Source organism: Rosa chinensis, chromosome 5 (assembly GCF_002994745.2).
Source record: "Rosa chinensis cultivar Old Blush chromosome 5, RchiOBHm-V2, whole genome shotgun sequence".
Taxonomy (NCBI): domain Eukaryota; kingdom Viridiplantae; phylum Streptophyta; class Magnoliopsida; order Rosales; family Rosaceae; genus Rosa; species Rosa chinensis.
In genome coordinates, this window is record NC_037092.1 from 53,181,521 (window position 1) to 53,239,968 (window position 58,448).

The 58,448-nt window shown below is 39.4% G+C and overlaps 3 protein-coding genes and 1 long non-coding RNA gene across 6 annotated transcripts; 3 read left to right on the forward strand and 1 right to left on the reverse strand.

The window, feature by feature from the left end:
* The first annotated feature begins 10,071 nt into the window (after positions 1–10,071).
* LOC112164681 (nucleolar GTP-binding protein 1) lies at positions 10,072–13,671 on the forward strand. The gene is made up of 3 exons (XM_024300966.2): positions 10,072–10,204; positions 10,607–12,660; positions 13,413–13,671. The coding sequence occupies exon 2, from the start codon at positions 10,621–10,623 to the stop codon at positions 12,649–12,651; it is 2,031 nt and encodes a 676-aa protein (XP_024156734.1). The 5' UTR covers positions 10,072–10,204; positions 10,607–10,620; the 3' UTR covers positions 12,652–12,660; positions 13,413–13,671.
* Positions 13,672–18,840: 5,169 nt separating this feature from the next.
* LOC112204005 (alcohol acyl transferase 1 allele RGa) lies at positions 18,841–33,427 on the forward strand. Its single transcript, XM_024344893.1, has 4 exons — positions 18,841–19,024; positions 29,722–29,791; positions 32,090–32,327; positions 32,480–33,427. The coding sequence occupies exons 1-4, from the start codon at positions 18,841–18,843 to the stop codon at positions 33,425–33,427; spliced, it is 1,440 nt and encodes a 479-aa protein (XP_024200661.1).
* Positions 33,428–37,399: 3,972 nt separating this feature from the next.
* On the forward strand, positions 37,400–42,406 carry LOC112202183. The gene is made up of 5 exons (XM_024343111.2): positions 37,400–37,451; positions 37,964–39,613; positions 40,078–41,351; positions 41,440–41,490; positions 41,986–42,406. The coding sequence occupies exons 1-3, from the start codon at positions 37,400–37,402 to the stop codon at positions 40,629–40,631; spliced, it is 2,256 nt and encodes a 751-aa protein (XP_024198879.2). The 3' UTR covers positions 40,632–41,351; positions 41,440–41,490; positions 41,986–42,406.
* Positions 42,407–54,970: 12,564 nt separating this feature from the next.
* On the reverse strand, positions 54,971–57,286 carry LOC121053117. 3 transcript variants are annotated; one of them, XR_005810823.1, is made up of 5 exons: positions 57,114–57,286; positions 56,782–56,943; positions 56,296–56,389; positions 55,815–55,880; positions 54,971–55,061 (listed from the first exon to the last, which is right to left on the reverse strand). It is a non-coding gene; the product is annotated as an uncharacterized LOC121053117 (long non-coding RNA). The 3 variants fall into 3 exon arrangements; XR_005810824.1 differs by lacking the exon at positions 54,971–55,061 and having other exon boundaries at positions 55,604–55,880; positions 56,877–56,943; XR_005810822.1 differs by lacking the exon at positions 54,971–55,061 and having other exon boundaries at positions 55,604–55,880.
* Positions 57,287–58,448: the final 1,162 nt, after the last annotated feature.

Genomic DNA, 58,448 nt, shown 5'->3' on the forward strand with positions numbered 1-58,448 from the left:
TTGTGAATTCTCATAACTGGACCGAAGTCAGAAAACAAGCCTAAGGGATCGAAAACTACCTCACAAGCCGTGAACAGTGATCCCAACTGAGTTGATCGAAGTTTCACGTGAATCGATCCAAACAACCACCAAGGATCGATCAGCGAAGCTATTCTGAGCTCAACCAAGGAATCGTTGAAGCCATGAAGTCGCCGGAGTTGTGTTTTCCGGCCGGGTCCGAAAACACAAGGCTGCACCGCCTTCTACCGCCTCTACCACCGAGAATCGGCGCTAGAGAACACCACAGGGACCACCAGACGGCGGAGACGATCCTGTCTGGAAAATTTCGTCGCCGGAGATGGCCGGAGCTCGCCGGAAACGTCGGGTCGGATCGACCGGGTCCGGGTCGGGTCAGCCGGATTATTTCGATTCTGAAGGTGCGAACGAGAGAGAAGAGAGAGAGAAAGGATTTCCAGAAAAGGAAACAAATGAAAATAGTAAGTTTCTCCTTCGGGAAACTTCTATTTATACCAAAATGGAAATTCCTTCCAATGGCCATAACTTTCTCATACGAACTCCGATTCTCACGTTCCACATATCCACGAACTCGTATCGACGCGCTCTACAACTTTCGTGAAGGAAGTTTTCGGAGAATCCCTGCGAATAAAAAGTCAACCTTTGGCAACCCCCTAAAACCATATTCTTCAATTAATTATTCGCCCGAAACACTTCCGCTCCATCCACGAGCCACGAAACCGTCCAATAGTTATAAAATTAATTCCGGAAAAATCCTTGGAAAATAAATACGAATTTCTGGGGCATCACATACGTGCTAAATACTGTCAAAAACATTTTTAATTGTCTGAAAATCATAATAAAGGTAAAGAACAATCCCTTCTCTCTCTCTCTCTCTAACGTGTGAGAGTTAAGGTTCCAAAGCACCGGTGGTGGTGTGATAGGTGGTTTCTGTGTGACAGATCGAACGTGGTTTGCATGTCCTGGTGCCCTCCTTTCATCGTAGAGGGGTGAAGTTGGTTAACCCGAAGTTTGCTCACCATGGAGGAGGTCGTTGGTGGTTTTGTCCGGAAGCTGGCAATTTCAGATCCGAGTGTGGTGGAGGTGGTGTTGCCGGAGAAGTCGGCTGGCAATCGATCACAACATTTCTTCATGGTGGGAGAGTTGTTGACTTGTAAGCCCTACCGGACAGAGGTCCTCATTAGTACTCTTAAGGGTCTCTGGGTTCCGAAGAATGGGCCGATGGATAGATCGAGAATTACTGTCTACAGCCTAGAAGGAAGCAACAAGCTGTTGTTTTCCTTCAAGTATGAGGCGGACGTGAAGTGGGTGGTATGCGGCTGCCCATGGACTTTTGAGAAGGCGCTGTTTGCTGTGGCAGTGACGGACTGGACGGTGGATCCAATGAAGGTGTCATTGGCCACCCAATACTTCTGGATTAGGATTCGAGGACTTCCTCCGAAGTATATGGACGATAAAACAGGGAAGAGTTTTGGCAATGCGGTGGGCAAATATGTTCGAACCTTAAGGACCGACAGGGGAGTTGTTTGGAAACTTACCTTCATATCTGGGTGGGGGTTAAGGTGGCTGAGTCGCTAGTTAAGGAAGTTGCTTTCTGGCCTGAGAGTAAGATTTATCGTGTGGAGTATGAGCACTTGCCCCATTTTTGCCTCTTCTGTGACTCGTTATCCCACGCAGGTAACAGTTGTCCTCGCCGGGAGGCTGGGGAGGTGACGGAGCACAAGTACCATGTTCTCCTCAACGCAGAGCGCATGGAGGAGTGGATTGTCTCACAGCAGAGGGCAAGGTTAAATGCGAGCCCGGAGAGAACCGGGACTGGCAGAAGATTTGGTTTGTTCTCTAGGAGGAGCAGTGGGTGGACCATGGTAGCGCCGGATTTTCCCACTTGTGGGGTGGTCCGGTCTAGGGAGGAAATGGAAGGTGGAGATGTGGTGCCAGAGTTGAGCACAGATCGTGCACAAGAGGAGGATGGCATGGATATTACGCTGATGGAGGAGGAGGATGATTCAGGGGCTGGGCCGAGCACGAAAAGATAGTGCTTGACCTGGACTGGTGGTGAGCACGATGGTCTGACACAGATGGTTGGAGTGGATGTGTAGTTATGGGAGGTGCCTGTTCAGGAATGCCCAAATTTTTTGTGGGGATTGATTGGGAAATCTGGATCCGATATCTCAGGCGGGAGTTTGTGCCAATTAGGATCCCCTAATTCTTTGGAGAAAGTAATTGTATAGAAGTCCACCACTGATGATGCGGCGCAAGTGGGTAAGAGTGATTTAAAAAAAAATATAATTGATGGGGGGCCTAGGGCTAGCAAGAATAGTGTTGCTACTATTTCTTCTGGAAGTTTCTTGAAGAAGAAGGGGGGAAAATTATTGCATGGGAAGTCTGTCAGTAAGGTTGGAGGGCGGGGGAAGGCCGAGTCCTCCTCCAAAGAGTGTAGGCCTGAGAAGAAGGTAATGGGTGGGAGTGGTAGGAAAAAGAAGAAAGGGTTTGTGGTAAGACAGAATAATGTGGTGGTGATGGGTAGTAAGTTTTCGAAATTGAGTCATAGACGTACTCTCAAACGTTCATCCGTGATGGGTCCGGAGCTGGCCCATCACGAGCCATGAATATTCTCTACTGGAACTGCCAGGGGCTAGGGTCAGTAAGTCTCCTAAGTGAAACTTGCATTTAATAGAGCCTTGAATATTGAATCAATAGTCTTTGGACATTTCATCCCAAAAAATGAAAAATAAAAAAAAATCTCAAACATGCTTAGTATAAGCCACTTTCGTTTTCTTTTGCAAAACAAAAAATCAAGAAATAAAAAAGCACAAAAAAAGAACCACAAACCCTTTGAGATGAATTTGTTTCGTATAATACTATCGGATCTTAGGATCTTGATTTTGTTAGGTCTTTTTAAAACAATGCTTTTCTCAAGTGAAAAACGTTTAGGTTGACAAATGAAAAGTTTTTAAGTGGATGAGGGTTGTAAGAATGATTATTTAGTCTTATTTTTGGCTCACACTAAGGCTTAATGATGTTGACACATTAAGACGGTTGAAAATTTTCTTATTCGCATCTCACATAAAAGACAGATTATGGATGAACAAATAGATGATCTCGAAGAATATGCTCCACAAAGTCAAATTTTGAAAAGATATTTTTTCAGATGTTAAAATGACATGCCACTTCTATTCATTATTTAGCTATTGCTAATTCTAAAACATTAGCCTACACCTAACAAAATATGTGCCTCCTATAATGAGTGGTACTTTGCAAATCAGGCGCTTGAAATTTTCTAAAAATGTCATAGCATACATGTTTCTTAGTTTACTTTGATCATTGGTACTTTAAATTATCTGCATTCTCAAGATTGCATATGCCTTCCGAGAACTCTTTCGAGCTCCTTCCAACGTAAACATGATCTCTAGTCTTTTCTCTAACACAAGCAATCAAGTGCCTGTGAATATGAGCTAGAGCTTGAGGATAATAGGGTCTAGCGTTTTCCGATACTTATGTCCTTGGACGCTTTTGAAGCAGCTTGTTCAGTTTTGAGCGTAATAAGATGAACAGAGAAGAATTTTTTTTTTTTTTGTAATGAGATTAGATACTGAAATATTTGAGTTTTTCAGCCATCATGGTCAGTCATGCACAAAACGTACTGATTATGAACATATACATACATTTATTTCTCGTTTATCACATTTATATACTTACCATATTTCACTTATGAGAGCGTTGACATTTTTATCTCCAAAAATAATATTGAATAAATAGCATTGTCTTTGGACATTTCATCCCAAAAAATAAAAAATAAAAAAAATCTCAAACATGCTTAGTATAAGCTGCTTTCTTTTTCTTTTGCAAAACAAAAAATCAAGCAACAAAAAAGCACACAAAAATAACTACGTACCCTTTGAGATGAATCTGTCTCGTATCATACTATCAGATCTTAGGATCTTGATTTTGTTAGGTCTTTTTACAACAATGTTTTTCTCAAGTGAAAAACGTTTAGGTCGATAAAAAAAGTTTTTGGGTGGATGAGGGTTGTAAGAATGATCATTTAGTGTTATTTTTGGCTCACAGTAAGGGTTAATGATGTTTACACGTTAAGGTGGTTGAAAAATTTCTTATTCATATCTCACATAAAAAAAAATTATAGATGACCAAATTCGTGTCGACAACTAACATTACTATATAGATGATCTCGAAGAACAATTTTGATAAGATATTTTTTCAGATGTTAAAATGACATGCCACTCATAATCATTATTTAGCTATTGCTAATTTTAAAACATTAGCCTACATCTAACAAAACATGTGTCTCCTATAATGAGTGGTACCTTGCAAATCAGGCGCTTGAAATTTTCTAAAAATGTCTTAGCAGACATGTTGCTTAGTTTACTCTGATCGTTGGTACTTTAAATTATCTGCATTCTCAAGATTGCATATGCCTTCCAACAACTCTTTCGAGCTCCTTCCAACGTAAACACGATCTCTAGTCTTTTCTCTAACACAAGCAATCAAGTGCCTGTAAATATGAGCTAGAGCTTGAGGATAATAGGGTCTAGCGTTTCCCAATGCTTATGTCCTTGTACGCTTTTGAAGCAGCTTGTTCAGTTTTGAGAGTAATACGATGAACGGAGAAGAATTTTTTATTTTTTTGTAATGAGATTAGATGCTGAAATACTTAAGTTTTTCAGTCATCATAGTCTGTCATGCACAAAACGTACTGATTATAAACATATACATACATTTATTTCTCGTTTATCACTTTTAATACTTACCATACTTCACTTAGGAGAACGTGGACATTTTTCTCTCCAAAAATAGGACCACCTTTAGTCGAATTGAGCGATTGGTCGTCCTTATTGCAAACTTGCCAAAGATGGTGAGGATGACCCTCGTCGCCACTTCCTTGCCACCTAGTTCCTTAAGATTAAGAAACACTAGGTACATAATAATAATAAGTTGTATGCAGTTGCACACTCTAGCCACCAATTCTAATTAATACAAAGGCAAATGTGTGAGGAGTGAGCTAGAAAAGCAAGAGAATGAGGAAAACCATCGAGGCTAGCAGGAGCCAGTAGTACTTCCTCTTCTCAAATATGATGATCTCAATAGCAGCCGTCTAAGACTTAATACCAGCACCAAGAACTACATCCCTAGTTGCTAAGAAATCTTCATAAAGGAAATGGGATAGGGATTGAGAGATTAAAGAATGAGCCTGATATTGGAGAGGTGCGTTCCCTAATTGCTCTGAGAAAGCTTTGGAAAGGAAATGGTCGAGGAATCAAGAGATTAAAGAAGGAACGTGAAATTGTAGAGGCGCGTGTTGGTGGTAGAGGAGAGGGGTGTTGTGGGGAGCGGGGGTGGGGGGCCATTGGAGCGATTGCAGTTGGTCTACAAAGAGGAAGTAGATTAGTTACTGCGGGGATAAAACCGAGCTCATAATCAGTATCCGAAACCAGAGGCTTCTCTGGTTCGATTTTTAGATTGGAAGCTTCTCTTGATCATCGGAGGATTTAGGGTGCTCGTCTGAAAAATCATCGAGTTCAAATACCTCATCCGGCAACTTCTCTTTGTCACTTTTAGTAACGCTCAACTTACCTTTGGAAATTTATTTAAAATTCATTTGTATAGAGATGGACTTGAAATTTTTCAATTTCAAAGTAAACATATTAAGGTAGAACATACTAAAATTCCGTGCAATTCGGAGTGGAGGAAGCAAGGCAAAAGATGAACACAAACTAGGTGAAATTTCTAGTTTTACAAATACAATCCAAGCAGCATTATCAACTAGCACAAAATAGCACTGTTAATACAGTATCTCTTTAATTGGCTACCCAGTGTTTTCTGGATTGAGGTTTGATTTATAGTTCTTTATCTTCCTGTGTTTTGTTTATGCTCATGATTACTGTTTGGAATTCAAAAAAAAAAAGAAGTTATTGGATGGGCTGCAATTGTAAGAATGTATATATATATATATATACTTGTGAGATTTTCACCACCGGAGACATCCTTCAAAACTTGCATTTAATAGAGCCTTGAATACCAAAACAGCAATGGTCTTTGATCATTTCATCCAAAAGAAAAATCTCAATCATGCCTAGCATAAGCCCACTTTATTTAGCAACACCAAAGACTAAAATTCAAACAATAAAAAAGAAGCACACAAAACAACCACATACCCTTAGAGAAGAATCTGTCTAGCATAATTACGATTGGATACTATGGTCTTGTTAGATCTTTTTACAACAACGCTTTTCCAAAGTGAAATACTCAGAACTTCAAAACCATGTATACAAATTTTACAAAATTGTAGAAGTTAAATGAGGGTACATAAACTAAGACCTTCAAGTGACCAAATTAATGTATTTACCTCTTCTTCCTAGTATCCACCAATAAGTGTGCCTAATCTTTTGTCATCTTTTGTGGTATTTCGGTTAGCATTTCAGAATCTATTTAAATATGTTTGCTACCTTAAATGCCTCTTAAACCAATTTTGCGGCCTATCTAATAGCATTGACAATTTTTTTTTTTCATCTCAAATTAAAATTAGATAAATAGGAGAGTATGGTTATAATTAACTGCCCCCTTACCAGTTAGACCATATGTTTATAATCTCGTGTCATTCTTTCAATTTCTTCTACATTCCGCCAACACCACACGACCATTGTTGGCATAGAACATTGGGCTAGGATCTAATCACGGCCAACTCCGCCGTCCAATTGCTCCTCCAAGTCGAATGCATCAAACCCACGGAGTAACTACAAAACCAACATCGATCTAACAAAGTGTATAACCAACTTCGAGTCATATTCAACTTAATAGAGACTGCCACTGAAGAAGACTGGCAACAAGTATAGCGTGAATAATAGCCAAGAGATCAACTATTTTATCAAGCTACAGTTGGGAAATAATAATGAAGATTGCTTGAATTTCCTAATTCTTTGGTTGGTCAAGTCCTAAAAGCTCAATTATTTCCTAATAATCTTTTGTGAAAGCAAGAACTGGGAGATCCCTTCATTCATATGGCGTTTGATTTTATAAGGAAGAAAATTGGTTGAATTCGGTTTTTTAAATAGAACTAGTGACGAAGCTACAACAAAAACTTATGAAGATAAATGGATCCCTAGACCTTCATTGTTCAAAATTTGGAGTCCTAGGAGTCCACACAATCTTGTTTTTTAAAAAAAAAAAAAAAATTTATGCTGCCTAGTGGAGGGTGGAACTTGACTCTTTTTTACTCAAACTTTGCCACTGATGAAGCTGACATTATCTCAGGTATCCCTCTTAGTAAAAAAAATTCTCCATGATCAGCTTTGATGGTTTCATGAAAGTAATGGCAAGTACTCAGTAAGATCTAATTATGAAGCGGCTCTAGAGAATAAAAAAATTGATAGTGGCCAAGATGAATGTTCAAGGACTAAGAAGAGAGAGAGTTTTTGGGGGCTTGACATCCTAAACAAAATAAAAAAAATTTATTTGGAGAGTGATTTGGAACATTCTTATTCCTTGTGCAGCAAATTTTTTCAAAGAAAAGTTAGCTATACACCTTGCTGTTTCAAATGTGGAGCTCACGAAGAATCAACCTTTCGTGCTTTATGGAGTTGCCCTGCAATCAAGCTTGTGTGGAAAACTTTAAGTTGAAGGAAGACTGGTAAGGGCCACAGTGATTTCACTAGTTGGTTTGAACAAATTGGAAGTAGATGCTCACAAAATGATTTGAAACTTTTTGTAATCTTCTGTTCGGAACTGTGGAATGATCCAATTGTTGACATCGTAAAAACTAAAAACTATTACAGTGACTAGTCACAATTCTTATTGCAAGCTCAGAGGCTAACCAAAGAGTTCAAAGAGGCAAACTTCAGAGTTATATAGCCTAAGATTGATAGAACATGTAGTTGGTATCCTTCCACTTGTGGTAGATATAAGCTTAATACAATAATACAGATGCAGTAATTGAAAAGAATGGCAACAGAAGAGGGTTAGGAGCTGTCACTAGAAATGACAAAGGTGATCGAGTTGATGGGTGCTATGGCAACTTCAATTCAGGATCAATTTTTCCCTTTAATTTATGAGCTTTTGGCATTGAGAGACGACATTATTTTTGCTCTGTATTCAAACATTCTGCCACTAGAGATTTAGATTGATTGTAAGGAGGTTGCAAGACTAGTGAATCGTGTAGATCCTTGTTGAACTAAAGATCAAAGAAACTCTAGTAGACAAGATCAAGATGTTAATGCACGCATGTAGTGCCAACAAAGTTTGTTTTGAACCTAGGGAGTGCAATAGACTTGCTCATTGTTTAGTCACGTCTATTTTTCATGAAAAAGATAGTTTTACATGAAACTTAGGCCGGAATAATAAATGTAACTTTTTTTTTTTCCAATCAATGAAATGTTACTTTTTTTTTTTTTTTGATCGGGTTAGTTGTTAGTAACTCACACACCCATGCAGTGATATCCCAGCGCCAGGACACCTGCACCGACATTGCGGCAAAAGCCAGGCAAAGCTAGACTAATCCACTGCACCGCACACGCACGAACCCAAAGGGTCCCTCAAATCTGCTGGCCACGGGATGGAGCTGAGATTCGAACGCTAGACCTGGGGGTTCCAGACTAGGCCATTCGACCAACACACCACACTACGTGGTTAAAATGTTACTCTTTTAGAATAAAGAAAAATATATGAAATTACTTATTTACGAAGTTTATTAAACCAAAAGGCAATATTCGGATTTTAAAAAATTTAAGGGCTCCTCTTGACTAAATGCCCAAATTTAGCCTAACATGAGCCCACTTACTTCATTAAAAGATTTGTGTGCCCAATTACTCTATTTAAGAGCGAAGTTACAGTTTTGTGCGTCCACTTACTTCATTTGATTCGATTTGTAATGCTATGAGGATTAAAGACCTTGGGGATCTTGAGAGGCTTTCAATTATGAAAGGATGATTAAAGAAAGAAAAGAGTTTCAAGAAGATTTTTGCTATCTAATGCAACTCTGACCGACGAAGAAGGAAAAAGATCTGGGTACTCAAATTATTATTATTTAAAAAAAAAATCATTCTCAATAAACAATTTCCAACCTAACTTCTTGAAAATGGACCTGAAGTTTAACTGAATTGATTTTTGAAATTTGATACAAATGGGTAGACCTAAGATTCTATTTTGGTCACAGCCCTTAGTTAAGATTATTTTATTGGGGGTAACAAAATTTTTATTTGGAGGCAATAAACAATTTTATTGACTTTTATTGCCCCCGATAAAATGTTTTGAATTGATATAATTTCCTCATATTCATCTTCAATCAAAGTTTTATTTATCTAATTTAAGAGAGATTAGTCCCCTCCAATAAAATTTTATTGTCCTCAATAAAACCAAATAAACTTTTAGTGCCCTCCGATAAAAGATTTTGAATTGATGTAATATTTTTATCTTTTTCCTCAATCAAAGTTTTATTTGTCTAATTTAAGAGAGATTAGTTTCCTTTCCCCTCAATAAAAAAATTGCCCCCCAATAAAGGGGGGCAATAAAAAGCTTTTATTGAATTTTACTAAGGGGCAATAATTATCTCTAGCAATCTCTCCGGTGACTTATGAGATCTCCGACAACCTCTTTGGGGATGTACGGTGACCTCCGGTAACCAGTGACTTGAGTCCAGCAATCCGTGACCGGTGACCAGTATCCGTTGACCTCCAGCGAGGTCTCCGATGACTTCTCTTTCTAAGTGACAAAGGAAGCGAGTACAAAAGAGTCTCAAAAATAAATAAATAAACTATAAAAAAAAAAAAAAAACTTAATTGGGTATTAGGGAAAAATGAGTAAATCTTATGGATAATGGGATAAGAGTATAATTTTCTTAACTAAAAGTGGGGTTGTGTAGCTCAAATTTAGGTAAATAGACATTTATCCAAAATATAAACCCATAAACCCTTCAAGCCGCTATATACTCTATCGAATTAATTCTCTCAAACAAAAAAAAAAAAATTCCATAATAATTTAAAAACGGGGTAACCCAAACCCGATTAGCCGACCCAAGAGTACGGGAATGGGTAATTTCTACTAGGTGGCAGGCGTACCCTAAAACCCTAACGGTGAACCCCTTATATAGATACAGCCGACTCTCCCCTAAACCCTTTTTCTTCTGTTTCCCAATAGCTCTCTCCACGAGAGCCACAGACCCGCGCCGCCCCGATCTTCTGTAAGTCCTCTTCTTCAATCACTCTTGAGATTTCAATTTGTTTGCTGCTTGTGTTTATGTTTCCTCTTTCAATTACTTTCACTTTTATCAGCTTCAGATTAAATCATCACACTGCGGATTGATTTCCTCAGTTAACTTCAGCTGTCTGACCCTAGAAATTCAAATCTGTAGTTAAAGCCTATTTCTTTGTTGATTTATATCTAGAAATTTGTTTCTATTGTTTTTGAACTGAAAAATCTGATTGATTCCAGTGGGTGGTGATGTCTGGGTATTTTGGTATCATTATTACCATTTTTGGGTGAATTGAAAATTATATGTTTCAGTTTCTTTCTTTGTTTGTTGTTTAATTTGGTTTTCGGGTCGAAGTTTGGTGTTTAACTTGAGTCTGTTTTGTCTAAACAGAAAACTTAGTAAAGATGGTGCAATATAATTTCAAGAGGATGACTGTTGTTCCCAGCGGGAAGGACTTCATTGATATTATCCTTTCTCGCACCCAGCGGCAGACCCCAACTGTGGTCCACAAGGGTTATGCAATTAACCGCCTGCGTCAGTTCTATATGCGCAAAGTGAAATACACCCAAACAAATTTTCATGAGAAGCTCTCTACTATCATTGATGAATTTCCTAGGCTGGACGACATCCACCCTTTCTATGGCGATCTTCTGCATGTTCTCTACAACAAGGACCATTACAAGCTCGCACTGGGTCAAATCAATACTGCAAGGAACCTTATTTCCAAGATTGCTAAGGATTATGTCAAGTTATTGAAGTATGGTGATTCACTTTACCGATGCAAGAGTCTCAAGGTTGCTGCTCTTGGCCGTATGTGCACGGTTATAAAGAGGATTGGCCCTAGTTTGGCTTATCTAGAACAAATTAGGCAACACATGGCAAGGCTGCCTTCAATTGATCCAAACACCCGGACAATATTGATTTGCGGCTATCCCAATGTCGGAAAGAGTTCATTCATCAACAAGATCACCAGGGCAGATGTTGATGTCCAGCCCTATGCTTTTACTACCAAGTCTCTCTTTGTGGGGCATACTGATTATAAGTACCTGAGGTACCAGGTTATTGATACACCTGGGATTTTGGACCGACCATTTGAAGACCGTAACATTATTGAGATGTGCAGCATCACTGCATTGGCACATTTGAGAGCTGCTGTTTTGTTCTTCTTGGACATCTCAGGGTCTTGTGGTTATACCATTGCCCAACAAGCTGCTCTTTTTCACAGCATTAAGTCTCTGTTCATGAACAAACCATTGATTATAGTCTGCAACAAGACTGATTTGCAGCCATTGGAGGGCATATCTGAGGAAGACATGCAGTTGGTCACAGAGATGAAAGCTGAAGCTATGAAGACTGTGATTGGTCAGGGAGGCGAGGCTACTAATGATGATGGGGTACTCTTGACCATGAGCACTTTGACCGAGGAGGGGGTTATCTCTGTAAAGAATGCAGCTTGTGAGAGGTTATTGAATCAGAGAGTTGAGTTGAAGATGAAATCTAAAAAGATAAATGATTGTTTAAATCGTTTTCATGTTGCGATGCCAAAGCCACGTGACCAAAAGGAAAGGCCTCCATGTATACCTCAGGCTGTTTTAGAAGCCAAGGCTAAGCAAGCAGCAGAGAAGGAAAAGAGAACTACTGAAAAGGATTTGGAGAATGAAAATGGTGGTGCTGGTGTATACTCTGCCAGTTTGAAGAAGAATTATATCCTTGCTCATGATGAGTGGAAAGAGGATATTATGCCTGAAATTCTTGATGGCCACAATGTATTTGACTTTGTTGATCCTGATATTTTGAATAGGCTTGAGGAGTTAGAACGAGAAGAAGGAATCAGGCAGGCAGAGGAGGATGATGATGTGGAGATGGGTGGAATGGAGTTGACTCCAGAAGAGCAGAAGACATTGGCTCAGATAAGGAAAAAGAAAAGCTTGCTGATTCAACAACATAGAATCAAGAAAAGTACCGCAGAGAGTCGGCCTACAGTACCTAGGAAATTTGACAAGGACAGGGAGTTCACAACAAAGAGAATGGGGAGGCAGCTGTCAGAGTTGGGAATTGATCCTAGTAAGGCAATTGACCGAGCCCGCAGCAGATCTGTTTCTGCAAGGGGCCGAAAGAGAGAGAGATCAGTTGACAAGGGTGATACTGAAGGTGGTGGTGTCATGGATATGGATGTGGATACACCCAACAAGAAGCTGCGCTCGATGTCCAGACCCCGTTCAAGGTCAAGATCAAGGCCGCCTACTGATGTTGTCCCTGGTGATGGCTTTAAGGACTCTGATCAAAAGTCTAAAGCACTAGACAAGGCCCGGAAATCTGTGAAGAACAGAAACAAGAATGCTAGACGTGGGGAGGCAGATAGAGTTATTCCCAATTTGAAACCAAAGCATTTGTTCTCTGGAAAACGCTCCAATGGAAAGACCCAAAGGCGCTAAGTATTTCAGGTACATCATATGACAAATCGCATTACTGTGTGTCAATTCATTTTTCGTAATATAATTGTATTTTTGTATTATAAAGTATTTTGTTTGACATTGAAAAAAAAGTATACTGTTCGACATCTTTTGAAAATATATAAAAAAGAAAAAAAAAAATAACTGCCCTGCTCGCATGGTTTTTATTTCTCTTTAATTTCTTTTATCTACAATTTCAGTAGTAATATTCCATTTTCAGATTGTAAGAAAGTGGATCTGCCTGTCATTGAGAGCAGAACCTCCAGTTCAAGTTGCAATCACTGACCAATTTAACCTTCATATATGAAATTGTAGATTTTTAGAGTTTAATTAAGAAAGGGCATTTATGGGTAATTTTAAAATTTAACCATAACCTCTGTTTTACTTAATTAATACTGATATATAACTTGGCCAATCAAAAGTCCTTTAGAGCGATGTTCTTTTCCCCTCTCTGCAAGTATTTCAGTGCAGTTATTGCAATATATGTATTAAATAGGTTGTCATTCTATGTTCATACTAATGCATCTGAAATACTTGAAATAGCTCCACTCTCAGAATCTGAACTGGTTGTAATATATTTATTGTTATTGGATGTGACATTGCCAGCCTCAACTGTCCTTTCTTGACCAGGAGGAAAGTATGGAGACATAATGTTGATGACTGAATTGTTGTTCTTTTAAGTGTGTTGATTTTCATATCATGATTCATGATTATGAGTTATTAAGACGAGCCTCTTATTGCAGGAATGTCATACAAAGAATGTAGACTTATGCTTTGTTGGAAAAGAACTGCGTTGTTTCATCTCCGGTTTGATAGACTGCAGAATGCGAGATGGTGTCAACAGAGTTATCATAATCCCCTTGTTTTCTAGTTTTTTTTTTATAAGGCAATTTTGTATCAGAGATATGCACTAGTGACATTATTATGAGTGTTTTTTGACTCTATGAATGTGGAATTTTAATTCCGTTTTTATAATTTTGGAGTAATTGTTGTTTGTTTTAATTGAAACTCAATGGAGTTAAACTTTTTGGTTTTGCTGCTATGAGTGACGGTTGGGATATTGCGAAAGAAGTTGGGTCAGTTGGGGAGAGAGCTATCATATTTCATGGTTCTTGAAATAAAAGATGGGATGAACATAAGTCAGTATTTAAGATCTTGATACACATGTTGTGTGCCAGAGATTTAGAAGCATGCATGTTGTGTACCAGAGATTTAGAAGCATCATTCATATGGTCTTATTATAAGCCGAATTTGATATTTACTTGCTATTGGTCATATTATAAGCTGACGTATTTGAGATTTCGGTACATATCTTGTGTATCAGAGATTTAGAGAAAGCATCATTCATATGGTCTTATTATAAAGCCGAATTTGATATTTACTTGCTATTGATCATATAACCTGAATTTGATCTTTGCTTACAATACTGCTGAGATTGAGTTGGTTTTTACCTATGTGAGTTTTCAAGTGGATGGTCAAATTTTATCATTTCTATTGAGAGAAGACTTACTGCGAATGCTCTGTCCCATTTCTAGACAATATAACGAGTCCTTGTTACATTTGCGAAGGGCTGGGATTGCCCTCGAGCATATTTGACTACAGATTAATGGTCAAAGCCTTGAGCTGGTGGGTATAAACTTAATGTTGATGGTTCCAGGATTGCTTGAAGTGGTAAAACTGGAGGTGGTGATGTAATCCAGGATTACTCTGATGTATGGATTGAAGGCATGGGTTCCTGCATTGCTACTGGGGATGTGCTTGCAGCTGAAGCCTGGGGCCTATTGCTGGGTCTTAATGGCAGTGAAGCTCAGAATTTACCATCTTTCTATAGAGTGATTCGGAGGTCCTATTTTCCATTTACTACAATAGGGTGTAGATAACTTTCATCCCCTGAACTCTATTCTCTAGTCTTGTCTTCATTTGCAGGCTGCATTCTTGTGTGTAACTTACGTCTATAAGGAAATGAACGGTGTTGCGGCTATTTTTTCCAAGTGCTGCCTAGATGGTGATTGTCTTATAACAGACAATAGGAATATGTTCTTTGAAGATCAACAAACACCATCAACTGGTCAAGCGTCTCAAGATAGAAAAGAAGAAAAGAAAAAGAATCAGGAGTAATATAATTGATAACAAACTATTGAACAACTTTACAGTCAAATACGTATAGTCCTACTTCAAGACACAACGACCTGCTCTGAATGAGCTCCTTCATATTTATAATGATAAGCATCAGATCCTCTTCCCCCTCCCCCAATAGCAAACCTTCCATTACCATAGTACCTTCGGCCAGAGCCATGACCATAGTACTTTTGGCCAATACCACGGCCATTAGTAACTCTTCTCCCATACCCATAGTACTTCTGGCTGGATCCATCACCACCGACATTAGTAACCCTTCCATTAACAGTCCTCCACGGTCCACTGTAATAGGACCTCTCACAGATGTTACTAGTAGTACTGGAGTTAGATCTTACAGGACCTTTCTTTTGCTGCATGATACTGCCAATCGCTGACCTCATTACTAACGTGGATGGTAGTACAGTATGGGGATAGGAGCAGAGTAGCTGTTAGAGCAAGTTCACCCGTTGGGTCACCAGGTCACGGTCACCAGGGCACCAGGGCAGGAAACTATTCACTGCCACTGGATCTTTGCTTCCACCCATTGGGTCAGGGTCACCAGTCAGTTACTGTTCACGGAATATTTTATAAATTTTTTTTTGGAAAATGAGAAATGAATGATGTAAATAAATAGTATTGATAAACAATTTGCAAATGCAACCAAAGAAAATTTTATTGGTAGACAAATTATATGTCCACCGACACTCTTTTTTTGTCTTTTTATTTTTTATTTTTTACTCCACCGACAGTTTTATCATATATACACTACCGACAAAGTTTTTGAAAAGTGTGAAAATATTTAAAACTCCACCGACACTTTTATCATGTACACCACCGACACTTTTATCATGTACACCACCGACAAAGTTTTTAAAACTCATCCGTTCAGTTTCTCCCCTGGAGGTTCCTCCAGCCGAAGAGGAATGGTTTGGAATGTCTTCAAATTGTTGAAACCCCTTAACAAACTCGTAACATTCTAAATTAATGAAATCACCTTTTTTTTGTTTTCCTTTCGATTTGGTCATCGCAGCTCTCCACAAATCTTGTGCTTGACGTAGCTATTTAATTTAAACAAAAAGTATAAATCTATTAGTACAAATATAAACGAGGTACAATGTATCAACTATTTAAGTATAAGGTGAGTATAATGTATAATTTAAATAAAATGAAGTCTAAAGTATGATTATGAAGTACTAATTTGAAGTATAATTATCAACTAAATTTTTATATATGAACTAATAATTTAAAGTATAATTATCAACAAAATATTTCAACTAATAATTTAAAGTAAGATGTATCAACTAATTAAATTTTAATATACACTAAAAGAATAATAAAAATTAATATTTGTGTTACACTACAAATTCATACCTTATCAATCATATTCACACCACTCTTGTACCAAAGTTTCGCTTGCCTTAACGCACAATGCCTAGCATAGAGTTCGACTTTCAAGGTTTTCCACCTCCCTTGAAAAGCTTGCAATGATCGGACATATCCATCCCAATGTTCGGCATAGTGTTGGCGTACCTCTAACCATAGAACATCTTTTCTTCGTTCCGTACCCTTTGCCGGATCTTGGCTAACAGCCCTCCAAGACTTGCACAATTGAATGTCTTCAATAGTCTGCCAACGTGTCCCGTCAATACTTGGATCTCCTACGGGTTGGACAATCGTATTCCCTCGTACACTCATATTCGAATAAAAAAATTGTAGAGTATGAAAGCTATGAGGAGAAGGAGCAAAAAAATTTGAGGAAGTAAGATAGATGATTTTTTTGGTGTGAGAGGTAAATTAGGAGGTGAGGTATTTATAGGAAATTTTGGTTTTTTTTATTTTGTTACCGTTGTAATCTAACGGTTACAAACAATATATATATTTTTCCTTTTCTCAATTTATCTAACTCCTTAATTGATGTCCATCAGATCTCATTCATAATTAAAACCAACGGTCAAGATCTGTGGACCGTTGGCTTCAATTTTCCAAGCAAACCAACGGCTACACGCCACGTCAGGAAGACCACATGCCACAACCGGACAAAATCCGGCCTCCCACGCGCTGCAGCGTTTCCTCCGCTAGAAGACAAGCTAGTGGCCGCTACTCCACCTTCCTGGCGCGTCTTCCCTCAGCTCATCTTTTTGGGCCAGCTGGAGGCCTGGGTCACGGGCTCGGGGAGGAAGTTGCCCGAGCTGTTGTCCTGGGTCATCTACTGTTGGGGAAGCCCAGCTCGGTGGAACAGTGAACAGTGATATTCTGGTGACTTCAGTCACCTTTTGACGTGGTGCCCGGGCACCACACGCCTCGGTGAACTTGCCCTTAGCAGAAGTAAGTTCAGACTTTTACATTGCTTTAAAGTTTGATTGTTTGAATACAGAAATTCAATGCAGACCCAATTCAGTTACATACTCGGCTTATATTAACCCTTTATTTTGGTCAGTAAGCTTTAATAATGTTGGAAATATTTCATTTTAACCATTTTCTTGGAAGCTTTAGGGGGGTGTATTGTATTTGGATTTGTGTAGACTTTTTTTAAATGACAGACTTTTTGAAAAGTCCACAGACTCTCTAAAATGTTGATAGACTGTTATGGATTTCTTAAAACCATTGATTTTAGCAACAGACTTTTATTGATTCATGAAAATCTATATACTTTATTATGAATGACTTCTATAGATTTCTTAGGATGTACAAAATATTAAAAAAAATAAAAAATAAAAAAACAAAAAAAAATAAAACAAATGCAGCCCAACACACAAAACAAAATAATAACTTGTTGTCTCTTCAATTGGAAATTATTCTATGCACCGACGGTGTAAGTGACCCAACCCTTATAAAATAATCTAAACCCTTGATATTTATTATCAACTTTATTTTTAATAAACAAAAAGTGTATTTAATGCAATCTAACCATTCATTTATGTTGGTGCAAGTGCACGGCGGTGCTCTAAATAATCTCTCATCTTCAATACTCCAGTATCTTCTAATAGAAATTGACTCAAATTAATGATTGTTAGTCTGTCTAGCGAGTTTGTTTTCATCCCTAATCTCCCAACAACATAAATATACAATACAGATCACTTGATGTTTATGGTTAATTATTCTCATCAATTTTGTTTTTGCTGATTAACATATATTGGAGCAATATTGGTCAATGTCTTGATCTATAATCAATCAATTAAAATTCAATTGTTCAACCTTTTTTTGAACCATAATATAAATTTAAATTAATGAGAATAATTAATTAATAAGATAAAATTTAGTATGGTTCAAGGTCTTAGGGTTAGACCACAATATTTGAGTTTTAGGGTTTCATAAATCATTTTTATTGCTATTAGAGTTCGAAGTATCACAATTGAAAAAAAAAAAAAACAAAACAAAAATCACATTCAACAACTACAATGAACATGTTGGGTATTAAAAAAGTTAATATCATAAAAGATTAGAGAAAAGACAAAAAATTAAGAAAGAGAGATGTTGAAGGACAAACTTCTTCGTGCGTAGAGAGAAGAACTTTGATAGACTTTTTTTTTTTGAAGAGGAAACTTTGATAGATTTTTTGAAATCTTTGGTCTGGAGGCTGGAAAATTATTGGAGTTTGGTATGTATAGTTAACATAACAAAGTCCATGATTATCCATAATTTTCTAATTCCATAAGTATGAATGATATTTTGAATACCTCTGTACTTTTATTCATTTTTAAAAGTCTTAATTGAATACCCCTAGATTTTGGTGGAATTCATGAAGTCTTTAAAAATCCTAATTGAATACCTCAAGACTTTCATGGACTGTTAAAAGTCTATATTGAATACACCCAGACTTTTAAATTCCATAGATTTCTTTAAAAATTCCACTAATTCCATATACAATACACCCCCCTTAATAATGGTAAAATGACTTGCAGAAGCCCTATTTAGGTACGCTAATGCAAATTAAATTACTTGGCACACAAGCCTCTCTGATGAGCAAATTTATCATTTTCCGATAAATTAGCCTTGTCCCTTAAGGAAATTAAAGGAAAGCAAGTCGATCTCATTTTCCTATAAAAGGTGGAAATGGAAACTAGAGCCCTCACTCACTTCACTCCCAAAATAATCATCAGAATGGAGAAGGGAAAGTTAATATGTCTTGATGATCGTTGGGTTTCCATTGCAATAGACCATCGAGAGGATCTTGGGGATGTTGGATCCCTAGATTTCAAGTTTCTGGAGAAGTCTTACCCCACTGCTCCAAAGACCAGTTGATACACATCGAGAAGAGCACAAAACTCTCGGGCACTTTTGGTGGCAATGAAGAATACTTGCTTATAAATTTTTAGTACCAATTGATATGTAATCTTTGTTCCAGAACAACTCTTATTAAATAGTGACAACAAAACAACTAGACCAAGCCAGTTTCAAACTCAATTTGTGACTGTAAAGGTCTTGTCAGAAACTCAAATTAACAAATTAATAACTGATGTTGAATTCTTCATAGACATCAAATAAACTAAAAAATTGATTTTGTTTTTGCCTTACACATCTAGCCAAAACAACTGGATGATGTTAAAGTGGTGTGAGACATCAGAAGTTGAACTTAAGACATAGAATATTTTAGGTAGCTATGATTTTTAATATACAAGAAATATCGGTTTGTCTCAAATATATAGTGTCTATAAATGTTATAAACAGCAGTTCTTTACCAATGTCTAAAACTATTACACTAGACATCATTTAACAAGACTTCAATTGCTAATTGAAATTGACATCAGTGCTGGATTGATGTCTATCAACAATTGTGTGATGCCTCTAATCTAGGCCAAAGCCCAAGCAAAATCGCCCATTAAAGATGAGGAAAATCGTCACCGACTCTTGCACACATAAAAATGAAATAAATTTTATGTACTTAGGTTCAACGCAGTGGCAGAGACTACTTGATGTAATATCCATGAATTGAAAAGACAGACTTGATCAATTCATCTACGGAAATGTCAATATCGAATGAATGAAATGCGAATCACACTTTAAACGCAGCTGTTGGTGATCGATCACTCCACGAGAGAGTCTTGCGTGGGGCAGTCGTACGGACACGTGGTGGGGAGAACCAATCACTGCCCAGCAGGAGGGTGTAAGATCAAATATGGACATAACACATATCATCATAAAGTAATTGATGATTAGCTTAATATCAATCCTAGTTTAACATGGATACAAACTACAAATCAATACTTGTAACTTAATGAAGCAGTGTATCTATTCATTAAGGTAAGTAATCCTATTCTTAGTCTGCAAGAAAGACTACAATGAAGTGTTACATTAAGAATCTAACTAGGAAACCTAAACCGATATGGATAGCTTTAATGGGAAGCTTCTTGAGGTTTAAGTCACCTATATATACAGATGAATTGGTCCCTGATTACTACCGACGTTTTGCATATTGTTCTGTCCATTGAGAAGCAAGTTGGTAAGTAACAGAAGGCCATATTTAGTGTTCGTGTTTGTAGCATAAGATGGAATCCATGCCAGTGATTGCTGAAGGTAAGCCTTAATCCCTTTTATGATTGTGAGCATGTAATTATGGTTTTACAATTGGTATCAGAGCATAGGCTCACAAATATGAATGAAGTTTTTGCTTGGCATCAAGATCGTTTTAGAGTTTTGCAAAACAAACACAAAAAAAAAAAAAAAAAAGGGTTTTTGCTTTACGGGTCAAGTAACTGACTAGGTCATTGACCATGTAACTGGTCATGTAACTGATCAAAGTAAGTTACTTAAGTCGATTGCTGCATCTGGTTAATTATCAAATTCACGCTTCCGCTGTGATTTTTAGTAGCAAATTGGGGAAAAAGCAAAAACAGGTTTTTCTATGGAAATTGATTTCGATTCATAGCATGATAATTGAATTTTGATTGTGCTCAAGAACGCTAGTTGCATTCCCGGCGTGCGTTAGGTTAGAGTAGATGGTGACCGGATGAAATTTACAATTTCTTGATTGTTCTGTGGTTTCTTGGAATCGAAACAATTTTGATTGTGCTTGAATATGCATGATGAATTGATTGATGATATGGTATTGTATCTGTGATTGTGTAAAATTGCATGAAGAACAAAAATCTCCCAGAATTTGTTTACACAATTAAAATTGACAGATACGAGAGCTTAATTTTCTTACAAGGATGAATCTGGGTAGAATATAAAGTTAAAAGCTCATGAGTTTTGTGGTTTTCTGTTGGCATAAGTGATTATGATGCACAAAGCATTCTTCATTGATGTTGGCAGAAAACAATGATCAGGTCACTGACCATGTAACTGGTCAGGTCACTGACCATGTAACTGGTCATGTCACTGACCATGTAACTGGTCAGGTCACTGACCACGTAACTGGTCAGGTCACTGACCATGTAACTGATCGAGTAACAAAACTGAAATTGTGTTTTAAAACTATGCTTCAGTTTTATCTTCCAAAGAAGTGGTCAAGTATGGTTTTAGAATACAAAACAGCAATATGCGTGCTTGATGAAAATAAATACGGATACTTAGAAATTTTTCTTCTGTCTAAAGATGTAGATAAATTTCTTTGGATAACTTGTTTTCATTGAACATGGTATATTGATAAAGAACTCCAGGATGTTATGCTTCTGCTCAAAAGTGTTGCTTAACATTATTTTTGGTTATGGACTGATATGAATGCAAGTATGGATTGTTTAGGTTTTCTGTATGTTCTTGTTTTGGTTGCTTAAAGCTAAATAAAACACAGAAAACTTAAAGTTATTTTCTTTACAAATTGAGAACTCACACGAATTTTTGTTTTGCTCCTTAGGTAACTCTTACATGAACTTGAACAGTGTCTTGATGCTAAATGGAACCAACTATAGAGCTTGGCTAGATTCTGTAGAGAACTATATGGGAATGCATGAGAACATAGACTATTGCTTCACTGAGGACAAACCTGAAGAGTTAACTGAAAAGAGCACTAAGAAGGAAACTGATCTTTACAAGAAGTGGCATAGATCCAATAGAATGGCTAAGAACCTCATTCGTACCTCTATGTCCAAGACTGTCAGAGGAAGTATAGAAGAACCTGAGCTAGCATCAGATTTTTTGGAACTCATAGGTGCTAAGTTTAAAGAAAGTGAAAAGGCAGAAGCTGCTAGGCTAACCAAGGAGTTTCATGATTTGAAGTACATGGGTTCAGGGGGAGTTAGAGAGCATATTATGAAGATGATCAATATAAATGGCAGACTCAGGGAGCTCTTGATGGGGGTTAGGGATGAGCAGGTAGTGCATTATGCACTACATTCCTTGCCTAACAGTTTTAGTCATCTTAGAACCAGTTACAACTCTCAAAAGGGAAACTGGACTCTAGATGAACTTATATCCATCTGTGTGGATGAAGAATCTAGGATCAAGGAAGAAAAGGAACCTGCTACAACCATTAACCTCATTGAGAAGCCTAAAAGGAAAAAGCCCCAAAATAAGCTCAAGCCTATCAAAGCCATAACTAAGAGTTCAACAGCTGCAGTGGCCAAGGAAAATAGGCCATTTAGGTTCAAGTGCTACTTTTGCAAAAGAGTAGGACACATGAAAAAGGACTGCACTGGCTATAAAAATTGGTTAGCCAAAAAGGGTAAGATTTTTTCTAATATAGTTTTTTCTTTAGAAATTAATCTTATAAATGTTGAACCACAGTCTTGGTGGATAGATTCAGGCTCACCTATTCATATTACTAATTCTTTGCAGGGATTCATAAGGAGGAGAATCCCAAAAGGTGATTAAGTGAACCTGTGTGTGGGCAATGGCATGAGAGTGGCAGTCAAGGCTATTGGAACCTTAAAGCTCGATTTAGGATTAGGAAAATTGTTAGTTTTGGACAATGTTTTTTATGTACCTTCCATGAGAAGGAATTTGGTTTCGGTTTCTCTTTTAGTAAAATCTGGTTGTAGACTTGTTATGGATAGTAATGGAATTCTTATTTCTAAAAATTCTGTTCAAATTGGTTCTGGTGTTATTATGAATGATTATTTACAGTTAAATTGTTCAATGGCTCAACAAGAAATTTTACTTGTTGAAAATAACACAAACAGTACTAACACTTTAACAGGTGTTAAAAGAACCAAACTAAATGAAAAGTCTGCATTTTTATGGCATAGAAGACTCGGCCATGTTTCAAAAGAGAGACTGAAAATTTTGGTGAAAAACAACATCCTAAATGAACTTGATTTTTCTGATCTAACAGACTGTGTTGAATGCTTTAAGGGAAAAATAACTAATACTAGAAAGAAGACTGCATATAGAAGCCAAAATTTATTAGAACTCATACACACTGATATATGTGGACCATTTAGGCATCAAACTATCTGTGGGAATGTGTATTTTATCACATTCATTGATGACTTTTCTAGATACAGTTATATTTATCTACTTTCAGAAAAGGCACAAGCATTGAAAGCCTTTCAAATCTTTAAGTCTGAGGTAGAAAATCAACTGGAAAAGAAAATCAAAACAGTGAGGTCAGATAGAGGGGGAGAGTTCTATGGAAAGTACACTGAATCCGGCCAACAAAAGGGTCCATTTGCCTTGTTTTTGCAAGACAATGGAATTAAAGCTCAATACACAACACCCTATAATCCACAACAGAATGGTGTTGCAGAGAGAAAGAATAGGACTCTTTTGAACATGGTTAGATGTATGATGTGTACAACTGGTTTGCCTAAATTTCTGTGGGGTGAGGCTTTAAAAACTGCAAATTATATTTGCAATAGGACACCTAGCAAAGCCATAGAAAATACTACTTTTGAGCTTTGGTGTGGCAGGAAACCTAGTCTTCATCACTGTCATGTTTGGGGATGTCATGCAGAAGCTAGGATTTATAATCCAAGCTTGAATAAACTTGACCCCAAAACTGTTAGTTGCTATTTTATAGGTTATCCAGATAAATCTAAAGGCTATAAATTATATTATGCTCATCATTCACCTAGAATTTTTGAAACACATCAAGTAAAGTTTCTAAGTGAAAAAGTTCACAATACAAACCTTGAGGATTTAACCTCAGATTTTGAGGAAATTGTGTCAGATGAGAATATAAGTGTAGCATTGCCTTTAGAACAAGATGTAACTGATCATGTCACTGGTCACGTAACTGACCATGTCACTGACCAAGTAACTGTACCTGGTCGAGTAACTGGCCAAGTAACTGATCATGTCACTGACCAAGTCACTGACCATGTCACTGACCAAGTCACTGCCCATGTAACTGACCAAGTAACTATGTCTGGTCAAGTCACTGCCCATGTAACTAACCAAGTAACTATACCTGGTCAAGTCACTGCCCATGTCACTGACCAAGTAACTGTGCCTGGTCAAGTCACTGCCCATGTCACTGACCATGTAACTGACCATGTAACTGTACCTGGTCAAGTAACTGGCCATGTAACTGAACCTCAAAATCCTCCAGTGGCTCTGCCTAGAAGATCACAGAGAGCAAGAAAACCAACTTATGGGGGGGAAGAGAGTGACTACATTGTTTATCTGCAAGAAGCAGAAATTGAAATGGATTGTGCAGAGGACAATGATCCAACTACATTTAATCAGGCCATTGAAAGTAGTGAATCTCATCAATGGCAGCTAGCAATGGAAGCAGAAATTAATTCCACGAGTCAAAATGCAGTTTGGGAATTAGTTGAACCTGACCCCAACCAGAAGCCTATAGGTTGTAAATGGGTTTTCAAAACCAAAAGAGATGCAAATGGCAATGTAGAGAGACATAAAGCAAGATTAGTTGCCAAAGGTTTTACACAGAAGGAGGGCATTGATTTTACTGAGACTTTTTCTCCAGTTTCTACAAAAGACTCGTTTAGGATAATCATGGCTTTGGTGGCTCATTTTGATATGGAGCTGCACCAGATGGATGTTAAAACAGCTTTCTTGAATGGTGAACTAGATGAAGTGATTTATATGAGGCAGCCAGAAGGTTTTGTACAAGCTGGAAGTGAAAACTTAGTGTGTAAGTTAAGAAAATCAATTTATGGCCTCAAACAAGCTTCTAGACAGTGGTACAAGAAATTTGATTATGTGATTTCTACTTTTGGGTTTACAGAAAATCTTGTTGATGAGTGTGTTTATTTGAAGACAGTTGGGAACAATTTTATTTTTCTGGTACTCTATGTGGATGATATACTTTTGGCTAGTAGTAACATTAAATTGCTTAAAGATACCAAGAGTTTTCTGTCAAGGAATTTTGACATGAAAGACTTAGGAGAAGCATCCTATGTACTAGGTATTGAGATTAAAAGAGATAGGGCACAGAGGCTACTTGGTTTGTCTCAACACAATTATATTACCAAAGTTTTAAAGAGATTTGGTATGGAGAAGTGTGCAGCTGGAGAAGTTCCCATGTCCAAAGGAGATAAGTTAACCAAGAAGCAAAGTCCCAATAGTGATGTTGAAAAGGAAAATATGGAGTCAAAGCCTTATGCCAGACTTGTAGGAAGTCTCATGTATGCACAAGTCTGCTGTAACGTCCCGTATCTCAATTACCCGTTTACTAGTCATTTGGACGGTAAACGACTTTTATTTTCACTTTTACTATCGTTTCAGTACGTTTAGTGGCCCTAAAAGTTGACTTTTCGTTCGGGTCAAAATTTGAGAAAATTTCCTTCATGAAAGTTGTAGAGGGCGTTAAACCGAGCGCGTGCATATGTGGTGCGTAAAAATCGGAGTTCGTATGCGAAAGTTATGAGCGAAATAAGGAAATTACTGTTCATGGTAATTTTTGGGATAAAAATAGAAACTTACCAGGGTAGGTTTCCAAAACCGGAAACCCACCCCCCCATTCTCTTTCTCTCTCCCCGACTCTCCCTTCCTCTCTCGGCCGATTCGCTCCCCCTCCGAGTTCTTCCTCTTCCGGCCGCCTCCGGACGTAATCCGGCCAACCCCAAGCTCGGTTTCCTCCCCCGGTCACGTCTGTGGAAGCATCTTTGGACGATTTGGCCGGAAAAAGCTCGGATCGAACGAATTTCCTCCCCGGTTGCAGTTTTGGATTTTGGCCGATTCCCGGCCATTCCGGCCACCTCCGGTCCCCATCTCGCCGTCGAAGGTTCGGTTTTCATCACTGATCATTTCCCCTATGGCCTTGTATCACGATTTGTTGTGTTGATGCCGAATCGACGAATTGAAATTCTAGGGTTCTTGAGGATTTCTGGGTTTTTGTTCATTGATCGATTTCGGCCGTTTTTAATTGTTATTTGGGAATGTTGTAGTTGAGAAGTTGAATCAGTGTGTTGAGAAGGTGCTACTGTCAAATTTTGGTGTCCATTGGAGTTGGTGGCAGTGGCGGCGGCGCCGCCACTGTGGGCTGCTGTAACGGCGGCTAGGGTAGCTTTTTAATTTCAATTTCTGGCTAGTTAAATTCTATAATTATCATAGAGCTTGTATGTGAAGTTTGGTGAATTTTGGAGGAGTTTGGAATTGTTTGTGAATTTCCGAAGTTTGGGAGTTTCGGTTGTTGAATTGTGGGAATCCGACCTTCGGATTTCCCTTGTTCCGATATGGAATACATCAATCGACGGATGGATATTAATGGTGAAGTTTGATTGGGTGTGGAAGAGGATTGGAGAAGTTGAGGTTTTGGGTTTTGAGATTTAATTATTGATTATCGTAAATATTTAGCAATTTGTTGTTTACGGATTATAATTGTGTACAGGACGTGATACCGACCTATCGCTCGACGAGGATCCTTACGCTTGGATACCACGTTAGCCGTATATCGTGAGTCGACTTTTATTTTTAAAGATTGATGCATGCATATATATTTATTTGCTTATTTGCTTCCGAGTTGATTATTTTATTTATCCATTTACCTTCTTGAGCATACGGTTATTTTTCGGAAACGGTTTTGGTTAATTGATTTACTTGGAGATTTTATGGCGTGCGGGGTCACGTCATTGGATTACGCTTATCCTCTTTTATTTATTTATTTCCGATGTGATTTCCGGATTTATACTATTTATATTATACGTATACTCGGCAATTTGAGATTTCTATGAGATTCGATGAAGTTAATCTTCTTACTTATTTTTATCCTATCTATTTTGAAGATGAGATGATCTTGGCGTGTGGGACACGTCTGTGAAAATTCATTTACGAGAATTGGGGAAGTTTTATGGATTTATACGGTTTTCGGATTTTCTTTTGCCATACTTTGGGTGACTTATCATTGCTAGCATTGATCTTCCGCCTTCGTGGCGAGGTGATGGGATCACCGAAGCCCTCCGCCTTTGTGGCGCTGGTTACTGTCTCTGTGACAGTAATTCTGAAGCCCAGTATCCTATCGCTACACTTAGTGGCGTAAGGGTATATTACGGGAGTAATGGGAGTACTTTAGCCTGGGAGGCTATCACCCGAGCCTGGGAGGCTCACTCGTATGGCTATTGCTTTCCCCTACTCACTTTATTACTTAAGCTAGCGGGGCTAGCTCGATTTTTGTTTAACCAGCGGGGCTGGTCTTGTTTTCCTTGAGTATCAGAGTTCCAACTTTTCCTTTTTAATCATTTGTGACTAGCGGGGCTAGTCGGTTTTCTTGAGTGGAACTCCTCTTGTTGTATTTTCGTTAATCATTGCATGCATCGGAAGTTTTTAGAGAAATAAATGTGGGAAAGTATAAAATCCCTTTTATTTGAAATTGTTTATTTTTGTCCACTCACGCTAACGTTTTTTTTTGTACTTTCCCCTGGGCCCTTCCGTTTCAAATGCCCAGTTCGCAGTGTAGCTGTTCGGCTTTAGGAGTTGAGGCTTAGCACCACCGCTGTCATCTATCCCTTGTAGGTTATTTGCTAACCTACTTTGTGTATCGTTATTTCTTTTGGTTCTAGATTGCTCTGATAACCTCGAGTACTTTGTACTAATATTGTAACCTATAACTTAGTTGTAATTTGAGTTATTTGGATAATTTGGTACTCTAAATTGTGAAGTTGTGCGGTTTTGGGAGCAGGGTGGCTCCAGGAGTTTTTGGGAGGGTTGTTTTGAAGTGAAATTGAAATGCTACAGGTTTTGGGTTACCCATTTTTAAGGGAGGTTATGCCGAAATTTTTGGTAAACCTTCTTTAAAGGTGGGTCCCGCAGGGCCACTTCGGGTTCCAGGGTGGAATCCGGGGCGGACCCTGTCATCTGCACTAGGCCGGACTTGTCTTTTGCAGTAGGGATTTTATCAAGGTTCCAATCTAATCCAGGCCATGAACATTGGGTAGCTGGGAAGAAAGTGTTGAGATACCTGCAGAGAACTAAAAGTCACATGCTAGTTTATAGGCAAGTGGAGGATCTGAAACTCATTGGATTCTCAGACTCGGATTTTGCAGGGAATTATCCAGACTCTAAGAAGTCGACTTGTGGATATGTGTTCATGCTTGCAGGAGGTGCTATTGCTTGGAAAACCATGAAGCAAACTCTTGTTTCAACTTCTACTATGCAAGCCGAATTTATTGCAGTTTATGAAACTGTGTGTGAAGGACTTTGGATTAGGAATTTTCTCATGCAGACCAAAGTATTGAGTCACATTGTGGCTGGAACACTTGTGATTTATTGTGACAATGAGGCTGCAGTTTTCTTTAGCAAGAACAGTAAAAGGTCAAATAATTCCAAACACATTGATCTAAAGTATTACAGTGTTAGAGAAAGAGTAAAGCATGGTGAAATAGCTGTTTTGAGTATTGACACAAATTCACAGCTAGCAGATCCTTTCACCAAGGCCTTGTCAGTAGCAGCATTCCAGAAGCATACAACAAGCATTGGAGTTTTAGCTAATCTAGATGCTTAGGTTCAGTAGAGAGTTAGTCCAGTTGGAGCAATTTAAAATTTTAAGGTTCTTGAGTTCTTGTATTTTCAGTTGTGATATTTTTGACTTTTGTTTATCACAACTTATTTGTAATGGCAGTTTATTATTATCAATAAAATTTCGAGGTATTTTCAAATATGATTTTGCTGCAGCTTTATTGTTTTATTTTGAATGTCATACTTGCTATCAGATGGCTTAAATCATGTATAGCATGATGTTGAGGTTCAAGCAATAATTTTAAGCCATCAGTGTTCAGTAAATTTGCTTGAGTTTCTGGTTTTAGAAACATAAAGTAGGACCTAATATATGTTTACTTGTTGATACACATTAACATATATTGTATCACTTCTGGTTTGACATATGTGGATTGCAGGAGCTTGTGTTTGTGGTTTTGAAACTCTGCATTTTTGTTAAAATGTATACTGTTTCTTGCTCTGCATAAGTAACTGTGATCTGACCATGTTGGAATGGATTTTCGATTTAAGTTTGTTATCTGGCGCGCACTTCAGTAAGTTAAGTAGGTTTTGATGTTCTCTGATGCAAATCATCGAGCATGATATGTGTGAGTCCAAGGGGGAGATTGTAAGATCAAATATGGACATAACACATATCATCATAAAGTAATTGATGATTAGCTTAATATCAATCCTAGTTTAACATGGATACAAACTGTAAATCAATACTTGTAACTTAATGAAGCAGTGTATCTATTCATTAAGGTAAGTAATCCTATTCTTAGTCTGCAAGAAAGACTACAATGAAGTGTTACATTAAGAATCTAACTAGGAAACCTAAACCGATATGGATAGCTTTAATGGGAAGCTTCTTGAGGTTTAAGTCACCTATATATACAGATGAATTGGTCCTTGATTACTACCGACGTTTTGCATATTGTTCTGTCCATTGAGAAGCAAGTTGGTAAGTAACAGAAGGCCATATTCAGTGTTCGTGTTTGTAGCATAAGATGGAATCCATGCCAGTGATTGCTGAAGGTAAGCCTTAATCCCTTTTATGATTGTGAGCATGTAATTATGGTTTTACAGAGGGGTGTTTTGAGTATTGTACTTTAGAGAGCAGGGGCAGTTTCGAAAAAAATGGAAAATTTCATTTCTTCTGATTGGATGACTCTAAAGCCACGTGGTGGGGAAACTTCCTGGCTCCATCTAAGAATTTCTCACCACTTCAAATGCTTAAACAAGCATTGTGAAATACATATGCTTTCGTGAGGATGCATGCATCTGTACGAATTACGATGCATGTCCAGCATCAGTTGCTTTCCTCTGACAAAACATGAGAGCTGTTTGACATGCATAAACACAACGTATGGTGATGAGAGGATGCTTATAGCAGAAGACAGATGGCAGCCATTGAATAAACTAGAAGCTCACGAGGCATTAGGAAACTTTGTGAAACTATCTGGATTCTGATATACTACCGACAATGTCACAAAAATAGATTATCAAAAAATAAAAGAAGAATGCTTTTGCCACTTTACCTCTCTAAACTATACTTTCGCATTAATTTGTACAAATTAAATTTTTTTTGTTTCATTTTATTTTAAACTAAATATGACAAAGATGATAAGAACATTCAACTCTGTCAAATTATTGTTTTCTCCAAATTTCATTACATATAAAGTTGACCAAGCATTATTAATGAAGTTCTTTTATTCAATCAAAACAAAAAAGAAAATGAAATCCACACTCCTCTTTTTACATTCTGCACTCCCTCTTCAACCTGTATATTATTTCATTGCGTGGAATTTCACTTTTAGCCCAACAAACGTGAAGTGCTAGCTTCTTTCTTCACTCTCCACTTCTACCATAACTTCTTCCTTGTAAATTCCGTCTTCTTTGAGATAGAAGAGTAACAGATGACACTGTTAGATTACCTGTCACATCCCGATTTTTTAACACAAATAAAAATCAAGATAATTCTCACAATTACACCGGACGTGATGGTTCAGCCATCAATACAAAGTACCTAAAATTTTTTTTCTTTTAAACCAAGTACGCACTGATGCCTTGAACACACAATGTCAATATAGACTCGCTTTGTAGAGTCATATATTACATTACACAAGTTTATGAATGGGAGAATTTTAAGAACAGTACATGAACTAAAGACCACTCTGAATTAAGGTGGCCAACATTTATAAAACCCAACTTCAGTACATGAACTTTTGAACCCGGCCCAGTTTTCATACATGCTGTCACTAACACCGTTAACACCTATGCCATTATTTATTTTATAAGGGGCAATTTAGTATTTCCTTCCCTCCCTCCCTCTCTCTCTCTCGCTGCAACCAGCAGGCCCAGATGGCTCTCTCTCTCTCGCTGCAACCACCAAGCCCAGATGGGAACTTTGACATTTTTGCTACTAAATTGATTATTACACAGATTGGATTGGATTGGAATGGGATACATAATAATAGGATTGGATTGAAATCATATTAGATTGGCCATAACCTTACACTTCGTTTGTTAGAGTGGCTGTTGAATTGGAATGAAATACTTCCTTTTCCTGAAAACCAAAGAGAAAAAAAAAAAAAAACTGAAGAGAAAAAGCGTGAGAGATTGAGAGAGACCTCAGAAGAATTGGGATTGTTTGAGATTTACAATTCCATTAATGAAAAGATCAATTGAGTTGCAGTTGAGGGAGGCAACATCTTAAATTCTTAATGGAATTTCACAGTAACAGAGCGCAAGCTTCCATTGGCGGTTGGAGATGAAGAACACAGATGCAGGGGGAGGAAGAACATAGATGTAATGGAGGTCGGAGATGGCCGAATATTGCCTGGAGATTGCCGGATTTTAGCTGATGAGTTCTTGACTTCTTGCCAGAAACAAAAATAGCAGAGGTCGAATTCACCGGCATCGGCAAAACCAGAGGTCTGCTTGACTTCTTTGTGGGTTAGAGAGAGAGAGAGAGAGAGAGCTGGGTGTAGAGAGGAGTCTTGGGTGTCCATAGCAATTGCCAGTGATACATCCTTTTTTTTTTTTTCATCAAACTTCAAAAGACGGATTTGCCCTTACTAATTTGCCACGTGGCATAGGTGTTAACGGTGTTAATAAAGGCATGTATGAAAACTGGGTCGGGTTTAAAAGTCCATGTACTTATGTTGAGTTTTATAAACGTTGGCCACCTTAATTCGGAGTGGCCTTAAGTTCATGTACTGTTCTTAAAAATTTCCCTTTACGAATTAAGTTACATTAACAATTTAATAAGTAAATGCTCCTCAGAGCTTACTACATAGCGGAAGTCTTAACAACAGCAAAGCCACAAGTCAGCGACCCCAAATTCTAGCCTTTGGCAAGCCGTTGTCTTCATGATCGGAGATTGAATCGACAGGTTGAGGAGTAGAGGGCAGAGAAGACCAGAGCGAGCTGTTGAGCAAGGTGGAGAGGGAGCTCAAGATTCGGATCCTCTTTAATTTCTTCGACTCTGCCAATCTCAAATCGAGGTCGGGCTCAGGATTCAGAGCTGTTACTTCAATTTTAGATCGAGGAGAGCATTGGTGTATTACTACCCTTTGGCAGGTAGGCTCAGGGAAGGGCCTAACAGAAAGCTTATGGTGGATTGTACCGGAGAATGTGTCTTGTTCGTTGAGGCTAATGCTGACGTTACTCTCGAGGAAATTGTAGATGCTATTCAACCCCCTTGCTCTGTGTTAGAGGACTTCCTATGTAATGTCCCGGGCTCGGATGGCATTCTTGGTTGCCCTTTGTTGTTAGTTCAGGTAAGTCAACAGATGCATCTAGTTATTACATATTACTAGCTAGATATATATATCCTCTTTTTTCATGCAGCACAGTACTAAACTATAATTTGCTCTAATGATGATAATAAGAAAATGAAGATAAAAATCACTGACTAAACCATATTTACTAGGTGACCATTTTGAGATGCAGAGGTTTCATATTTGCATTGCGCCTAAACCACACAATGTGTGATGCGCTTGGATTGGTCCAGTTCTTGAACACAGTAGGGGAGATGGCTCAAGGAAAAAATGCACCATCTATTCTACCAGTGTGGGAGCGACAGGTCTTGAATGCCAGAGATCCACCACGAATTACATGTATACATCACGAATACGAGGAAATGATTGACTACTCAGAACAGGGCTCTGATGCGGCAGTAATGGTGCAAAAATCTTTCTGCTTTGGTCCCAAGGAGATAAGGGCCATGAAAATGCATCTTCCACCACACCTTTCCAATTGCTCTAAATTCGACCTTATAACATCCTGTTTGTGGAAATGCCGCACAATTGCACTAGAACTTAATCCAGAAAAGGTTGTTCGGGTTTCATGCATGGTCAATGCACGTGGGAGGCGCAACAATCTCCATCTTCCTTTGGGTTACTACGGCAATGCATTCGCATACCCAGCTACTGTTTCGGGAGTGAAACAATTGTGTGAAAGTCCGTTGGGATATGCACTGGAGTTGGTGATGAAGGCTAAAGTTGAAATGAATGAAGAGTACATGAGATCAGTGGCCGATCTTATGGTCATAAGAGGACGGCCTCTATATACATTGAACGGGAACTTCATAGTTTCAGATAATACACGTACTGGCTTTAGAGAGGTCAACTTGGGGTGGGGAAAGCCAGCATTTTCTGGACCTCCCAAGGCCTTGAACCTTGTTAGTTTCTATGTCCAGCACAAAACGGAAAAAGAGGACCGGATTTTGGTGCCAGTGTGCTTGCCATTATGGAGTATGGCGAGATTTCAGCAGGAACTCGAGGAGATGACATCTTCGACGATAGTGGAAAATATAAATAACAATAGACCTGCTAATAGAATTAATGTCAATGTTGTATTGATGATTCCACGGCTTTAGATTGCATGTCCATGTTAATAAATGATCCTATTATTCAAATAAATCAAGAATATGTGTCTAGCCCAAATTCTAGGTTACTTGTGCAAGTTGTAATAGGATTAATGTTAGAGATATTCTCGGAGATATTCGTAGATATCCAATCATTGTATGATTACCTTCCCATGTACAACTCTGATTCTATACTTGTAATCCTCTAATAAAGATGCTCCTATTATCAATAAAAGCATGACTCATTTCAGTTTTCCTATAACACCTCTAATATGTCTTTAATTATTTGAACAAATGTATTGAATGATACACAATTACACATAGGGTGCGGCTATTGCCACCCTACAATTTGCTTTGTTCACTCTACTTACTCATTACACCCTATATTTTAATTTTAATTATTAAATTTACTTATCCAACCTATTTTTTTTTCCAGAAATATCCTTATAAGATATATTCAATTGAAAAAGATTTTTTTTAAAACTTAAATTTCTCATTTAATTTATACCAACAAAAAAATAAAATATATTAAATAAAATCATAATCAAATTTACTTCCATTTTTTTTCTTTCAATTTCAATGTTCGTCTATTTCAATTTATGTCAAAATATTAATAAGTTAATAACTATGAGCAATGAAGAAGTGATTGATTTTTTTTTTTTATAATTTAAATTTTTCATTTTCGGTGCTCACAAAGGGTACTGCAAAGATTTTGATGAAGTTCACACTAATGGTTTTATGAATTGAATAATGAATTAACGATGAGAAGGCAACAAAAAGACGAAAAATAGTAATAAATTTATATTTGAGTGGAGAAAATGAAGATGAATGTTATCCAATGAGAAATTAAGTAGTATGTGTATTTAATTAATTAAGTAGTATGTTATCCAATGTGGCTGCTGATCTTTTGGCTAAGAATAGTACTCTTCATGCTAAAGGAATATGCCCCCTTCATGATCCTCCAGCCTTGATCACTGAAGTACTTTTAGATGATATTATTGGAGCTCCTAGAGCTAGGAGTTTCAATGCCAGCGATGCTAGCTAGTTTCTCTTGTTTTCTTTGTTTTCTGGGCTGTTTGCCCCTTTTGGAACAAAAAAATAAAATAAAATAAAATAAAATTAATTGGTTATGTATTTATTTTTCTTTACATATTTGAATTTTAGAAAATTAGTGTACTTATTAGTCATTTTGTACTTGGGTAATATAGTCTTTTAATAATTTAAATGATTGTAGGGTGAACTAAGAAAATGGTAGGGTGGCAATAGCCGCACCCTTTACACATATTTATTGAGTTAATAAAAGATCTCGGTTACCTATTAGTCTAGGTTCTGTCTTTTTTTCCCTTCTTTTTTTCTCTTTTCTCTTTTGAGAGTTTCTATTGGGACCTCCAAATCTGCTCACTTGACCTCACTCTATTATGAATTATTAAATGACATATATAACATACTATAAAATGACTATTAAAGACAATAATTATACAAAAAAAAAATGGTTATATTTATTTTCGCTAGACTTTCCAATTCAATAATATTAGATTGCATTCTTTATTATTTTCCCTATTTATTTTCATTTTCTAATTTCACTACATACTTATTAAAACATTCATATATATATATATATATATATATATTAAGAAATAAAACTATGATTAAGATAAAAATGTATGATATGTATATTGAACGCATATTAGTTAGGGAGAACAAAATAAATTGTATTATGCCCTAAATCTAAATCTATCCATTATATTTGTAAAAAGAAGAAGAAAAAAAAAAGAGCTAGCAAATAAAAATAAATAAAAAATATTTAAATAATTAATCATGAGGTACAGAAAATAGAGAAACATTAAGAAAAAATGATTAATCTTTTTTTTTTTTGAACAGCCAAAAAAGAAAAAGTAAATAAAAAAAAATCACATAATAGTTCATGTTATTTTATTTTGGATAAGAGATTTATGTTGTCTGATTAAGAAATGGAAATATAATTAAGATTTATAGAGTAATTAAATCATTGAAATGACTAAGTTTTTTATTATAAAGATCTTAGTTTGTTTGTAAATTAATTATATGAGTGAGGTTATTTGAGGAACTTTAGTGAGGTTTAATGAGTAAATTTAGTATTTGAAAATTTGATAGGAGGTGTAGAAAGCATAGAGGTCAAGTGAGCAAATTTGGAGGTTCCAATAGAAAAACTCTTCTCTTTTTCATAATGAATATGGGGCCTTTGGAGTATAACTCTATTACTATTAGGCTAACAATGTCCCTTTAATTTTATTTAATTTTTTATGGAAACTTTCTAGCGGTGATCTGCTTGTGGGCAAAGGAGCTGATCAGTTTTATGTCACTTAGGTGAGCAAGCATATCTATATATATATATATATATATATATATATATATATATATAGATATAGGCCCAATCAGAAGAGGATGTTTGGAGTGCAGCAAAAGTGCGGACGTTTATTCTCACAACTGCATCAGGCGCCGACAGCAGTGCTGCTCTTGCCGGACGTCGATGAAGGTGAACATGGCGTCATCATGAAGATGAAGGCCAAGGTGATCAAAGTCGAAGGTCTGGGCGGCGGCGTCACCCGAAACTTCTCGCACCATCAAGGTCGACTGTAAACTCGTGGCCGACGAGTCCACCAGCAAGAAGAAGCTCAAGATCGAGGCCTGGTCCCCGTCGGGCAAGAGCAGCGCTCCATCGGCGCCTAATCGAGGTGAGAGGATGGATGATGGCACCGAATCCGCACTTTTTCGGTTTTACGAACGTCCGCTTTTGAACGGCTCTGTGTGTGTGTATCAAATAATAAAAAGAGCATAAATATGTCTGAATAAATATAAATGAAAAGAAAAGTTAAAACTGAAAAATGTTCTTAAGCTAAACGAATCCCAGATAATAGATTTAGGCATACCTTGTTCTCCATACTCTTTATTGGGTGCCAAATAACCACACAAAGAACAACACGAATAAGCACTTTCTGCAGCCCAAGAGAAAATTGAATAACACAAATAATAGAATCAATCACTACAAACCCATAGAATCACTTAACTCAACAAAAAGGGTGGACTTGTAAAGTGAAGTTCAAAAGTCACTTCTTCCAATCCACCGGTATCTACTCAAGCATTGTGTTTAACCAAAAAAATCATGCTATCTTGAAATATGTTTGAACTAAAATTCAACACTAAAAATTTGATATTTCAAAGTGCTGATATTCAAAATTCAAAATTGAAATTGATGACGAAAAGAGAGTGTAAATTAATACTAAACCAAAATTATGTAGTGAAAGATCCACCTATCAGTACAAAATCTCCAAATTAAAATAGGAACCAAATAAGATTTTCGACTGGGTGTAATCGAATCTCTCTTTTGCCCTTTATATGTTGGCACCTTTGTCCTTTTTGATATGATCTGGTAGTTGTAATTGAGATGGGAATGGGTCCATCTCTCCTAGATTGCCTCCCACGTTCCGACGTGCGGTTTTCTTTTCCTCTTCGTTTGATCGTTTTTGTGTTTGTACTTTGTAGTGGGATGTAACTGTTCTGTTTATGTCTCCCACGTCTCTTTTTTACATACTTCTTTTTAGAGTTTTTCCCCTCAGACGGGTCAAAACTTTCATGAACCGGACAGAATGATACCCAACTTTCAAAGTGACCAAAATGGTACCTGAACTTTCAAAATGTGGCCAAATGGATACCTCCGTTAAATTTTCGTCACTTTACCGTTATTTTTATACACGTGCCGCGCACATGACTTAAAATTGAGGGCTATTTTGTCTTTTTATATATCAGTAACCTAAAATGCTAGTCATTGTGATCAATCCCATTACAACGCATTAGCATCAATCCCTTTACAACGCATTAGCCGCAAACAGAGATCAAGAAGGGTCCCAAGCCAAGGATTTTTTTTTTCTGAAAAAGCTTCACAACCTGACTAGATTCGTTGTCTTTACTGAAAAGGAAGTAGATTCGTCTTCAAAATTGTCAAGGATGGCGAATATGTGGAGGTTCTTTAGGGAATCTGGACCAAGACCTCCTCAGGGTAAGTCTCGGGTACCATTCTACTTTCTTCAATGCACATGGGGTGTCTACAAATGTATTTGGGATGAGGCTTTTAGAATTGTTTCTTGTGAGGTGGTTTTAGGGTTTATCAAGTGGTTTTTGTTTTTGAATTTATCGAGTGGTCCTAGGGTTTATTAAATTGGTTTTGTATTCACCGTGTATAGCTATAATTGTTTGTTTACTGGGATTTTTGTATTCTTATGTGGGGATGATGCCTGCTTTCCAATGCTCACATGTGGCTTGATATGAATATTAATTGATCATAGGTTCTTTGTTCTTGTTTTTTAAAGAAAGCTGGGAATTTGATAACAAAAAATTGCAACCATGTGCCATAGTATATATAGGCTAGAGTTACATACTGCAAAAACCATCACAGCAACCTTAGAGTTCGTAGCCTAAAGACAAAAGGGTTTATATTTTTTAAATATTTTTTTAGTAGTGATAGCATTGAATACAAACCTAAAATTGGTTGGATTTGCTTGTGATTTGCAGAACATGAGTCTTTCACTATGGAGATTCATCATGGAGGTTACTTTGATTCAATGCCTGATGGGACAAAGAAATACAAGATAGCACGGTTCAACAAATTGGGTGGAGTATGCTACTTAGATGGCTTGGATGCTGATGAATTGGCATTGGTAGAATTCAATAATATTGCTTGGGAATTAGGTTATAGAGAGAAGCCTATCTCATACCATTACAAGCTTCCAGGAACATTAAGTTGTGAGGGTTGGGTTCCTATAAAAAATGATGCTGATGCTGTTGAGATGACAAAAATGATTCCAAGAAAAAAGAGACAAATTAGCATTTACATCACTGGTGGTGGAAAAAGGAAAAAGAAAGAAGCTGAAATGGAAGATGACTGCCCAAGGTCATCTAACTGGTGTAATCCCTTGAATGATGTGGGGCCGAGAGATGAGGAAACTGTTGTTGAGGCAGCCCATCTGGTTGGTAACCGAATTAATAGATCGGTTGATGGTGATGCAGTGAAGAGGGTATTCAATGATGTGGTTGAAAAAGATAATGATAATGTTGTTTTGGGTGATGGAGCAGTAGGTCAAGTTAAAGATGGCTTATGTGTCAAGTCAAATACAAACAAGCAATGGCAAGGAAGTGTCAATGAAATAGGTGAAGGGCATGAAGGTAACTACACCCCAAGAGTGGGAAACCAATATGATGGTGGTGCAAGTCTAAGAAGCTCTATGCTCCAGAAAAGGGTTACTAAAAACATCAAAGCAACCTATAAAGAAAAGGGAAAAGCAGTGCTCATTGAAGAACCAAAAGAGCATAAATGTACCAAGAAGAGGGGGAGAAAACCTCAAGGTAAAACCTACAATACCAGAACCAAAGAGCATAAGTCCTATGAGAAGGTTGATGATTCAAGCTCTGGTGACTCTGATTTCTATATTGATAGTGACTATGAGCAGACTAAAGGTGACGATGATATAGATTTTGATGAAAATGTCACAAATCCAAGCACAATTGAGGAATATGAGGAGACGGGATTTATGGGAGTATGCTCTGATGATGAAGACAATAGTGATGAGTTTGCTAGTTGGGATGGATCTGAAACAGAAGAGGATGAAGATGGTAATCCTCTTCCCAAGATATCATCTAAGAATCCAAAAACCAAGGCCTGGAATAGAGCTGTTGATTTAGGTACTCCAAATTTCTGTGTCGGACAAGCTTTTGCGAATTCAGAAGTCTTGAAGGAAGCTGTGAGAGAGTATTGTATTGTTTATCAGAGAGGATTGTGGTTCCAAAAGAACAGCAAGATTAAGATTGAGGTACGATGTCAGTGGGGGTGTCCTTTTTGGCTTTATGCTTCAAGAATCAACAAGGAGGATCCCACCATGTACATTAAGACTCTGAGGCAAGCTCATAAGTGTCATGTAATTCAAAAAAGCCATCATCTAAACTGCAACAGGGTTGCTAGAGAAGTTCAAGAAGATCTCATGGTTGATACCGAATGGTCAAGGACCGGTATTCAAAACAGAATTAAGAAGAAGTACAAGCTAGATGTCTCTGTGAAAACTATATATAGAGGGAAACTGGCAGCCAAAAGAATGAATGAAGGCCACTACTTGCAGCAATACAATAAGCTTGCATCGTACAGGAAAGAATTGCTAAGGAGCAATCCAGGTATGGCATCATTACTGAAATTATATTTCCTTTTTCTGTACAGAATTTGAAGTTGTTTTCTTCTAAGAAATTGCAGAGGTCATCTCAAATGATATTTCAAAGTTGGAATCTTCTGAAAATGATTTTTATAGAAACAGTTATAATTTTTCAAAGTTGCATGTCTGCTGCAGGATTTTCTGAAATCATGTACAGCACTCCTTTTACTTTTTTTTATTTCCATTTTCTGTACAGAATTTGAAGTTGCTTTCTTCTGAGAATATGTAGAGGACATCTCAAGTGGTATTCCAGAGTTGGAATCTTCTGAAAATGATTTTTATAGAACCAGTTATAATTTTTCAAAGTGACAGATCTGCTGCATGATTTTCTGAATGCAGCAGACTTTTACGTTCTTGTATTTCATTTATGCTTCTATTCTTTAATACAAGTAATAATTTTAAATAATCTTATTTACAACGTGACACTAGGGTCAACTGTTGAAATCAAGACACAAATGGATGGTGTGGTTAGAAGATTTCATAGAATGTACATATGCCTAGCTGCTTGCAAGGAGGGATGGATCAAGGGTTGTAGGCCTCTAATAGGGTTGGATGGCTGTCATATCAAAGGCCAACATCCAGGGCAGATACTTTGTGCAGTGGGCATAGATGCAAATAATGGAATTTTTCCGATTGCTTATTCAGTGGTTGAGGTTGAAAACACTGAAACTTGGAAATGGTTCTTGGAGTATCTCATATGGGATTTGAAGATGGAAAATCCCATGTCATATACTTTTATCACGGATAAACAAAAGGGCCTAGGGATTGCCATAGCTGATTTGATGCCGGGAGCAGAGCATAGACATTGCGTTAGACATTTGTACAATAATTTCAAGTGCAAGCATCCTGGTGAAGGACTCAAGCAGACTTTATGGAATGCAGCAAGGTCCACCACACATATATGGTTCAATAGAAACATGGAAGCAATGGAGAAGCAATCAGATGGCGCTAGGAAATGGTTTGAAGACAAGCCACCAGAATAGTGGAGTAGGTCACATTTTAGAACCACTTCTAAATGTGATATCCTCCTAAACAATTTGTGTGAATCGTGGAATGCTTCTCTAGTTAGGCATAGGGATAAACCGATTTTGACCATGATGGAAGGGATGAGGATGGATTCCATGACAAGAATGGCTAACAGAAGGGTTGCAGGCACAAGATGGACCAATATGGTTGGCCCTCGAATTGCAAAAATTATTGAGAAGATTGGCAAAAGAACTCATGAATATAGAGCACACATGTCTGGGGAGTTTTTGTACCAAGTGACTGGAGGCATGTATGGGAACAAGCATGCTGTTGACTTAGGCATGCACACATGCACATGCAGAAGGTGGCAATTAAGTGGAATTCCTTGTGTCCATGCAACATGTGCTATATTTGCAAAGAAACTGGAACCTAGCCTGTTTGTGGACAATTATTTGTTACCCTCTACTTATCTTGATGCATATAATCCTATCATCTACCCTATTGCTGGAGATGATGATTGGGAGCCAGTGGACTACCCAATTGCTCCTCCACCATACAAGAAACAAGCAGGGAGGCCTAAAATGAAGAGAATCAAAGAACCTGGAGAGGGAAAAGCACCACCTGCCCCTGATGCAAGCAAGATGTCTAGAAACCTTTATGGAACAAAGATGACATGTATGATATGTAAGCAGAAGGGACACAACAAGAGAGGTTGCCCAACCATTAAGAATCAATCTGTAAGGATAATCGTTTTATTTCCAATTTCAAAATCTATACCTAAAGTATACGAATTATATATAATTTATGTTGATTGTATATATGCAGCAACAGGGTGAAGGAAGCTCTAAGGGCAACAAAGCACCAAAGAAGCAGCAGGTTTGCCCTTTGTATACACACACACACACACACATTTATACATTTATATATATATATATATATATATATACCCTTTGTACAACTGAGCTTGCCATTGTTCTTGTCTGACGTTTTTGGTAATCACGGCACCCACCACTTCAAAATCTAATCTTTCCTTCATTTGGTTTAGTATTCTGCCTTTTATGTTCACTATTTGATATGGGTCATGTTCTTTACAGTGAAACTAATGATCTTTGTGTGCTTTTGCATCTTTGGTTTGGTGGGTTGTGATTTTCAGATTGTGTATTTTAGTGGGTTGCTCTGTATATGTCTGTTTCACTGATGAATTCGTCACAGTCAATTAATCTAGCCTTGGTACTTTGGTAGTGTTGAATTTTGGATATATATATGTATTATACATGTGTGTTTATTAATTGACTCTTATCAATTACATGTGTATCTATCCATCAGATAGTTAATTCATGTGTATATATGCTTTGTGGTGCTCACATGTAGGCAAAGAGAACAACTGCTCCAAAAGGACCTAGGAATGTCCTAAAACAAATTATCACATCAAGCAGGGCATGGAAGAAGAGGAAAGAAGCTGGGGAAACCAAGTCAACTAGGATTGCCCAAGCTTCATCTTCACAAAGAGAGCATCGAGCAACAGAGATTGCCTCTTGTACATCATCACATAATGTGCAGCAGCCAAGTTCACAATTTATGGAGCATAGTCAAACTTCCTCAGAATGGGCAAGCGTTTGAAGATGATGAAATTTATGTGAATTGATGTTTTAATATTGGCTGACATTAAGCAAACATTTTATGCTTAATTTTTGGTTTTGTTGTCAGCATATTGAAATGTATTTTGTTATGTTTATTGTGGCAGACAATTATGCATTTCTTAATTATGTTTGGATATTATTTGGTATTTAGTACTTATCAAACTATGTTATGCTTTTGGGGATATGGAACTACGATATAGTATTTTAGCAGAAGGTATTATGTGATCGGAATGTTTGGATTAAGCGCATGGCATTTGAAAAAATTTTGAGACTTTCATGTCATATTATTAAACATTGATCTTTGATTGATCGTAACCTGATTATTTGCATAAAACATGTTCAGTTGTATAGAAAATAGGTACATGATTATTATCAAGAAAAAGGGAAGAAGAAGAGAAAAAAAAAAAAAAAAAAGATATATGTTTGGCGGGAATATTTGGAGGGAAAATTAGAGGTAGACTATGAGAGAGGGTGGAAATATATCAGATCATAAATTTAGGGGTATTATGGTCTTTTTACCTTAATTTTCAGTCACATGCGCGGCACATGGGCTATACTAACGGTTTTGTGACGAAAATTTAACGGAGGTATCCATTTGGCCACATTTTGAAAGTTCAGGTACCATTTTGGTCACTTTGAAAGATTGGGTATCATTCTGTCCGGTTCATGAAAGTTTTGACCCGTCTGAGGGGAAAAACTCTTCTTTTTATTTACTTTCTTTTGTGTTTTACTATATATACTACCTCTCCGGATTTGTTTGTCGACATAGCTCAGCATGGTTAATTGTGGTAGTTTAAATTTTGGTGAAACTTTTGGAGAACGGACTCGGGAAACCTAATAGCTCTGGCTCTCCTAGCCTGTAAGTCCTCGTTTGAGTTACTCCCAATTTGAAACCTAAGCACTTGTTCTCTGGAAAACGATCAAATGGAAAACCCAAAGGCTCTCTGCATGGCGACTTGGGTCGCAAGATTGGATACCTCATTGCAAAGCACTGCCAATTCTGATGCAGTATGCTTGGCTTGGTTAGCGATGTCAGCAGAGATGCGCTTGCTCTGAGCGGCCTGACCGGTCATCATATCCACAAGCTCCTTCTGGTTTTCCTGGCTTTTCTTGTACGTATCTTGCCAGTGTCCCTACGTTTGTCATGAACTCGCTTCAAGATTTCGCAGTGAGATCGAAACCTCATCAAGCCTTCTGCGCTCTTCCGCGAGGGTTTTTTCCATCCTTTCATTATATGCAGCATTATTTTGTTGAAAGATAGCAAGCTGCTCCTCAATGCTCGCATTTGCCGAGGCGATAATGGGCACAAATGAATCAATTGTCCCCTCACTCGCAGCCACTTGGGTAGTGTTGGCCGTGTCGCCAGCCTTGTTAGGCTGGACAGGAGGATTTTTGTTGCCCTCAGTAGCGGGCTGTGAAGTTCCACCCTGTTCTGTTGACATGTCTGGTGATGGTGGGCTGAGTGAGAACTTTTGCGTTACCTGTTCGTCAGAAAGACCACGACAGTCGACCCGAGAGTGCGGCTTGTAACTGGAGGTCCTGTGGTTTGGGCAGTTAACGTAAACCTTTTGGTAAGGGTTTGCGCTTGATTTCCTAATGGTTGCAATCATGAAGAAATGCTATGGGTCCCACTGGGCGTGCCAAAATGTTTGGCTCCAAAACCAGTATGGGTGCAAACTATCTCTTTTGAGCATGTGTGCAGGCGTGCCAGCACCGTGGGGTGCAGTCGTCAGAAAATCCCTTGACCTGACTTCTTGATCAAACGATGTGGACGAGGAGAGCACCAACCTAGTCACAAGGTTCTTTTCTCTGCCTTCAGGAAAAGGACTTCTTACCTTACGGGTAAGGGCTTTGGTTGTGATCTCTTTGCGTCACCGAATCGATACTCAACGTTGTGGGTTGAGCAGAGCAATCACTGGGAACTTTGGAGAAAGCACGGGTTTGCTAAAGCGTATCTTTAGCTTCACTGGGTTGCGAGGGCGTTACCCTTGCTTCGCTGGGTTGCAATTAGGTTGCGGGTAGGTTTGCTCCGGAGAGGCTTTGATAATCTGTATGATTAGAGTTGTCCATAATTCGTCCTTGAAACCTAGTATTTATACCTAGGGTTTCGACTGTTCCTTGCCATAGAAGGATTATTGATTGATGCTTCCTATTCGATCTCCGCTACTTGACTCCAATAAGGACTCGTTTTCCTTATGGATCACGGAATGAGTGAAGCTATAACCCAAACCCAAGTAGGCTTATTTTTGGGCCACAGGTATCGGCCCGCTGTGCTAAATCTCGTAAGGGATCTTGCCAAAAAATACTTTTGGGCTCAAACATTGCCCCCCAGGTCCAGAAATCAGGCCCGCGAAAAGTAACTGATTGAAGGGGACTTAAACGACACGCCTGACAACCGAAACGAGGCCATTAATTTGGGTCGCGTCTATCCGTTTTGCAAAACGTCTCTTCGTCGTATCGTTTCCCTCACAAAATCCCTTATTTAAATCCTGAAGCCACTTCAGACCTGTCACATCAGAAACCCTTCCAGTCTCCTAAACCCAAAAAACTCCCTGCTCCATACACCTCCTTACAAAAACCCAGAAATGACTCCCCCAAAGAAAATGATCATCGATCAGGAAGAGGAACTTAACGAGAAAGGCGCCCATACTTGGGGAACTAGCGTAGGTGCCCGCTGTTTCATCCATACCATCGTCCAAAGACCTCTGCTTCTTAGACCCAAACCAACAGGCCGGATTGGGCCCTTCACCGCGAGATTCCATCCCGGACGACACGCTCGCCCTCTACGGCCTACCCATCCAACGACCCATTCTGGTCCTCAGAAGAACACCTGGAGATTTCACTAGCTGGGGTGCGCATCTGCACAGAGCCAAAATAGGGCATTGGCCCACCACCATCAACGCGGCAGAGCTCTCATGGTATCGCGAAGAGTGAGCGCGAGATCTGGCTCGCTGGGACGCGGCAGGTATTACTCAGACTATTGATCTTTCCTTTTGCCTTCCGCGCGGTGGCAATCGTTCACCGCTGGCTGCCTTTCTTTATTTCTGGAACATCGCCAACAACACTTTTGATTTTCGATTCGGCCAAATGAGCATCACTCTGCTAGACATCCTCACTATTACTGGGTTACCTATTGACGGCGAGCCCTACGTACATGGCCAATTTGACTCTGTCACATTCACCTTGATAATGGCTCAAACCGGCCGCAGCTCTCATAGCGGTTCCTACCCATGGTGGCTGTCCCATTACCGCAGAGAACACAATGCGACCGGAGGAATTGCCTTCCTGGAGTACTGGCTGTGCAAGTTCATCTTCTGTACCTCCGCCAACAAGCCCACTGGTCCTTGGACTTCTCTCGCCACGACCCTCTACAATGGCCACCGTGTAGGGCTCGGACAACCTGTTATGGGCGCCCTCTACCGTACTTTATACTAGGCCACCATGCATCCTTTCGAAACTAACATCTCATGCCTCTTTTGGATCCTTGATTTTTGGATTCAAATTTACTTTCCATTTTTCCGCCGCGACGACATTCCGCCGCTACCACCAGCTGACACTCTTCTTGGCCGATGACTCTGTCGCGAGGCAAGGTACACATCCCCGCCCTATTCCGAGTGTTTCACATATTTGTACCTCCTGCACGAAATGCCGCACCTCGACTTAGTGATCAATAGGAGATTCCCGCCTCTACTTGAACATGGGTTCCTTCCTGGGGATGTTAATTATAGTGATCGCACACGCTTGGCTTTCTGTAGCATGATCTCCTGCTCAGATATTAGGCTCGTCGCGGAAGAACTTAGTTATGAGCTTTACGCGCCCAACCATTTTGCTCGCTAACTCGGGCTGATTCAATTAGTGCCATTCCCCCTCTTTGATGCCTGGAACTACAACACCTCCTGGCGCAGAGTTAGTCCCCCAACTGGGCCTCCACTAGCCCAAAGCATGCTTGCATTGGTCGATCTCCCTCACTGGGCCAACGAACTCACTCCCATTGATGGGACCTCCGAAGATTATGATCAATGGTGGAAAGAAGTCTCTGTCAACTGCTGTAGACAAAGGGATGATGAACTCTTCATGACCATCTTCCAAGATCTGCGATATCCCTATGATGTTGATACCGAATTGCTTGCTCGCTTCCCTGAAGATGAGGCGCGATCTCCACTACCCTAGCCAGCTCCTCGACCAGCGCGAGCTCCGCGTCCTACTCAAGCCGGCATTGTTATCCGCGAGCCCCCACAAGAGGTAACTTGCCCTTTGAATGTTTTCATTTTCTTCTTTCGCTTTTAACTCTACTCTTTTCCCCTTACTCAAATTTTAATGCATCATGGACGTGTTTCACCTTCCGGCAGCCGCGCAATAGATGCTCTTCCGGCCACTGGTCAGGCTGCTAAACAAAAAGCTGTAGCCGCGGAGCCTGAAGTTGAAGACTCTTCTTCTGACGACGACGACTCACAAACTGTAAGGAATTCCTCTTAGAATCTAATGTTGCAACATTTCCTTCATAGTCTAACTCGATTCTCTTTTGATCCTGACAGCTTGCCGCTGCTTTGGCCCTCAAACGCAGTTGCGCTGACCCCCGGACCGACCCGTGGGCAGAAGATGAACCACTCGCATCTCGACTCGTACTTCATACTTAACGCGAGCACTGAAATTTTCCAATCATTATGTCTGAGCCTGTAACGCTCCTTACTTGTAGGTCCGTCGTAGGCCCTTAAGGCCAACTGGTGAAGGGTCATCCACTGCTGGTGACGAAGCACCCCCTTCTCAAGCCCAAGCGCGGCCTTATTCAATTAATCCTCCACCTCCAATTAATACCGCGAGTAATTCGCAGCTGACCCTGGTGCCAGTACAGATTGTGGACGACAGCTCCCCTGAGGCTGAAGAAAGAGCGCCACCAACAGAAACCTCTCGCGAGCAGCCACCTACAACCCTCATCCTGGAGCAGATAACGCCTGTTTCGGCCAACCCTCTCGAGATTACCCAAGAACAAATGGCATGGCAACCGATGCTCCTCGCGAGTCACCTATTGAAGAGGTATGTTTCCTTGTAAATATTTCCACTTTGGTTCCCGCCTTACTCCTTTTCACATTCTAACACTTCCTTCCAGGATCAGAATGTCGCTCCTAATGAGGAAGTGGCAGTGGCTGCCGAGGAAATTACTATCGAGAACCCCGCTGAGCCGGATGGTGGAAACCCGGCTGACCAAGAACCTGCCCCCCAAGTGTTTGAAGCAGAGGAAGAGGTACTTCATGAACCAGTGCCTCAGAGGCAGTTCTTGTCGCGGAGCCTCTTGAGGCTCCTGTCACTACGGATCCCAACCTACCGCCTGCGCCTCCTTCTAGACTAGAGAGGCTGGCTTGCGTGCTTGAAGTGGTCCCACCTGGGGTTGTAGACGATGCTAGAGAAGGCCTCCGTAGACTCCTGGGCCCTAACATTCTGACCTCGGCGCGCCCAGAAGAGCCTTAGAGTACCTGAGGGTACTTCTCCGCGAGGGAGCCATCACTGATACTCAGTTCATTGATATTGACTAGCTGCTGCAGGATCTCTCCCAATGGCTCAATGAGAAGGCGGCCGCGACCGCGCAGGCTAGGTAGACCCAGGCACACTACCAGGCCCTTACTCATCAAATGGACAATTCACGCGACTCTTTGGGTGATTGGGCCAATTTCGTCAGGGAATTGACGCTCAAGAGAAACCACCTCCGGTCCTAGATTCAGGATCTTCAGGCCCAATAATGGCCAGGCTTGCCCTTGAGGAACCTCAACTAGAACAACCCATAACCGCTTTTGAGGCGTTATCACAGGAAGTGGCCTAAGCCCACCTGGCAGCCCAACAGGCCGCCTAAGCTGCTGCTGATGCGAGTTTTCGCCTGGACGAACATTTTCTCCGCCTAACTTATGTAGGCTGGAAACTTTAGGCCTCTAGTATTAGGCCCATTATTTTGTATGAACAATATTAATATTATCTAGTTAGCCCACTTTGCTGGCCCAAATTTCTGTTTTATCTTCGTAGATAACAAAGCGATATTTCGCCTTAACTGTTTAAAGCAGTTTTCAAAGGGATAAACTCGAAATGGGGTAGTTACCTCCTTGGAGACTGCTCTGTTGTCCACGCGTATTCAGTTTTGTTCATTTTCGAGATCATAGCATTGAATTCCCTTGATGACCCCATTGATGGCGTTGAATCTACTTCAACTGCCAAGACCAAAGGGCTGAGGCCACTAATGTTGGCCTCTATAAATACCTATATCGTAGGAGTGCAAATACACGCAACCATGTTGCAACCAAAAAATGTCTTGCAATCCCTACTCCTCTTCCTCCTATTCCTGAAGTCATCTCCTCTTTTCGCTTATAGCCTCTATATCCTAGGCTTTATGGCTTAATCTCACTTCCTGAGTAGGCCTTATGGCCTAATCTCAGGTCCAGCCGCATTTCTTTGGCCTCAGAAAGTCTAGACGGGATTCACCGATTCCAGTTAGGCTGAAGAACACACGGCGCTCCTAACGCGGGGTACCACATTCTAGGGAGTCTCTCTCTTTAGGTTCCCTCGCATGAAGCAAATAGAAGAAGGGTGGAAGGCCACTTGAGGCCCTATGCTCTTCTTCAGCACCCTACCTCAAGGGTTTGAAGGACAGACTTCTGTTTTTCCCCTTGAGGGAGTTGAGGTCACTGGGCCGCGCTCTGCTCTGATGACCATCTCCATCCCGGAGGATAACTCACTAGACGGGTCACGATGGATTATTTCCTTCCCTCCTCTTCCAGTACCAATGGTAGCAGCGGCGACTCAGATCAGAGGAGGGTGAAGAGAGAAAGAGGAAGAGCGATTAATTCCCTGACCCCTCTGAAGATAAAAACTCAGAAATCCAGAAATTTTCAGAATATCTGAAACCTTTATGATTTTCAGCCGCTGTGATATATAGAGGTCTCATGTTTTGAACCATAGCAAGTGTTGGCTTTGTAAAGCTCATGAAGGACTCTCTACTGCTGGCATCCTCTGTTTCTAAGAACACAGCCTCTTCTACAGGTGTCGCTGCTGCTGAGGTAATCTGTAAAGGCTGTTCGCTGCCTCCTTCAGCTTCCACACACTCATGCGCGGCGACCGGTAGTGCATACTTCGCGGGAAGTACATAAACTATATTGCAGGAGGTGTCTACCTCTTCTGACTCGTCCATCTCCTCGTCTAGGTTGAGCTTGGGCTCATCAACTGGTATGTCAGTGTTGAATTATTTAGCCAATGAAGCCACTAACGACTTTTCTATGAGGCCTTTTACCTGGCACTGCTTGTGCTCCTGTGTAGCGGCAACCTGCTTTGGTGAGTCCAACCTTTATTCCTCTGTTAGGTTCTCCTTTGGGGGTGCGACTACCAAGCTTTGAACCTTTTTAGGTCTCCACTGTAAGGCATATGTAGTGTTGTCTTTGCCCCCCAGTTTCCCAAAAACTGAGGGTTTGGTCTTTGGCTCCTTGCGAAACAACCTGCTCCTAATACGGGGTCTCCTAGTGGGCGAGCTTTCCTTCCTGGCTGGCGGAGGTGTTCCTTCTTTCGTGATCCTGCAAAAAACACTAAGCTTAGAAGCCCTTGACTCCGAGCGTGCTTGCTTCTGAAAATTGCGGGGGCCACCAATGGCTTAGCGGCTAGCGCCTCCATCTCCTTCTGATATTGCTAAGGTGATTTGACCAATTGCGAAGGCTTAATCAGGCCCTGATCCAGAGCCTTTAGTGTTCGCTTGGCCTCTTCGAACCTTCGCTGCAACTTCCTTTTCTTGGAAGGGCTAATCTCCACCGCTTTCCCTTTCTCTCTGGTATACCACTTGCCTTCCTTGATGGAGGACGTTGAAGAAGGTGGAATGTAAGGATTGGTCAGGATATCTTTGTGCTCATTCCTAGCCCTTCCATCTTGTTTCTGTTCGGCTACAGCCTCTTTCAGTTTCTTGAACAAGTTGGAGTCCCTTGGGGATGACGGTGATCCTATCTTGTTTCCTGCTCTTGGGCTCGATGGTTGATAGTTTCGCGATGGTGAGGCCCACTTGATTGGCTAGAAAGAGCAGAAATGGAATGTCAACTTGACTTCTTCATGCGACACTTGGATGCCACACTCTTCCTTGCATCGCGAGCAAAGGATTATTGGTGAGGCCTCGCTGACCGGCTTAGCTCTCTCCTTTGCAGGGGTCTCGTCCCCTTTTGTCCTCTCTTCCCGGCCCTTTGTAGTCAAATCTAAAGTTGGTTTTATCTGGTTCTTCTTGGTCCAGTTCACATCAACCATATTGACCTCGGTGTCCGGGAAAGGGTTCAGGTCTACTAGTGCTGCTGTGGTCGTCGGAGTTTCCACCTGCAAACTACCATTATTGAGCCATACCTGAATTTGGTTCTTTAGCTTCACACAGTCAGCCATGTTATGGTTCCACAGGTTGTGGAATTTGCAGTACTTCTTTCCTTTCAGCTGATCTGGTTGAGGGAAAGGTCCGAAGTCTGTCTTCACCATCTTCGCAGCGATCATTTCATCTAAAATCTCATGTGCCTTATTGACATCATATGTATACGTCATGAACTCAGGTTTGGTGAAGGCTACAGACTTGAGTTTGATAGGTTCCTTAGATATTTTCAATTGCTTGAGGGTTGAGCTTTTCCTCCCTGTCAGCTCAAACGCGGAGACATCATTCTCCTCTTCATCATCTTCTTCCTGGCAAACTTCCTCCCCTTGATGATGATAGTATGGATCATAGAAAGTCGGCTGGAAGTGCAATGCGGCCCCTATGTGATGTTTTCCTGGTACATATGTCCTTTTGGACGCATTTTTCCTAGCATCAGTCTCTCTGAGGAGATGCTCAAAGCTTCCTACCTCTGTGATAAGCTCTCCCATTGATTGGATCATGCTGCCATGTTGCTTCTTTCGTTGGCGTGGCTCCAATCCTTTGATTGCCAATTTAACCAACTCTCTCTCAGGCAATATCATGCTTAATTTAGCATTCTGGATCTGGAAGTGTTGAAGATAAGCAACAGCAGACTCGGTGGGCTGTTGGGCCATCTGGGTGAGAGAGGCCAAGTCAACCTCAGGCTCACTAGCTCCAAAAGTTTCTCGAAAGAGCTTTTCCATTGCTGGCCAATCAACCACTGACCCTGGCTGCAGTTTAGAAAACCATCTAAAAGTTGTGCCAGATAGAGAAGTGCCAAAGATCCTGCACTTGAGGATGTCATCATTCTGGTATTGGCCGCATTGCACCTTAAACCTGGCCAAATGGGTTGCCACGTCCTCAGTATCCTCTCCTGAAAAAGTAGAGAATATGATATTTTTATAGCCTCTGGGAAAAGGCGCGAGCATTATATGCGGCGGGAATGGTCCCTCATAAACCCCATCTAGGTGGGCCTTGGGGTTTGCTAGCCTGATCATCTCCTCAACCTCTTCGCGTCTCACATAGCCCGGACCAGGAGGAGGAGGAGGTGTCTCCACGTTCTGGCGAGCATTCTGCAGAGGTATAGTCTGGCTAGCGGCTACTGTACCTTCCCTAAGGCGAATTGTCCAGGGAATAGTGGATGGCTGCATTGTTATACCTGGTGTGGTCACATCTTTGACCAAGGCCGTTACCTTGATCGGAGTGCCAGCCTGGTCAATGCCATAATAATTCCCTGGAAGTTCTTCATAGACATTCTCCGCCCCGTCACTGTCGTATTGAGTAAACATAACAGGATCAGCAGGATTGCTTTCACCGGTCTTCAGAGTCTTACTCTTTTGCGAGGGAGTTGGAGTAGCCTTATTACCACCAATTACTAGGGCTTTGTCCTTGCTTTTTGTTGCTGAGGTAGAGGCAGCTGCAGATGGTGTAACGGTATTCCCGCTAGTCTTCTCCCGAGCATTATGAGGTATGTATTTGCCAGTACCTGAAGGTTGTCCAAGTGAGCCAAGAACAGCGTTAGGATCCCCCAAAGCTTTATTCAGAACTTCTTTAGCCTGGTCCAACTTAGCTCTCTGCATGGCGACTTGGGTCACAAGATTGGATCCCTCATTGCAAGGTACTGCCAATTTTGATGCAGTATGCTTGGCTTGGTTAGCGATGTCAGCAGAGATGCGCTTGCTCTGAGCGGCCTGACTGGTCATCATATCCACAAGCTCCTTTCGGTTTTCCTGGCTTTTCTTGTACGTATCTTGCCAGTGTCCCTGAGTTTGTCTCGAACTCGCTTCAAGATTTCGCAGTGAGATCTAAACCTCATTAAGCCTTTGGCGCTCTTCCGCGAGGGTTTTTTTTCCATCCTTTCATTATATGCAGCATTATTTTGTTGAAAGATAGCAAGCTGCTCCTCAATGCTCGCATTCGCCGAGGCGATAATGGGCACAAAGGAATCAATTATCCCCTCACTCGCAGCCACTTGGGCAGTGTTGGCCGTGTCGCCAGCCTCGTTAGGCTGGACAGGAGGATTTTTGTTGCCCTCAGTAGCGGGCTGTGGAGTTCCACCCTGTTCTGTTGACATGTCTGGTGATAGTGGGCTGAGTGAGAACTTTTACGTTACCTGTTCGTCAGAAAGACCACGACAGTCGACCCGAGAGTGCGGCTTGTAACTGGAGGTCCTGTGGTTTGGGCAGTTAACGTAAACCTTTTGGTAAGGGTTTGCGCTTGATTTCCTAATGGTTGCAATCATGAAGAAATGCTATGGGTCCCACTGGGCGTGCCAAAATGTTTGGCTCCAAAACCAGTATGGGTGCAAACTATCTCTTTTGAGCGTGTGCGCAGGTGTACCAGCACCGTGGGGTGCAGTCGTCAGAGAATCCCTTGACCTGACTTCTTGATCAAATGATGTGGACAAGGAGAGCACCAACCTCGTCACAAGGTTCTTTTCTCTGCCTTCAGGAAAAGGACTTCTTACCTTACGAGTAAGGGCTTTGGTTGTGATCTCTTTGCGTCACCGAATCGATACTCAACGTTGTGGGTTGAGCAGAGCAATCATTGGGAACTTTGGAGAAAGCACGGGTTTGCTAAAGCGTATCTTTAGCTTTGCTAGGTTGCGAGGGCGTTACCCTTGCTTCGCTGGGTTGCAATTAGGTTGCGGGTAGGTTTGCTCCGGAGAGGCTTTGATAATCTGTATGATTAGAGTTGTCCATAATTCATCCTTGAAACCTAGTATTTATACCTAGGGTTTCGACTGTTCCTTGACATAGAAGGATTATTGATTGAAGCTTCCTATTCGATCTCCGCTACTTGACTCCAATAAGGACTCGTTTTCTTTATGGATCACGGAATATGTGAAGCTATAACCCAAACCCAAGTAGGATTATTTTTGGGCCGCAGGTATCGGCCTACTGTGCTAAATCCCCTAAGCGATCTTAGCAAAAATACTTTTGGGCTCAAACAATACTCATATGTTCCTACTAATGCACCTGAAATACTTTTTACTAGCTCTACTCTTAAGAATGTCAACAGATTGTCATATATTTAATTTTATTGGATGTGATGATTACTAGCTTGAGACGTAATATTAATGATTGAATTAATGTTCTATTGAGGGTATTGATTTTTCATATCATGATTCATGATTATGAGGTATATATTAAGTCATGCCTTTTCTTATTGCAGGAATGTCTTGCAAAGAATGTAGACTTATGCTTTGTTGGAAGAGAACTCCGTTGTTTCATTTCTAGTTTGATAAGACAGCAGAATGCGAGATCGTTTCAACAGAGTTTTCATATTCCTCTTGTTTTATAGTTTTCTTCACCAAGGCAATGTTGGACCAGAGATATTCTCTAATGACATTATTACTGTGTTTTCTGACTCTATGAATGCGAAATTAATTTTGTTTTTATAATTTTGGAGTAATTGTTGTTTATTTTATTTATACACAATGGAGTTAACTTTGTTTTGCTGCTATGAGTAACGGTTGGGATATTTCGAAAGACGTTGGGTTAGTTGGGAAGAGCTAGGATATTTCACGGTTCTTGAAATATTGTTCATCCCTCTCGATAAATATGTTGTGTATCAGAAATTTAGAAGCATCATTCATATGGTCTTGGTATAAGTTGTATTTGTTCTTAATTTGCTATTGGTCATATTGTAAGCTGAATTTGATATCTTTGCTTACAATACCCCGTATTGTGATACTGCCCATTGCTATTGAGAGTGAGTTGGTTTTTACATATATGAATGGAGTTGAGTGGATGGTAAAATTTTGTGTGGATGGTCAAGTCTTATCGTGACCAAATTGTCCAATAATATGTCCTGAAATATTTCACCTTTTCTAGTCTTTTTTGCCGTCCGGACTGTTTGTGTAGTCCTATATATCGTACACAATTTTTCACAATGCAATGGTCGTGACAACTGACAAGTACGTTCCTCAATTTCTTTGTACCTGTTAATCAATTGATGTTTGATAATACCTTTACCGACAAAGCTAGACTCCGAGAGAAACACTAGATTGATAGCACCGTATAGAGAGATTTTTTTTTTTTTTGGCTCAGAATATATAGAGAAAGTTGTTGACGTGATAAAATGTTGATGTGCTAACTGATGTTGCATGAAGGTTCCAGATAGATGCACAAAGTGTTTGACACATGGCATCTTATCTTCTCTGTGCTAGCTGTGAAGTTTGTGAGGCCTAAGTCAGTGACTTCATTAAGTAGTTTCTCTTCCATATACAGCTTTTGAATTGTACTAGGCAATTCCTCCCGCGTGATGCCGTGGGTATGTTTGCTTACTAATGATGAACACTTTGACGCTCATGTCAAGTCGAGGTACTGGTCGATTCAATCTTTGAATTAACAGGCATATAATTTCTATTACAAACTCAGACCCAAAGCCGTTCTTTTCTCCTTTGCTCAATCACTGGTCTGCTTCAAATTGAAGAAAAATCAATTCTCATACTAAATTCGCATGAGAAAAAAACAAATTTGAACACAGAAAAGAGCAGTTAGCACCATAAAGTCAGAAACATTCTCACTAACCCAAAACAAAACAAAAAACAAAAAACCCAAAAAACAAAAAACAAAAAAAAAAGAGAAAAAAGGGAGAATGATAGGTGGTTCAAAGCAAGTACTGTGCCCTAAATGAACCAAACTTACAGAGCCTTCTAAAGAGGCCTCAATTGCAGGATCTTACCTTTGGCTCTTCATATTTGGGGCTGTTTTCACTTTCTTCATTATGCTTTTTAAAATCTCTAACTTGCTGTTGTCCGTGTGCTTCTATTCAATCTCTAGGTCTATTCAATTCTCTATTTCTTAATCGTTCTTTATTCTGTTAATTATGTTCGAAGTAATAACTCATTTCTAAATTGGTCATCAAACAAAAGAAGGAGTATTTGGCAGGCCATTTATGCCTATAGCCCAATTCTAATCATCGAACATGCATGTCCGTAAAGAGAAGGATGCTGAAATTTGCTGTACTTGGTGCTATATATACCAATGAAAATAATCATTGGAATGCCTACATAACTTTATGACAACCCAGCTGCTAAAATTGAATGCCTCCTTTACAAATCAGACTGTTGGGAACAGATAAGTAGTTTTGAAATCAAATCTTTACCTAATCGAACCTAAAAAGATAGGTCTCTGAAAAATCAAACATTGTTGATGGCAAAAATTTACCAGCGGAGGAATCCTTGCGCTTTCTATCAAATAGTAATCCACTGGATCCAATCAAATGGTAGCTAACTGCAACAAAACCATACCAAACAGAAATTAGACAAAAGAAAAACAGAACCTAGCTTTAACATGAAAGGGGCTTATCTATCTTATATTGCAAATCTTGATTTCAAGCTACCAAATATTTTAGATTGCAGAATTGCAACTGAGCAATAAATTACAAAACTTAAACTATATTTCTTAAACTGTGCAATCATATAAGGAGTTCTAACAAATATTTCTACAATTCCCATGAAACAATTAAAAATGAAATACAAACCCAAGTTTCATAATCGATAAAAATGTAAGCTTGGCTCGGATTTTGCAAAGCTGCGTCATTGAAATACTTTGTGTAGGTGAGTTGGAACAATTTAGTGAAGTCACTGGGATATTAGTTATGTCAATCTATTTCACATGTAGCAGTACCATCAGTAAACTTACTAACCGAAGAAATAAACACTTGCTATGATTGGGTTCCCTTTACCCAGCTAAAATAATATTCTCTTCAAGGTCCCCAAAGAACATAAAGTTAGCATCACCTGAAAGATGCAAAGAAAAAGATCAGCAACGAAGCTAGAGCATAGAAAAGAAGTAGGGTAATCATTTACAGAAAACTTATGATAAAAGGGATTAAAAGCTATTATAATACGTAACATAGTCATCCAACTTGTTTTCAGAAACTGAGACGGGCACAGAGAAACCCAAAGAAGAAAAAGCTTTGCTAATCAACATAAAAAAGACAACAAAGCAATCAAACCTTGACCAATTACCCAAATCAACGTTAATGTCTTGGCTAAACATATCAAACTAAAACTGAAAAAGTAGCAAAGGCAGAGAGATAGCCATAGAATCAAACCCAAAAACCATCAAATTCCATGAAAAGAAACAGAATCTAAAATTTACTTCTCTACCAATACAATGTCTGATTTACCTCAATGATGTCACACCGATAATTTAAAGCAATCATCATCGAAGAAGACAGAAATAATCGTACAGGCTTATGGTAGAAGTGGAAAAGTAAAAGACCTAGAAACTCCTTCCGCTTGTGGAAGACCTGATCGGCGCACTTCTCTTTCTCTCTACGTCGGGCAATCTAAAAGTAAAATCCAATTACAAAAATCCAAAGCAATTCCAAAAGATTTGAAAGGAAAGCAATTCGAAAACCCAAAACCACAAAAACCATGCAACCAAGCATCAAACCACAAAACCCAGAAGAAAAACACAAATTAAAACACATAAAAGCAAGGTATTTCAGATCAATACCCAATTACCCAGATTCCTCTTCTTCTTCTTCTTCTTCTTGTCTCCCTCTTCTCCTTCTCTCTCTGATCAGTCTCGCGATGTGAATTTCCCTATTCTTCTTTCTGTGCATGTCTCTCACAGAAGACCTCTCACATCCTTTTTCTTCTCTCTGTAATCTCGCAGAAGACCTCTTCCCCTCGTTAAAGACCCAGAAGACATCTATCCCGGTCTCTCTTATCACCGTCAAGATATTGAATGGCAGCTTCGTAATAAAGAAACAAAAAGGGGCAAAAGAGTAAATCAATATGGACGTTACTGTTCACAGGGAGATAGCGCTTTAGTATAGGTAATTAGTTGTTTAAGCTGAAGATGATTAGAAAACTCTGATATTACTCAGTCAAAATTTTCACTAGAATTTTCTTATCTTCACCGTTAAGCTTCACCTGCAAAATTGTAACTCACAACACGATGATAGCCATGTTATCAAAATTTGTTTAGCAAACAAATTCACATGACTCATTGCCCACATTAACATATATATTCCAAATTCAGTGCAATTTTTGAAAAGAGGTATATGCTCTTTCTTTTTTAGCTCAGTTTTGGTGTCATTTTACAGTTGATTTTGTGACTATTACTTGTCTATAAATAACTAGAACATTTTAGAAGGCTGATGAGATATGGGATATGTGGAAAACGGTGGTGGATACCAATTGCTCTTATCTTGTTCATCTCATTTGTTCATCTTCAGAATAAATCTAAAGCTTTTACTTTTTTTTTTTTTTTTTTGAGAAACTGTCAACTCAATTTTATTAATAATAAACAGAATAAAAATTACAACTGATAGATGTAGAAACTAAATCAAAATATAAAATAGTAAGAAAAATACTAGATGCAACAAAGCATCGGAAATAAAACCTAGCACGGATACGAAGGGATGCAATTAAGCATTTGATGAGGCACCAGACAGAGTCCGGGCTATGTAAAACGGTACCAATAGTATGGTCGACCATACTTCCACGCAAAGATATGCGTCAAATAGAGGGTAACCTTCTATCAAGGTGACCGCCGGTAGTGTGACCGACCTTGCCTACTCCACGCAAAAAAATGCGTTGAATAGAAAGCAATCTTCTACCTAAGGAACCAAAGCAGTAGATCCAAAACTCATAACAATTTAAGATCCATAGAACGTCTCCGGGATCCCAAATGCGAACCTGAACAACAATGGGCTCATACACCATTTGCAAAGCCCTAAGAATGAAGACCCATTCCAACACCCTTGGGCAGTCCAACAGAGCAAAGGCCCAAATCCACAACCTGCTATGGGCACCCAAAATCACTCTTGGCATCCATACCATC

Coding starts and splice junctions, on each gene's coding strand:
- LOC112164681 (XM_024300966.2), top strand. CDS start 10,621: ATGGTGCAATATAATTTCAAGAGGATGACTGTTGTTCCCAGCGGGAAG.
- LOC112204005 (XM_024344893.1), top strand. CDS start 18,841: ATGGAAACTAGAGCCCTCACTCACTTCACTCCCAAAATAATCATCAGA. Junction 19,025..29,721: donor CCCCACTGCTCCAAAGACCA/GTTGATACACAT, acceptor ATGACTCTAAAG/CCACGTGGTGGGGAAACTTC. Junction 32,328..32,479: donor GCCCTTTGTTGTTAGTTCAG/GTAAGTCAACAG, acceptor CATATTTACTAG/GTGACCATTTTGAGATGCAG.
- LOC112202183 (XM_024343111.2), top strand. CDS start 37,400: ATGGCGAATATGTGGAGGTTCTTTAGGGAATCTGGACCAAGACCTCCT. Junction 37,452..37,963: donor TGGACCAAGACCTCCTCAGG/GTAAGTCTCGGG, acceptor TGTGATTTGCAG/AACATGAGTCTTTCACTATG. Junction 39,614..40,077: donor ATTGCTAAGGAGCAATCCAG/GTATGGCATCAT, acceptor ACGTGACACTAG/GGTCAACTGTTGAAATCAAG.